The 70,531-nt window shown below is 51.9% G+C and overlaps 1 protein-coding gene across 1 annotated transcript; it reads right to left on the minus strand.

Moving 5' to 3' along the window:
- Positions 1–10,882: 10,882 nt before the first annotated feature.
- Positions 10,883–59,450, minus strand: DISP3 (dispatched RND transporter family member 3). The gene is made up of 21 exons (XM_031464054.2): positions 59,159–59,450; positions 39,720–40,821; positions 38,551–38,770; positions 31,044–31,180; positions 29,997–30,131; positions 29,411–29,571; positions 28,122–28,261; positions 26,353–26,501; positions 25,953–26,114; positions 24,824–24,985; positions 22,759–22,872; positions 21,799–21,935; positions 20,451–20,635; positions 18,428–18,558; positions 18,178–18,350; positions 17,068–17,194; positions 16,403–16,548; positions 14,242–14,401; positions 13,560–13,673; positions 12,957–13,123; positions 10,883–12,092 (listed from the first exon to the last, which is right to left on the minus strand). Exons 2-21 carry the CDS (start codon positions 40,816–40,818, stop codon positions 11,730–11,732), a joined length of 4,182 nt encoding a protein of 1,393 aa, XP_031319914.2. The 5' UTR covers positions 40,819–40,821; positions 59,159–59,450; the 3' UTR covers positions 10,883–11,729.
- Positions 59,451–70,531: the final 11,081 nt, after the last annotated feature.

Here is a 70,531-nt window from a genome sequence, read left to right on the forward strand (position 1 = left end):
ATGTATATATATGCATGACTGGGATATTGTGCTGTACAACAGAGATAGACACATTGTAATTGACTGTACTTCAATAAAAATTTTCTTAAATTAAAAAAAATTAAAAGTAAAATGATATATCAATTTCTAAAAATGACGTGGCTTTTAGATTTTTTCTGGGACATTTTATGATCAATATTGATTAGATGACTATTCCCTAATAATCTCTTCCTAGAAACCAGAGACATTCTTTTCTCAAACCTTTTTTCTGTTTGGTTATCACCATGACTGACTCCTGTAATGGAATCTGAATAAAATGATGCAGAGTTTAGAGTGAATAGCCTTCCCTCCTTCCTCTGTACCCCAGGCTACAACATGTCTCAGAGGAGAATCCAGCCAAGGAGAGCTAGGGGCATGGTATCTACTCCGGTGCCAATGGAGGGATCCTGGGAGAGCCACACATTCAAAGGCCAGTTGAAAACCTGCAAGGAGTTTTGTGCTCCAAGAATGGGAGGGGGCAGGTTGCTGGGAAAAGAGCAGGCTCCTTCTCCTTTGCTCTTCTCCCCTCTAGCCTTTTCCCAATTTTATGAGATTTTGGAGCATTGTATCTACTACTAAAATGCAATGTTTACATAATTTAGGGTTCAAATTTGAACTGTATTATAGACAGCTCAGCAGTCTCAAGGGCACATACTACAGATTATCCTAAACATTGATCCATTTGTTGAGACCAAGTTCCCACAGTCTGCTCACCCTCTTGATTGTTCTCTCTGATGTTAGGGTTATGAGATTTCCCATTACACACTTACTCCCCTGTAAAATCTCTCTCTCCTTCACTCTCTCTCTCTCCCTCTCCTTCTCCCCACCTCCTTCTCCTCTCACCTCCATTCGTCTGGCGTGCTCTTTGGAGAAAATATCTCTGGATTCAGAACAGCCAAAATGGCTGGTGAGGAATATAATGAGGCTCCAATGTTCTTTTGAGATGAGCCAAAGTTTTTCATAGCCCCTTTAAATACAGTAGAGATGGGTAACTTTTTGTGCCTCATGAAATGAGAGCAGTCAGGGATATGCCAGCTGAAGCCCTTCCACCTTGACTTTCTGAGTTAGGGTTGGGGAGCTCTTGGTTGGGCTGAGGTTTAAAGGACTTGGAATAAAGAGGGAGAGTAGACACATTTGTGGTTGTACCTTGGCTTGGATTTCCTTGGCCTGGAGAGTTGGGGGTCAGGTAGGCACAGTGGGACAAGAGAGGGTGCAATGTTCATTCTGGGGCTTTGGGAATCTTGGAGAGTCACACAGATCCTTGACATGACTTCAGGGAGTCCCTGCAGTACTGAGATTAGAGCTCTGATTGTCTCAAGGTTATCTAACTTCCCCATCAGCCATCAAGGCTACCTGCGGGTCATATAGGAAGTGGTCTCCAAATCTGCCACAGCTGCAGGATTCTCCTGTGGCCCACCCCACCCCCTCTGGCCTGAAGATGGTCACCGTCAGCATTTTCCTTCTCTGTAGATCAATAGGGCCCTTGAATATGACCTCAAGTTCAATTATGGCTTCAATTATGGAATAAAGAGGCTGTTGCTGCACACCTACATCTTATTAAAAACGCTGCACTGGGGCCTGGCAGAGACTGGACCTAGGGGAAATCATTACCCTACTAATTTGAAATCAATTTAAAGTGAATTTGCTTAATGGTATGAGCATTGTGAATTATCTATAAATTGTTAAGTTAGTAGAATGTCACAGATTTTCATTTTATAAATTGCACTTTGGGATTGGCAAATGTGGGTATCCTTCCTCTCCCCTCCACCCTTGCTTTCTCTCTTTTTCTAAAACAAACCTTGATAATCCTGTCTTCTGGGATCTGACCCATAGCAGGAGGGCTGAACACAATTCAACTCGTAAAAGAAGGCCTTGTGTATGGCTGCCACTCATTCTCCAGGAACCCTGACACTGTGTTGTGAACAAGCCTGGTGAGTGACACATGGCCCTGTGACCCTGTTTCCCTAGCCTGACAGCCAGCCAAGCCCCCAAAGCAAAACTAGTCGGCTAACCTGCAGCTGACTGCACGCAAACATGGGAGCCCCCTAGGATCAGAAGAACCACCCAGATGACCCCGGCTTAATTTAATTAGCTCACAGAATCATGAGCTAAATAAATGGTTGTTGTTTTAAGCCACTAGATTTTGAAGTGGTTTGATAGGCAGCAACAAGTAACTGGTATACTGAGGCTCAGAGAGATCTGACTTGCACAAGTTTGCACAGCTATCTATAGGTGGCACCCAGGCAGCCTGATGGTCTGATTACCACACCACCCAGAAAGGACATGTCCCAAGGTGTCAGATTCATCAAAGTCTCCCTGTGACAAGGGCCCCAAAGTCCCTGAGTGGGAACTCTGGAATCCAGTGACCCAGGGGACAAGATGGGTGGAATCTTGCCTCAACTTCACCATTTGCTTCGAGACCCTGGGAGAAGTCACTTCACCTTGCTGAGCCTCAGTTTTCTCCTCTGTAAAGTGGGGTGGTAATAAGCCTGCCTTGCAAAGTTGTGAGGAACCTGTGAGAATCTGAATGTGACAGCCTTTTGTGAATTGCGTAGGGCTGTACACATTTTAGGGAGTCTCTCTTTTTATTGTAATAATGTCATTGATGCTCTCTGTTCCCTTTGATACTACCTACAACACTAAGGTGCTCCATGTCACTGCTCCCTGTGCAGGCAGTTGTGTGTATTAGAAACTGACCTTGAAGTCAGCCAGCCTGGGTTAGAATCCCACCACTGGCTGAAGGTGGATGAGTCACTTTCTCTTCTGAGAAATGGGGATACACCTTTCCTCCAAGATGGGTGGTGAGGATGAAGTGAGTTCATGGATGGAGAAAAGGCATGTGGAAGAGACAGTTACATCTCAGCTTCCTTCCCTCCATCCCTCCCTTGTGTGCCCTGTTTCTGCCTGTTCTCACCAAGACAAGGAAGGCCAGTCCTGAAGATGCTCTGGCAGGCAGAGTAGAGTGACTGTGTGGGGACAGCCCAGTCAGAAGCCCTTTCCTCTCTCCCGGCAAGCCAGGTAAGTACAAGGAGCATCTCCATCAGGTAGATACACTTGTGCAGAACAAAGGCTTCATTGATCCTCTGACAATTGGTGCCCTTCAGCTCGAGTCCCTTGGGGAAGAGGCAGGGGAGGAGGCCGAAGGCAAGGAAGGGATGCAAGTTTCTGGAGAGTAAAAGAAACCTGCTAATTCCTCCCTGTGCAGTGAAGCAAGGCAAAGTCTTCACTCTGCCCCAGTTCTGATGAAACCATTCCCAATTTACAGGCAGGCAAATCGAGGCTCGAAGGAGTAGGAAATTCATTCAATCAATTAACATTGACAATGAACATACATGCCAGGAACTGGGGATACTCAGGCTTTGCCTTCATGGACGTGCCGTGGTGGGGAGAGAGACAAGCAGGAGGCCATTAAAAATACATGGCACAGGAAGTTCAGAGGGCTGTGAGGTTACATCTCAGGATAACTGACCCAGACTTGAGGCACCTGTCAAGGCTTCCTAGAGAATGCTGAGGCCAGAAGGATTAGGAGGAGCTACGAAGGTGCAGTAGGGAGAGGAGGAGAGTCCAGGACAGGAGAACAGCCTGTGCAAAGGCCAGGAGGTGAGGCACAGCGCTGCACTATCAGGAACTGAAGGAAGTTTGGTTTGGCTGAGGCCCCAAGGGCAAAGTGAAGGCAGTGGCTTGAGATAAAACAGGAAAACGGTCAGTGAGATCCTAAAGGACTTTAAAGGCTGTATGAAGAATCTTCAGCTTTGTTTTGGAAGTAATGAACAATGCTTCTCCATCAGCTATTGCTGCAATAAAGCTGCATAACGAATCTCCCCAAATTCAGCGGCTTAAAACAATCATCATTAATTGGTGTCCGCTGAGAGTCAGGTGAAGTACGTTAGAACCATCTGGGCTTGGTTCCAGGCTACAGTCTGGGTCAAGTCTGCTCCGTGTGTCTCTCAACCTCCTGGAACTGGTGGGCTCCCTGGGGCGTGCTCTTCCCATAGCGAGGCAGAAGCTCAGAGGGCAAGTCCCTTTGGACAGGTGTATTTCAAGCCTTTGCTTGCTTCACTCTTGCTGACATCCCAGTGGACAATGCAAGTCACGTGGCCAGACCCAACAGCAGTGGGACAAGAAAATATTCCACCCTTAGCCAGAGAGAAACTAGCTGGAGAGGGAAAAGTTCCTAGTTATTGAGGTGCTTTGCTACTCCAGGAATATAAATACTGTCCTGAGTTGGAAGAACTCCATTTTAATAACAGTGATGGTGGAAGTGATGATGGTTTAGCAGGTCTCCCTATGGCCAAGCCCTTGGCACATATTATCTAATTTAAAACACAACAACCATGTACAAATAGTATTATTCTATTTAATGGGTGAGCAAAAAGGTCAAGATAGAGCAAATAGCTTGCCCAAATTCACACAGTTAATGGAGGCAGAATGAGGATGCAAACCTTGATTTCTAGAACTCCACACCAGGACAGCCACAGAGCCCAACTCTAGCCTCTTTCTATGACCCTGGGCTACCCCCTTCCAAGCGTTCCCTCCGCTTGCTCATGTTCAAGGGGGCAGGTGAGCGGTGTCTGGCAATGCTGCACCCCTGACCACTCCAAGGGCTTTGCTTGGTATTCTTTGAATCCAGAGCCAGCAAGGGTCCAAGCCTCTGCTCAGAGAAGGTGGCAGGAAGGCTGCTGCTGGCCCACCAGACCCTGGCAGCGCCAAGATTCAGAGCACTTCCACTGATCTTTGCTGATGCCTGACCTGGTGGAGGCGGGACACCCCTTCCCTCCTTCCTCACTGCTCTCCCTGCCTCCCTGCACCCTCCTCAGTCCACCCTCTGCCCCACAGCCAGAGTTAGCTTTCCAAACAGCAAATGAAAACTCTCTCTCCTCTGCTTGAAAAAAAAAAATCCAGATAATACATTTCTATAGTCAAAAAAATCCAAAAAAAGTGTGAAAAGATTTGTAATAAAAGTCTTCGTCTTGGGACTGTCTGCCCTCTGCCTAGTACCCAGCTTCTGCACAGGTGACCGCTGTCTTAGTTTTTCTTGTGTTTCCTTCAGTCTCTTTATGCATACACAAGCAAGATGAATATATAGTCTCTCTCTCACCCATTTTCCAACATATTTTACACACATTTTCACTACTTGCCCCTCATTTAAGGTAGTTTGGTGTTTTTTCACATACCGGCACTCGGAAAGCTTCCTCATTCTTTCTTTACAGCCGCAGGGTATCCTATTGTCTGAAAGGACTGACTGTAACTTATTTCACTGTGGTCCCTATGCTGATGGGCATCTAGGAACTCCCAGTCCTTCACCACACCAGACAAGGCTTCAGTGAATAACTCCTCTGCTCAGCCAGGGTAAGTTTATCTGCAGGATAAATTTGCAAAAGTGGGGTTGCTGAATCGTAAAGTTCGTGCAATTGTGATTTTGATAGTTACTGATAGTTACGATGGTGGAATCAGTTTACACTCCCACCAGCAATGCACAAGACAGCCTCTTTCTCCAGAGCCTTGTCAACAGTGTGTTATCACACGTTTAGATTTTTACCTATTGGACTGGCATGGAATTGTCTCTTGCTTTAAAAATCCCTTCATTGTATCCCCATCCCCCTTGCATAGAGTCCAGCTTCCTTGGGAAGCCATGGGGGCGAGTGGGCACAGCCCTGTCCTTTCCCGAGGGCTCTGTGTCAGCCAAGGAGGTGGATGCGGACAAGTTCACCATAGAACAGGACTCGGTGTTCCAGCAAAGAGCCATGAGAGGGAAGAGGGAGCCTTCGTGGAAGAGGTGGCATCTGAGCTGAGCCTACAGGGACAGGTCAGAGTTTGACAGGTGTTAATGAGGGAAAAGAGAAGGGGGTGTATGGGTATAGACCAGAAGGAAGATGGGGAACTTCTGGGGAAGGTGAAGAGCCCGGGATGGCTGGAGGACCTAGAAGGAGACGAGCCAAGAGAGGGCTGGGGCCAGGCCACAATGGACCCTGAAAGTCATGTGAGAATTGGGATTTAACCTGTAAGTGAGGAGCACAGTGAAGCCTTTTGAGAGAGTGTGTTAAGTGGGTGGGTGGAGGGACTATTAGGACTTTTGATTAAGAGTGAAAGACCATCTTACTCAAAGCGGCATCAGGAAAAGGGGAATTTATTGGCTTGTGTATGAAAAGAATCTAGTGGTATGTTAGATTCGGGCATGGCTGGATCCAGGGGCTTAAGTGATGTCATCAGAGATCTGTCTTTCATTCTTGGCTCTGTTTTCCTCCATGTTGCCTCATTCCCAGGCAGGCTCCAGTCTTTCCTCCCAAGGCCTAGAAATGCCCGTCAAAAGAGAATGCATCTTTCCCAATAATTCTGGCAAGTCCCCAAGAAGACACTCATTGGACTGATTTATGTCAGATGCTCATTCCTGAACCAACCACTATGGTTAGGAAGATGGAATGCACTGATTGGCCAGGCCTGGGTCACGTGCCTACTCACCTGAAGGAGGGGTGGAGGCGTAGGTGTAATGTAAGGGGAGTAATGGGGGGAGTGTGTATGGGGGAATGCGGCCTTAGTTTTACCTGCATCACAAGGTCTAGTTTGGGGAAAATCCTCAAAGAAAAATCAAGGTGCAGTGGCCACAAGAGGGAAGGGAATAATGGGCTTGTAATGGAGATGATTAAAGGTGGGAAAACCATAGAGGAGGCTGTAAAGTTCAGGAAAAAGATGAGGGAATCAGAAAAGGCTCCCTTTGAGCTCCTCCCCTGAAGATGTGGGGGGACCTAAGTGCCTCCTTGTGGCCAGGAGGTGCACCCCACCTGCTGCAGCATTCTGGTCGCACCAGGAAGACTGCAGACCTAGTCTCAGGTAAATCCAGGTAGCCTCGGAGAGCAGGGCTGGGCAAAGACATCAGGCCCTATGCCAGCCTGAGACCTCCAGGCACGGGGGGTTGTGGACCCACAGCCTCCGCCTGCTGGGCTCATATTTTAAGTTCGTTTGGAGAGGCCAGCATTTTACAGGACTCCACTGAGCCTTGAATGCCAAAGGCAATGGTATTTCGCCTGCTGGAGCGGGCATGAATGCCACTCTGAACTCCTCTGGAGGCCCCAGGAGGAAAGGGAGAGTCGGCTCTTCTGGGCATCTTTTTCTGTGGTGACCAAGGCTTGTCTGAGAGCCTTGTGCAGACCACGTCGCGCTCGGCTCACGTGGTGGGGTGTCTGTCTATGACTCTGGGCTCCTCAAACAGTCAGATGTTCTCTCCTGGCCCAGTGTGTCACCGCTTTTCCTCTCTGCTGCCCCAAGCAGCTCCAGCCTTGTACCCACTAAGAGACAACAAACTCCTCCTTTGATGCCTTAGCATCAGCCTGCAGTAGGCTGTTCTGTGGCTTAAGAAAGCCTGTGTCTGGTGGAACCAACTCCCCAGAGGCAACGAAACTGGTCCTTATCCTTTAGATCTCAGTGCAGAAGCCACGGCCCCAGGGACCCCTCTGCCAGCCCTGACCCCTGGGCTTTGGCCTTTCCCCTCACTCTCCCACCTGCACCCCTCTGGTTTGTGGTAAGATATTTGAAGGGTTCTTTTATTCAAGTGATTTTCCCCACCTTGACTGTAAGGTCTATGAGGTCATGTCTGGGTCTGTTTTTGTGTTTCCTCGTATCACCGAAGCCTGGAACAGTGTCTGGCACATATTAGGTGTGCAGTAAATCATTGTTGAGCAGACAACAACTGCAGTGGGCATCCTCCTGCTTGTTGGGCGTGAACAATGATGAGAACAGGAGACTCACAGGAGAAGGATGGCCACGGATGGTGGTCACTGGGGCAGCTTGATTTAAGGAGACTCAGATCCTGGCAGCACAACCATAGAAGGAGATATAGCCCTGGACATTACGTTGTCCCGTGCCCCACTCTCCAGGGGATTAAATCAGTGTTCTGTGGTTTGCTCCATGTCACCCAGGCAGGGCTGGAGCCTGGACTCAGATGCTGGATTCTCGACTCCAGGCCTGGTGCTCCTTCCTCTCAGAGTAGCATGTAGGTGGGTGATTGAAAAAGAGGGGAGAACCCTGGCTGCCCAGCTGGCGTGGCACTGGCTGCATCTGTGAGTCAAACCCGGTTGCACATAAGAAGCTGTATCAGGGAGAGAGCATATACTCAGGAGCCATTGGCCCTGGTGGGAATTCCATCACTAACATTCACAAGCTGTGTGACCTCACGCCAGTTACTTCATGTCTCTGGGCTTCAATTTTCTTAGCAGTGAAATGGGACAAAAAGACTCCCTTCTGAGGAATGCTGTGAGAATTCCCGAGGATACATGGATGGAGTCTAGGATGCAGCAGGCATTTCAAAACAGCTGGCTCTCATTGATAATATCTCCTGGACTTCGAGGGAGGGAGAGAGACGCAGGGGCTCAGGGAACCTTTGTAGATGACAGGGGTCCTCTTCTCTGGGCTCCCTTTGTACCCTCTGCCCCTCCTTGGCCCGCCGAAGGCCTGTACATCCTTGCAGAGCTCAGGCTAACTGCTGTGCCCGAGCTAATGAAAGCATCTCATTAACGCTTGGCAAAAGCTCATTAAGACCACGAGCTGTGCATCAGCAGCAGAGGAAGGTCAAGGTTCTTATCATGGGAGTTAGTGCCTCTGGGACCCTGTGGCACCAATATTCACAAACAAGGTGAAGAGGGATTTCTTTGCCAGCAAGTAGGCAGCCAAGGGTGTGTCCAATGTTCCTGGGAGCTCCACATCATTTCCCCAGCCCTGGCCCAGCTCCTGCCCCTGGGAGGGAGAGCAGTGCTGGCCCGGAGCTAGACAGAGCAGTCACCACGCTGAGGGACCAGGACAGGTCAGTTTTGACGAGGAGATAAAGATCTGAAGTTGAGAATACCATCCACAGAGGTGAGTCCGGCAGGAAAGCGGAGAGGGGCAGGGACCGAGCCAGGAGAAGCAGCCCAGCCGTGTGCTGAGTTCTATTGCCTTCCCCTCTCTGGGCTCCGAGGGTTCACCTGTAAGATGGGAACCCAGCTCAAAGGAGAGCTATGAGGGTCACGAGAGAGTTGTACTGACATAGGGGAGCCCCGGTCACCAGGTGGGGGAGGTGACAGTGACACCGGGGTCTGGCCTCCTCCACCCTTGACCTGCCTGCCCACCAGCCCCACACTTTGAAAAGAGATAGGCCAATGGGAAGAGGAGTTGTTGCTTAAAAGCCAGGAAATGGGTGAAGAGAGGGTTTCTTCCCAAATGGGCATTATTTGGACTGCATGCAAATAATATGCAAATGATGCTGCCTCCATGTTAAAACTGGAAGGTCTCAGGACAAGGACCTGGAGATGACAGTCCTTCTTCTGAGCACCTACTGGGATGTCTTGTCAACTTGGCAGCTCCCTCCCCTATCCCACCCCCTCCCACCTGGCCTTCTGTAATCTTGCCCATTTCTCCCAAACTGGGGGAGGGAGGTGCATCCCTGGAAGAGGTGCAACCTTGCAGTCGTGGTCCCTCCCCACCTACAAGGGCTGCCAGAGCCTGGGTTGACCTGCCTGAATCCCTATCTGCCTTTCAGGGCTGTGTTGTCCAGAGCACGACACTGCCCCTGAGACACAGCGCCCTCTGCTGGGCCTCTGAGGGCTCAGACTTCATACAAGGCTGACAGGGAAACATTTAAGGGTGAAGCATTGAACAAATGCAAGGGTTTCCGTCCCAGTTTCTCTAAGATCAGGCTCTTGATTGAACATCCCTGTAACGTTATCAGTCTTTGTTACAATTCCCCGAGAGGCTGCTCACCCACGCGGGTGAGCACACACCCCAGGAAAGCCTGGCTGGGGTCGAACTGGCTCCACCACCACTGGCTGCGTGACCCAGGCAAGTCCATTTCTCGGAGCCTTGCGATCCCATGTGTAAAATGGGTCTGAGCACCCCCTCCCTAAGGTTAACAAATGAGCTGACGAGTGCTGAGCCCTGTTATGGGTTGAACCGTGTCCCTCAAAACATATGTTGAAGCTAACCTGGTACCTGTACATGGGAGCTTATCTGGAAATAGAGTCTTTGCAGGTGACCAAGTTAAGATGAGGTCATTAGGATCCAACATGAGACCCTCACAGAAAAGATGGGCACCTGAAGACAGAGGCAAAGACTGGGGTGATGCATCCACGAGCCAACAAACAGCAAGGATTGCCAGCAACCAGGAGAGCCAGGAGAGAGGCACGGGACAGATTCGCCCTGAGCATCTTCAGAAGGACCCACCCTGCCAACATCCTGCTGCGGACTTCTAGCCTCCAGCACTGCGACAGAATAAATTCCTGCTCTGATGAGCCACTCGGTTTGCAGCAATTTGCTAGGACAGCACAAGCAGACTAAGACAAACCCTCTTCTATGTGTCAACTCGTGCCATTAATTGCTTGATGTCTGTCTTCACCATAGACAGTGGGTCCAAAGATCTGATGTTCCCTCAGCAAATACTGAGCACCTGCTGGGTGCCAGGCATGCATGGGGCGGGGACACGTGTTGCTCGTCTGTCACGCATGCCCCACCCCCTAGTTTATGTTTACAGATGACCAGGTGAGCTGACCTGGAAACCACCCTTGAGGATGTCTTTCCTAGCCTATAAGGCTCAGTCTGTGTCCAGCTTCTTAAAGCCCAGGGGGCAATGTCTGTCCCAAGGAGGAAGGTCAGTGCCCAGCACAATACTAGGCACCCTGAAGGTGCTAATGAATGTCCTGGTGGGGAGCCTGGTGAGCCCCACTCCCAAAGTGTGCACACACTCTCACCCTGGACCCACAGAGCACTCTGTGACCCTGCTCCCCGGAAGGTCCGGTGCTTCCTGCCCCACCTCCATCCCCCTCCAGGGCCAGGATCCGGCCTGGGCAACACGCGCGAGCACTTAGTTATTTCAATTTTAAGAACACGATGGAGCCAGTGATGCTTAAAATGCTTGTGTTAATGGCGGCGGTCTGCAGTTTCATTTCACTTTAATAAGAACCATCTGCTGTGAGCAGGCGGCAGGCACAGCCAGCTCCCCATCCCAGGGGCTGTCACCCTCCCCCAGATTCCACGCCCAAAGTTGGGTGAAGGAGGTAAGGGCTCAGATCCGTGAGGAAGGCTGTGCTGGAGCCCCAGGGCCTCAGGAGAGGAGGAGCCCCTTGAGGCTGGGGCCGGGGGTAGGGCATGCAGAACCCCAGGCTGGTCCCTCCGTCCTTCCTGGCCAGGACCAAGAAGCCTGAGGAGGACCCCAGGACCACCCAGCACTGGCCGCTGTAAAGCTCATGGGGGTGGGAGGGGGCGGAGGTGCGAGGCCTGGTCCTCGAACCCACTGTGCTCTTCCTGCAAAGTCCCCAAGGGAGGCAGATCTGACTGTGCCACTGACACAGCTACACGTCAGTCACTTTGCCTCTTGCTGCCTCAGTTTTCACATCTTTAGAATGGGGGCCCCGTAACACCCACATCAGAGAGTTGCTGTGAGCCCTGAGGCAGCCTGGGGAGGAGGAACCCCTGCAAAAATCACCTGATGAGGCACAGGAGGAAGGCTGGTCTCTTTCACTGCCAGGGAGAGCCCAGGGCGGCTGCCAGCAGCCTGGCAGGGTGGGGTGGTGGCCAGCTTCACCACCCAGCTCTGGCTGCACTGTGACAAAGGCAGTGTGAATCACACAGCTGGGAACATAACTGGTTGTAGCTGAGTTGGGAACAAAGTGCCTCTGGGACCAGAGAATGAGCATCTCGTCCCCCACCCGCTGGACCAAAGGTGTGCCAGTCCGGACATAGTGCCAGGGCTATAGGGAGGTCCCACTGGGAAGGGGGATCTTATAGCCGCTCCGGAGAAGCAGGAGGCAGGCACCCAGCCCCAGGACCCCTGCCAGGAGCACAGCGCCCAGGGCTTTGAGGAAGGAAGTCCTGGTCCGGGTGAAGGAGCCGGGTGCCATGATGCCCAGCAGCGCCGTGCTGACCGTGAGCGTGTAGAGGATGGAGATGCCCGTGTTGAGTGCAACGATCTTGCCGAACTTGGCAAACGGGGCAATGATGCAGAAGAAGAGGGGCACCGTGGCGATGACCGTGGTGAGGGCGCTGGAGACGATGGCCACACCCACATGCCGCACGGCCTCCAGCGTCCGCCACTGGCGCTGCGAGTGGGCATCCTGGGTGTGGGTGAGACAGAGCTGCGGCCCCAAACGCCAGAGGGGATCCCACCCTGCCTGGGACTTGGGATGGGGGCTTGGACCCGGGTAAACACACACGCTGTGCAAGGCCAGCCTTGCCCCCGCAGGCCCGATTCCACCTCCGTGGGTGAGGATGACCGCACCTGCTCCATGAGGTTGGAGTGAAGACAAGACGGCTCCCCTGCAGCAGCGCCCAGTGCACAGCACGCAGTGGGCGAGCGTTCAGTGTTGTTATGACCAGAACACTGATGATCTGCATAGTAGGTCCTCAAAAATGGGAGCCCTGATTGGAGCTGACTTCCTTCTTTTGACCAAAAGCAGCTAAATGTATAATGAACTGAATTTACATATTTATGGATACTTCACGCCAATTCCAAACCAGGAAAAGAACAACGACTCTATGAGACCCAGAGCTGGGTTTGGCCCTGAGTACACAGGTAAGTCCTCACTAAGCCATGAGGGCCAGAGATGGGGCTGGTGACCTCACAGTCACAACCAGAAGGGCTCAGATCTGTCCCCCCGGCTAGAGAACGAGATGGACTCAGGGAACCTAGAAGCAGGCAGGGCCCTTGGATGTCGCCTGGTCCAACCCTTCATGCTGGCTTAGGGAGACAGGCTGGGGGGAGTGGACCTGCCCAAGGCCCACAGTGATGCTTGGTGGAGCTGCCTCCGAACTTGAGCTTGAGTCCCCTAGGCATGGAGAGGCCCTGGAAACAGGCTCCTAGAACACAGCCTGGTTGGGCATTGGGCTTGGGGGTGTGCGGCTACCCTTGAGGGTCCTCAGCAGCACTGGGGGGTGGGAGGAGGTTCGTTGGGGAGGGGAGGGGCAGGCAGGCTGCTCACCTCGGCCTGGTGTGGGGGCAGGTTCTCTCCAGCCAACAGATAGCCCTCGACCAGATGGACGCAGTAATCCACGGAGGAGCCGACGAGGATTGACAGGGAGATGGCTTCCACGGCGCCCATCTCCCAGCCGCTCCAGTACATGATGGTCACCACCAGGCAGACGATGCCTGCAGAGGGCAGTGGACGGCGGGGGGCAGCTTGGACCAGCCCCACCCATCCAGTCCTGGAGGGCTGGTGGGCGAGTTCAGAGGGCCCTTGGAGAATGCGCTGAATCTACAGTGGAGCACCCCCAGCTCTGGTGACCAGTGGGAAGAGGAGGGATAGGGCCAGAGAGAGCTGGGGGGGGGGGCCTGAGAGAGGGGTCAGGTGCTGCAGCACATTGCTGGGCCAAGAGCTACCACCTGGCGACATCTGGCTCCCCTTGGGGAGCACACAGTCTTATGAATGACTGTCACAGAGGCTCTTTTTGCCTGGGTTGGGAGTAGGGTGGGAGTGGGGTGTTCAGGAAGGCTGAAGAGATGGGACACTTAAGTGTGGAGAGAAACCGGCTGACCTGAGGCCATCAGGGAGACCCTGCCCACTCCTGGTTCCCGGCCCACATACCCAGGATGCTCAGGAGCACGGGCAGCAGGAGCAGCACGTGGGTGGTGAACACGGCCACCGCAGCCACACAGATGAGCAAGGAGAGGGCCAGACCGTACAGGGCGCTCTGCACCCCTGGAAGGTGACAGGAGAGGGCCCTCAGCTGGGCTGCACCACGGGGCACCCCTCACCCCCTCTTCCCCATGGCTCAAAGGTACTGGGGCTACACAGATGGGCGCTGTCACAGCTAGCTGTGTTACCCTGGGTAAGCCACTTGACCTCTCTGAACCCCCATTTCTTCATCTGTATAATGGGGGTAATAGCAGTACTTACTCCATAGCCTTGTCTGGAGTTTAAAGAGAGAACACAGGTCAGGCCTCAGCAAGCGCCTGGCCTCCAGAAGGGCTCCCAAGGACAAAGAGCTGTCATCATGGCCATTACCATGACTTTTTAGGTGGCGAAATTCAGGATCAGAGAAGGGGGCCTGATGACCCTGCGTAGGTGGGGCCCCCAACTCTGGCTTCTGATTGGTGCTCCCGGCCACTGTCATCCCAGTTTCTCCAGGGCTCTTGGCCAGACTTGAGAAGACAAGTATGGCTGAGACAGGCCAGGTCCTCGCTGCCCAGGTCACCTCCCCATGCCCCCTGCTGCCACTGCCCGCCCTGCCGAGACCCGGGGGTAGGGGCGCTGGGCTGCCGCTCGCCTATGATCTCCATGAAGATCTGCTTCCAATGCTCGCAGGTCTGGAAGCCGTGGCGCAGGGCCGAGCCCTCGGGAAACGTCTGCAGCTGCTGCGTCAGGAAGCTCTCCCAGCGCAGGTAGTCTGAGTAGGTCTGGAAGGAGGACTTGCCCTTGTACGTGGTCTGTGGGGACATGAGCCAGTGAGATGGGTGGACGGCTGGGGTAGGGGTGGGGCAAGGGGGGCCTATCACCCTACCCTGGTGACGGCTAGTCTGCTCTGTGACAGCAGCAGCCGGCCCTCCACCACCTGCAAATGGAGTGTGCTGTGTGGGTGGGGGTGGAGGGTGACCCCATCCAAGACCACCTCCACCAGCCTCTGGGTGCACGCGTGACTTTCACAGCGGCAGCAGATCCTGGTACAACCAAAGTCCCTGTCCCTTCCCAACAGAACCAGCTTCAGCTCCCAGAGCCCCCAGCTGCCCTCTGCCCATGCTGTTCCCTCTGCCTGCACTGCCGGCTCCTGCTCCTCCTTCAAGGCTCATTAGGGTTCCGTCTCCTCTAGGAAGCCGTCCTGGATGCCCCAAGACCGGAATCCTCTGGGCTCTGCGAGCCCTTGGTGCTTCCGCATCAGAGTTCTCATTGCTGCCTGGCAAACTGCCCATCTCCTGGGCTGGACTGCAAGTTTAGGAGGGCAGGTGGCCCGTCTGGTTCATGGAGCCCTGCTCTAAAACTGTCATAGATGTGACCTCATTGGTCCAATTCTGCTCTGCCTGAGCACAAGCTAATTTAGGGTAAGTCTGCGCACGTGTGGGTCTGCGTGTTGGTGGGGTCAGCTGGGAGGTGATGTTCTGTTGTGCGGAGGAGCCTGAGTGCGGGTTCTCTCCTCTCTCAAACTGCCTGCGGCTTCGGCCTTAAAAAGGAAGGAAATTTGGACACGGGCGCCAACATAGAAGAACCTGAAGGCCGTTATGCTAAGTGAAATGAACCAGTCACAAAAAGACCATGCTGTGTGTGAGGGACCGAGAACAGTCAAATCCATGTGGACAGAAAGGAGCGTGGTGGCCGGAGGAGGTGAACGGGGAGTCTGTTGAATGGGGACAGTGTCAGTTCTGCAAGATGAAAAGCTTTTGAGATGGGCGTTGGTGACAGCTGCACAGCAGTGTCAAGATGCTTAATGTTACTGAACTATGTGCTTAAAATGGTTAAGATTGTCAGTTTTTTAATGTGTATTTTAACACAATTTTTTAAAACTGCCTGGGCTTTGAACTGGTGTCTGCATTAGCCTGGGGCTCTCTGTGGGCTTCAGGGGGGTCTGGGTCCTCCCCGTGGTGGCTGGCGGTTTGGCTGCTCGGGCCTTGAGTGGCACAGGTGGCGGGAAGGAAAGCAGGGCAGGGACCAGAGAACAAGAATTGCCCACTTGCCACCTTATTCTTGTCCCTGAAGGCCTTCAGGGGAGCGATCTCACCACAGCTTCTTGATGACGGCCAGAGGGCACACAGGCACCTGTAACCCTATTCTTTAGAGGCGGAACTAGAGGTTGGAGGGGACGAGTGGCTTGCTCGAGGACACAGAGCACAGGGAGATCGGAGCACGGACTGGACCCCGGGGCTCAGCACAGAGGCAGCAGGGGCAGACTCAGCAGGCCTCACAGCGTGAAGCGCCAGGGCCGCGAGCCCGCGAGGCCCAGGTCGGGGATGCGGGTGTGCGCACACGTGTGTCTGCATGGGTGCCTCCTTGGGCAGAGCCCAGGGAGTGTCAGGGGTGAGAGAGGAGGCAGTGAGGTGTGGGATGGCCCGTCCCCTGGCTTCTAATCTGTCTTGGGGGGGCCCAGCACAGTGGGTTCTGTGGCCCAGAACCTGGCCCCTCACAGGGACAGAGGGGAGCATCCTGGACTGTCACCTGCCCCTGCAAAACCATATGGACCCTGGGCTGTTAGGGAGGGAGGGTGCTGGCAGCTGGCGGGCATCTTATGTGACAGAAAGGCCGAGCTCAGTGGTCAGCACTTGAAGCTGACGCTCATTAACCCTGTGACCTTGGGCAAACAATTTCACCCCTGTTGGCCTCAGTATCCCCTCAGAAGAGCAACCCTGCTGATCTGCTCTGGGTTGAGGGGACCGGTGGTGACAGCACACTCTGTGAGGTCAGCACACTGCCCTGCGCCTGGTGGCCCACCCGTGGCTCACCGACTCGAAGGCCATGGAGATCCACTGCACACGGCCGTCCTTGACACCCACAGCCCCGTGCGACAGCTGCCCTGGGAGCAGGTGGGGCTCGGGCAGCTCCTTGCACTCAGGGTGCAACATCTGCAGGAAGGAGGAGATGCTGTAGCCTGTGGGAGAAGGGCAAGAGGTGGTCGGGGTGGGGACCTGGGAAGGGAGCACCCCTTCCCCTCGATCCCACATGCACACGTGCACTCACCCATCTGGGTGTGAGTGTGCAAGGGGTACACGCCCCTCCCCCAACCTCCTAGTTTAAAAAGTGTCTAGAACCACTGGCAACGTCATTGAGAGACCTACATCACCATCTGCCACTGGGGTGGAAAATGACACCTTGTGCCCTCTCAGGAAGAGCCTGGAGTGACCCAGGTTATTGCTGGAGGAGCAGCCCCTCCTCACTCCCAATTTTGGGAAAGCTCCTCCTGCGGGTGCTCCCCTGAACACCGCACACCTCCCCATGCATGGGCGGCTCTGTGCCAGTTCACCTTCAGGCCCGAGTCTGTTCTCATCTGGAAGATTCGCACACCCCTCACCCCAGTGTGGACACGTTCAAGCAAAGACACGTGTCTGCAGACACCCCGACGCCTGGCACGTGTATCCTCAGGGCTGTCCAGCCTTGACTCGCCACTCACCTGAGGGCAGGCACTGCGCCCCGCCCGGCTTCACCAGCTCCGAGTTCCCTGCGATGGCTTTGCAGAGGCGACATAGGTGCCCGATTTCTTTGAAGAGGTCAAAGCTGCTGTCGTAGATGACGCTGCCCTTTCCCAAGGAGACACATGCCAGTGCAGCTGCTCAGTGAGTCAGGAACTCAGCTCCGGGTCCCACCCCTGGGGAGGAACCTCCCGCAGCTCCCACTGCCAGCCCTCGGAACCCTCTGCCTGGTCGCCCAGGGTCCTGCCCCCAGTAGCACCTCTGCTCTCTCACTGCCCCCCCGCGTGGGCCCCTCAGTCTCCCCTCCCCCCCCCCTTGCTTTTACTCACAACGCACTCACCTGGGCTGCTTGCTTTCCCCTCTCCTTCTGCACAGGCAAATCCTACCTGTCCTTGAGCATCTGTCTTCTCTTCCCGCCACCTCCCCAACCCTCCCCTGAACACCTGCAGACTCATGGTCAGGATTGAGCCGATATCCTCTGACTCCACCTGGCTCCTGAATTACTTTGTGTCTGAAACCCTGTATGCTCAGCTGGGCTGACTTCCCAAGGCAGGGGTTATGACCAACTGTACCTACGGCTGCGGTCTTTCCCCCACGTCTCAGTACCCATCACGTGCCAGGCAGAGACCCACTCACAGCTCCACCAGCTCCTCTCCCCTCCACTGCCCAAGGGCCCAGCACCGGACACAAACATGCACAAGGGGAGAGACCGAGCAGACGGCACCACGGCCGAGGCGTGCAGCAAGGGCCGTGGGCACAGGGAGGGCCTCCTGCAGGAGGAGGAGGAGGAGGAGGACGGAAAGGCTTTATGCACCTGTATTCTCACCTCCATTCCAGCCCTAATGATGCGGGGCTGATGGTCAGGCCCCACTGCCCCCAGATTCCTGGGTGATTTTAAGAGCTCAACCAGGCTTAGCCTTCAAGAGAAATGGTACCCCAGGGGCCCATGGGGGACCTGAATGGGCCAGGTGAGCAGTCAAGGAGCCAAGACGGAGTGTGGGGAGCTGGGGTGGTGGCCTCTGGGCTAGTACTTGTTTGCAAGCCTGGTGTGGTTGGGCCCTTTGGCACTTGCCCAATGTGGGCCCACGTACCGGGTCTCCGATGACATGGTTGTCCACCTGCCGCGTGCGGTTGATACCAAGAATGCCAAAGACCACGAAGACCATGGCCCCTGTATCCACCAGCGGCCGCACCGCCGGCTTCCCGCAGCCTGTGTTCACGCAGGGGTTGAAGCCGAAGGTGGCGGAGAGGCGGGCCTTGGGCACTGCAGAGGGAGTCACAGCTGTATGGGCAGGTGGGACCCAGCCTCCCAAGGCCCCACTGCAGCTTCCCCGCGGGTACCTTTCTCATTGGGCACGTAGAAGAAGCCTTTGGTCGGCCCATCGGGGCTGGAGCTGAGCAGGCAGCCGGGAGGTGCTGAGCACACGCGCCCGTGGAAAGGGGGCTTGTGGGACTGGGCAAAGTACAGTTTCCTGTGGAGGCAAAGGAGGCCGGGACTGAGGCCGGGAAGGCTGGGAGGAGTTGGGGAGGTGGGGCAAACGTGGCCGTGTGCAGGGGCCGGAAGAGAGCGGAGGGTGGACTTGGGCTCCCCCAGTGCAGGGATTTGGTTGTAGGTTCAGGGCTGGGGTTTGGACACCTGTTCTAATCTAGTCCCACCACATGGCTCTGCTTAACGCCCTCCCCTTTTCCCTCTCTGTTTGTCTCCTTGCCTGTGGCATGAAGGGTGGAGGAGACCAGCAGTTTCCAAACTGTCCTCCAGGGGGTGCAAGAGTTCAGAGGGGCCCCAGGGCCATCCTGGGTGGGGTGTGGGTCACTGCTCAGAAGCCCCCTGCCCTGCTGTAACCTGAACAGTCACAGAGCCTCAAGATTCTGTTTAAGGAAAGGATTTCACAGTCAGCTTATTCACCATGGGACTTGATGTATCTCAAGGTTCTTTCTAGAATTTTCTAAATTCACCCAGGCAGCCAGACCCCAGTGGCTATTGTGTATGTGCAGAGGGAGCCCAGCCCTGGAGGGCAGACAGAGGGACCCTCACTGCCGTGCCAAGGTGTGCCAGGCTGGAAGGGCCCAAGGAGCCCTCTTGGTCATCCCTGGACCTCCATACCACAGCCCCGTCCCAAGAGGAGTTCAGCCTGGTGTGGGTGCTCAATGCCCCGAGGCCAGGCCCTGTCAGAGACCACGTCCCTGTCCCCATTGCCGGCCCCGCACTGCCATTCTCTGGACTACGATAGTGAGCTGTTTCTTTCAGAGCACGTATTGTAGTTTGTAATGACGTTGTGCTTGACTTGTTAGCTGCTGTCTCCCACTGGTCAGCCCGAGGGCAGCAGCCACATCTGTCTTGTTTACCGTCCCCAGCACTAGCCCTGGGCCGGCTCACAGTCGTGCTGAAGGTTTGTTAAACGAACGAATGGAGGAAAGAGCAGATCTTCCGCTAACACAGCCTCAGCGGCCAGAACGTGGGGGAAGAAACCTGGGGAAGGATGCCCCCAGCTGGCTCGGAGACCCCTGAGGCACAGAATGCAGTCACTCGCGTTTTGGGGCACTGACTTCATGCCCGGTACTAGGCAGGGTGTGCGTATGCAGTAGGTAAATAGAACAGAGATGGTCTCTCTCCTGCCACCCCACAATCCGAGGGCGGGGGATCATTAAATACGTATCTTCCGAATTAATCATATAGATTGAGTGTGTGGCGAGCGCCTTGGAGAGGAATGCAGAGTGTACTCAGTCATTCATTCATTGATTCACTCATTCAGCAAGTGTTTACTGAGCACCCGCTCTGTGCCAGGCACTGGGCCGGGGGCTGGGGATACAGTAGGGGCCACAGTCGAGGTGACCGCTGCAGGATGCCTACGTGCTCCTGAGGACCAGTAGGTCAGTATGACTCCAGGTGGTGATGGGAGCTGGAAGGAGAGCAGAGGGGTGACACCCAGGGAGAGACCAGGCATGGCTATTTCAGACAGGGCGGGTGTTCTGGTCAGGGGCAGCCTCTCCCAGCAGGGTACCTCTGGGCAAGGACCTGAATCTTGAGAAGAAGTCAATCACATGAGGAGCTGGGGAAGAGCATTTTAGGCCAAGGGAACAGCAAATGCAGAAGTTCTGTGATGGGAACTGCTGGGTGTGCTGAAGGGCAGCCAGATGGCTGCCATGCATCCTGCGGGGCCACCCAGAGGGACAGTGGCAGATGGGAGCAGATCGTGGCCCTGTCATCTCAGTGTTCCCCACTCCCCAGTCCCAGGCAGGGAACTGTCTGAACAAACGCGTGGAAATGGACATGGGTTTCTTAAAGGTTCCTGCTGACATCTCTTACTGGGGGTGAGGTGGGGGGGGGGCGGGCTGGTAGAAACTGGCTTATCTGCAAGGTTACCGGGTGTGCTGCTGCTCCTTGGTGGCCACGTAGAAGCTGAAGTCAAACTTCCAGCCCCGCTTGGCGTCACAGGCCAAGGTCGTCACCATCCACTTGCGGGAGGGGCTCGCCGCCTGGAGCAGCCCTACTGTAGACATACAAGCGGTCAGCTTCTTGGTGAAGTTACCAAAAGGCGCTCTATACACCTAAGCAGTGGATTGACAGAGACAAGACAGGTGACTCCGGGAGGCTGCCTCAGCCTGGGCCCGGCCTCAGGCTCTGTCCCCTCCCTCCTCGGAGTGTTCCCCGCACCCTGCCCCCAATTCAGCCCCCAAAGTGGGGGACAGAGCACCGAGCAGAGACTCAGGAGGCCTGGGTTCGAGTTTAAAGATGGGGAAAATCCTTCTCTCTCTCTCTGAGCCTCAGTCCTTCCTTCACCTGAGGATCTACTTACTCCGGGCCAGGCCTGAGCTGTGCTCTGAGGATACAGCAGTGAGCAAGATGGGTTTGGTCCCTGCCCACTGTGAGCTGCCAACTATGATGGCTTCAGATTCTTGTAAGGGCTTTGAATTAAATATCAGGATAAGACACAGGATGAACAGGCAGCAGAAGAGGAGGGCAAGCTGAGAGGGATGGCCAGGACAGGGCTCTGGGAGGAGGTGACACTCATGCTGAGACCTGGCTGGGGCATCGGCCGTGCATTAAGAGGGAAGGAAAGCTTTCCGGGCAGTAGGACAGCAGTGCAAAGGTCAGGGTCAGAAAATGCCTCACACACCCCATCTCTGAGATGGAAATATAAACCCTGAACAAATAAGGGGACAGGCGCAATGGTCACCCAGGGGGTGTAACATGTTAAAGAAACACAAATGGTTCCTCAGAGGGAAAAGCCGGAGGCCTGGTCTGGCCCTCGGAGGCCCTTCTCTGAGGTGCGGGAACAGTTGTCAAGGTCAACAGCCTAACTGTGGCTCCCATTTATTGAGCATTTACTACACCCCAGATGTTACAAAACACACAAACCTTGCCTCATGTATCTCCAACAACCCTGGCTGGTACTTTTCATATCCCCATTTCACAGATGAGGAAACTGAGGCTCAGGGAGGTTAAGTCATCTTCCCAAAGACACACAGGTAATAAATGGCAGTGCCAGGACTTGAACCCAGGTCTGGATGCCTCAGAAGCCTGTGCTCTCACCACTCTGCGGGTCCCTGTCACTGACCTGGCTGACAGCGGGAGAGGGTCCTCATCTGCCTGTAGCAGCTACATCCTCACAGACCCTGTCCCCGCCCCTGACATGGTCAGTGCCCACCAGTGCAGCATTGAGGGGCCCCTCCCCAGTAGCGGTGACTAACTTCCCGACAGCCCCGCTCACCTGGAAGGAGGGCACCTCCCCGTCCCCAGGAGACACTATCTGCCAAGGGGCAGGTAGGCTGGCATTGAGGGAGAACCTGTAGACAGCCGGGTGGCCTTTGCTCTTCATCTTGGAGACATACACCATGCCTGGGGCGTCTAGGGACAAACGAGAGGTGAAGGAGGGATGACTATCACCTCAACTGGCTTCCCCTGATTCTGCAGCAGCCCACCCTCTGCTCTGCTGACCGAGGAGCTGAGCCCCAACCTTGGGCTCATCTCCAAATGCTGGCTTTGCCCCTCTCCTGGATCAAGCCCAGGGCAATGATGGGAGAAAGGTCGTTGGCAGTGGACATTGGGGTAGGGTGGTGGCATAGATGGAGGTGGAGGTGGAGGTGGCGGTGGTCCCTGCGATGGGGTGGCAGTGCAGGTGGAGGGAGTGATGAGGATGGCGAAGTCATGGTGAAGTTGAGCCAGTGTGGGGCTATGGTAGTGGCAGTGGTGTTAATGATGGGGAGCCCCGTGTGACTGGTGGGGCCATGCTGGTGATGACAATGGTGGGCACAGAAGGGGTGACAATGACCATGGGGCGACAAGGGTTAATTCCCACATATATCCCAGCGTCCCACCTCCAATGGTGAACTCAGAAGGGATAAGCGTTCAGGACGCCCCAGCCCTCCCCCCGATACTCAGGACGGATCTGGCACACAAGGCAGGTTTATGGGGCACCACAGTCCAGACTGGGGTAGTGGCAGGACGGGTTCCCATTGTTCTGGCCGAGAGCTGGTGGGACGACAGGCAAGGGCCTCCAGTTCAACCCCCCCACCCAACCCTTCCATAGTGACCCAAGAACACAGGATTTTGTTCTCTAATAAGAATCAAAGATTGGATTTAATCCTCTCTCCCCACAAGGTCCCTGCACCCTTGCACCAGGCAGGACCTCCCAATACCCCCACCCAGTCAGCGCATGCTCCCTACTGACCCTGCATGGTGGCCTCAGGCCGGCTGGCCCAGGATACCCCTGAGCCCCGCTTCTTCTTCTCCAGGGATGTCCGGATGTTGTTCTGCAGGCTGTGGGGCTTCTCCTGGAACAGACCTACCCCCACGCCATGTCAGGGACAGAAGGGCCTCCCTGGCAGGGCCCTGCAGAGGCTAGGACAGTGATGACCCCAGGGACACAGGACCCAGGGCCCCCAGCTTGAGAAAGGGTTGGTGTCAGGGGTCTGCATGAAACTAGATGGAACTGAAAAAACACCAAATGTTGAATTTACAAGACTCTTAAGGCAAAAGAAAGACACCTGCCAGCCCCACCCAGAGAAAGACGCTCTGAAGCTTTCCCTACGCAACCTCATCACGTCCCATCTCCCTCTTCTGTCAAAGGGGTGCCTCCAGAGGCGGGCCGAGGGCCCAAATGGGATACCACATCTCATGTGCTTAGCAACGTGTCTGGCTCACGAAAAATGTTCAATAAACAGGAAAAATTAGAAACGGCATGTTATCAACAAGCAGAGATGAGGGGAGACCTCCCGTTTTGCACCAAACGTGGTGGTTTTTTAGTTTGTTTTTGTTTTTTAATGAGAGGAATTTAACATCTTCAAAAATTTAATCCTCACAATAATCCTAAGAGGTCATTATTCTTAACCCCATTTGACAGAGAAGCAAGCAGACGTTCAGGGAGGGAACAGGACCTGCAGGGGAAGTGAGAGGCAGGGCCCCATCAGGATGGGTCTTGTCCACACCTAAGGCTGAAGCTCTTTTGGCTACAAAATGAAGGGGTCCCTTTAAGAGGCAGTTCAGAGGCTGAGATGCAAGGGGCTGGGGGCTGGACTCTGGCTGAGGTCTTGGCCCTTCTACAGATGTTTCCAGGAACTTCAGGATCATCCTGGGGTTTGTCTGTCTGTGTAGTGGGAGCAGACATGGCTTTTTCCTCCAAGCCCCGAGGGATGGCGGGAGGATTTGTAGCGGCAGCGAGAGTGGAGTGGGATTTGATGCCCAGGCATGCGGGAAAGGAGCAGGGGACGTGGCCAGGGCTGCCTCCAAATTAGGAGGGGCTCTTCGGGCACCTCTCTGAGCTGCAGTTGATTATCATGCATCTGGCTAATGCCATTACCGGGGGAAGGCCAGGTTAATCTGAACACCACCCTAATTAAATAAAGGCAGTTACAGCAGTCAGCGGGGCTTCCCCCAGGAGCTGGAAGCACTCGCCCAGGCGTCTTCTCATTTGGTTTCTAACCACCCGGCAAAGCCGCATGACCTTGGGTTGACTTCCCCCACCCCAGCCCTGACCTCAGGCTCCCCTCTGTAAGATGACGACCTGGATCAGACGAAGGCGAGGAGATGTCTTTATTTCACCTCCTTGTTCATCCTGCGCATGCACTCCGTCACTAAGTTCTACGGATTCTGTCTCCTAAAAACCTCCTGACTTCGCCGCCACCATCGGCCACGCTGGCCCCGGCCCCAGCCCCCGCCATCTCTCATCTAGGTGACTGTACCAGCCTCCTACCTGGTCTCCCAGCCAGGTTTCACGCTGGATCTCTAACCACACAGCACCTCTCTCGAAGCTGGTCCCGGTCTTTCCTACCTCCAGTGCTCCCCTCTGCCCAGACCTCTTTCCTCTTCTCCTCTCGCAGCTTGGAAAACTCCTTCCCTTTTACCCCTTCAGAGACTAAGTTCTTCCCATTTTTCAAGTTTTGGCTTAGACATTCCCTCCTCCAGGAAGACTTCCATGATGCTGAGCTCCCCAGGCACCCTGCTTTCCATCCACCACAGCTCAGATCTACTATTATATGGCCTGTCCCGGCAGTGGAACAAACTCCCTGAGCTCAGGAAGCCTGTACTGCCCAGTGGGGTCTCCCCAGCACCAGCACAGCTGGCACCCACGAAGTATTTGTTTAATGAAATGTGGGCACACTGAGGCTTAGAAGTGGAGTGATTTGCCTGAGGTTACGCAGTGATGGGGAGCCTAAATGTCCCATCTCTCGTCTTTGAGATCTGGATTACAAAGAAGGAAGGGTCCCGCAAGGGCCACCCTGGCTGGAAACCCTCACCTGAACAGGTGATGCAGGAGATGCCCTCAGCGCTCAGGTTGTACTTGAGGTCCAGCAGCACCTGGATGTTGGTGTCGGGCCGGAAGAGCAGTGGGGCCCGGCTGGCAGGGCGGAGCCGGCTGGCAAACACCAGGGACAGGATGAGGATGGAGACGAAGAGGCCTGCGAGGAAAGGATGCCATGCTAGGCAGGGCTGGGGCCCGGGAGGCACACTCACAGCTGGGGCCTCCAGAGCTCTGGGAAAGAGCTGCTCCCTTTATGGGGAGGGGCGAGGGGGGAGGAGAGGCTGTCCCAAGGGAGTGGGCAGAGGCCCAGCATGCCAGCCTCTGAGAGAGGCTGCTGGGGGTCAGTCCTCCGGGGAGAGGGGCTGGTTGTTATGTGCATCACTTGGGGGGTTAGACTATAAGCTACAAGCTTCCTTCTAGACAAGAATCAGCCACCACTCAGAGCCCTTACCAGTTTATAAAGAGCCAGCACATCCACCTGATCTGACACAGCCCTAAATACAGTCAGTGATAAAAATAATAATAATAATAATAATAATAATAATAATAATAATAATAATAATAATAACAACAACAACAACAACAACACTTAACTTTTATTGAGCACTTACTGCATGCTACGCACGGAGCTAAGTTCTTTACATGCCCGATAGCATTCCTCACAGCTGCCTTATTCGACGGACACTGTTCTTTTTTTTTTAATTCTTTTTTCTATGGACACTATTCTTATCCTCAGTTATACTATAAGAAACTAAGGCTCAGACCCAATGGCACAGTCAAGGTGACACTGCTTGTATGTGGCAGAATCAGGATTCCGACCCAGCCAAGCCGGTCTAACTCCAGAGCCCAAGCACTGAGCTCTGCTGCCCAGCATGGGGCTGGCACTTAGCGGGAGCTCAGCAAGCAACAGCTATTGCGGGACCAGCTTTGTTCTACTCAGGAAGGCGGTGAGGCTCAGAGAGAGTGAGGGCCACCAGCCCAGGTCTCTGACCTCTAGCTCACTAGCAGGACAGGGGTGGATTCCCAATGCCTGCCTGTTCTTTGGAGTGGGGGTCTGTCCCCATGCCTCAGGCACTGGGGAGAAGCTTCGAGAAGGGGGGAAGGAGAACGGAGAGCTCGCTTACCCATAATCACCCACCGGCTCTTGACAGCCGACCACAGGACCCAGTGGTGCAGCAGCTCCTGCAGCTGGGCAATGAGCTGGCCGCGGCTGCCCGTGTCGGGGGCTGGCTGCAGGCCTTCGGGGGGCACAGACACCAGGGACACGTCTCCCAGCTCCAGCGACACTGCCAGGGCAGAGCAGGGGCCCATCAGAGGCCTGGCCCAGACACGGGTCAAAGCCCACCCTGGTCTCGGTCCTCTCCAGGGAAGCTCAAATGCTTGATGGGGAGCCCCACGGCCCTCTCATCCAGCCCCCGCCTCTAGCCCAGCCTGTCCTCAAACCATCCTGACAAACCAACCTCCCCGTGAGGCAGGCCCTGGGTCTCGCCAGGCTCAGCGGGGCAGGCCGGCGCCAGCTCTCACCTGGCTCCTCCTCCACATTCAGCAAGGGGATGTCATCATCCAGGTAGGGCATGGGGCCCTGCGCGGAGCCGCCCCCGGCCCGCTCAGGAGCGGCAAACATGTCCCCGGGGAAGTGCAGGGAGCTCTTGCGGCCGCACTTCTGGTGGCAGCTGTGGAGTGAGTAGGGGAGAGGCGAGAGTCCTGGGTGTCCAGGGAGGGTGGGCAAGACCCCGGCTCCACGTGAGCCCAGGCACCCCGCCGCCGCTGACATCTCACACAGGACATGTAGCGCAGACTTCCTGCGCCCGATTCCTTTCCAGTGCCATCTCTCCAGGGCCCTCAGGTGCCACTCTTCCTCCGGGGAGACAAATGGTGACAGCAGCCGTTACCCAGGAAGAGGGGTGACAACACACAGCTGTCCACACATTGAGACCAAAGCAGGGGAATCACACCTCCGCTGTCGTGCGGCCCTGGGGCCCTAACCCTGGGAAACGGGGAGCGGGGCTGGGCTGAGGACACAGCTGAGGCCTCGGCTGGAGGGAATGTGGGGGAGACAGGGCTTGCCCTAGGGACTGGGAACAAGAATAACGCGCAAACTTAAGGAGTGCTGTGTCAGGCAGTGAGCTGGAGCCCCGTGCGGATGCTCTCGGTCCTTACAGGGACTATATGTACCCATTTTATAGAACAGGAAACTGAGATGCAGAGAGGTTAAGTAATAGGCCCAAGGTTCCACAGCTGCCAGGCAAAGAGGTTGAGGCCGGAGCCCAGAACTGGGACAACTGCTGTGTCTACTGCCCCAGACTCGGGGGCAGGGTGGGGTGGGCCTTGGTTGGTGTCTTCGTAGAGGTTAGGAAAAAAAGCCCTTTACCCAAGATACTTTGCTTCTGTGTCACAAAACAGTCATAGAAATAGTCAAATCTGAATGTCCACAGTGCAGAGGGCTGTGCCTCAGCCACAGTGCCCTTGTGCAGGGCCCAACCCGGGCCACCAGCCATGATGCCCTGAAGGGGAGTGTGAGGAGAAGAGCTGAGGAGTCCATCCTAGGCCCAAGTCTGGGCTCCTTGCTGGGCTCTCATGTCCTTCCTGACCCTTCTTGGCTCAGGTGGACACTGTCATGGACCCCTGACATTTCTGCTTCTGTGTGCCCTGCCCCGAGCCCAGACCCTCCATCATTCCTCAGTGCTCCCAACCCAGGCTATCACCAGGGCCAGATTCCATCTGACCATCCCTCCCTCCCCAGGCCACCTGGTCCATGGCCCATGAGACCCCAACTCCTCCACCTTCAGCAGCAGCTCTGCACCGATCCATTCAACTCTGCATGGGGCCCGCTGTGTCTAAAAATTGTTCCTCCCCCAAAGGAGGGAACCCCGAGGACATTTAACCTGGCGGCTAAGAGCGTAGGATTATGAGTCAGATTATGGGGTTTAAATCTTAGCTCTGCTGCCTGTTAAATGGGTGACCTTGAAAAAGTTGCCCAACCTCTCCAAGCCTTTGTTTCACTGTCTGTAAAATGGGTGAAATAAGAGGTCCCAGCTCCTTGGAGGGGAGGCAGTAAGATCTTGTACAAAAGTGCTTTGCCCACTTCTCAGCACACAGTAGGTGACCACAAATAGAACTACCAGACAGGTTTCTCGCTTCCTACCACAGGACTGGGCATACAGAAGGTGCTCAATAGTGAATCACAAGGCTTCTGGGAGAGAGGGTGTTGTGCTGAGTGGCCCGCAAGTCCTGTTACGGATATTCAGTGAGAGGAGGACATGGCCCGCTGCCCCTCCGCTGGCCCAGCTCACCTGGTCTGGCAGGCGCTCTCCAGCGGTGCCATGTAAAGGCTCCAGATGCCCAGGGCAGCGGGCATGGTGAAGAGCACAGCCAGCCAGCAGCAGGACACGATGAGAGACATGAACAGGCCAAAGTCGTGGACGGCCGGGATCTGGCAATGGAGAGATAGAGGGGGGATGTGGGGCTGGCAGGCCTGGAGCCCAGGGAGCCTGGGGACTCTGCAGACAGGCACAGGACCCTGAACCGCTAGGCTGAGGCAGGATGAGGAGGCCGGGGCTGCTGGAATGGAGACACTAGCCTAGGAGGGCATCAGAGGGCAAGGGCTGGTGCTCAGGGCATGGGAGGGGAGGAAAAGTCCCACCTCTGGTCTCTGCTGCAGCCCTCTGCCCGGAACAGTACCTGGCACAGAACAAGCGTTCCGTAACTGCCCTTATATGAGGACAGAGGGAGACACCCTGTTGGAGTGGGCCATGAGGTAGTGAGGGGGAAGGGAGAGAAAGCCACCCTGATGGGAACAGGGGGGCTGGGCCCAGGAGGAGTGGGTGTGTGGCATAGTGTCAGAAGGCAGCTGCAGCCGACAAGCAGAAGAGCCTTCACTGTTTGCAGAATGCTTTCACACCATCTCATTTCAGTCCCTGATGATCCACACATGAGGAAAGTGAGGCTCAGAGAGGTTAAGCAACCTGCCTAAGGCCACACAGCCAGAAAATGGCAACAGTAGGGTCTGAACCCAGCTCTGCCTGTTTTCTGGGTGTGGCTCTCTAGGAAGGCCTGGAGAATCCCAAAGCATCAGGTGGTTTCTAGATGAGATACTCAGCCCGGGTCATAAAAACTCTCAGACTCAGGCAGGCTCACTGCCTTTCAGGTTCTGTCAGCACCACAGCCATGGCCGAAGACTTGAAGGAGTGTGGGGCCAGCAAGAGGAAAGTCAGCGTAGGGATGACGATGTGGTGTGGAGCTGTTGGGGGGAGAGAGCCCCAGACCAGGGCCCAGGAGACTCGGGCAGGCTCACCACTGACAGCTCTGGGACCTTTGGAAATTGCCAAACAACCCTCAGGGCAGAGGCTAGATTATTATTACTGAGCATCAATGATAAACACTATTTGTATTATTATCATGTTCCCATTTGCTAAGTTCTGGTGATGGTGATTAGTAACAAAACCTCTAGGGATCTGGAAAGTACCTTGAGGCACAGACTGGTGTGGCCACAAGAGAAGGGGTGAGGGAAGAGCAGAGATCAGGGGCCAGGGGTGCATGGGAGGAACAGGAGGCCAGACAGGGGCAGAGGGTGGTCTCCCACCTGGGAGAAGATGTTAGCCGCGTAGGCGGCGGCCGTGGTCAGGGAGGTGAAGAAGGTGGCCTTGCCCGCCGTCTGGATGGTGTGGATCATCCGCAGCTGCGGGTCCTCCAGATGGGTGGCCTGGCGGTAGGTGTTGATGAACACAAAGACGTCGTCCACGCCTACGGGAGGGGGTCCCGGGCCAGCCGGGTGGCTCAGGATCACTCTGCTGTCCCCAGGGTCAGACCCAACCTGGGCTGAGAATCCAAGCCCCACCCTCAATGCTCCTTGGCCCTATCCCCTCCCCAGAACTGGGCCCCTTCCTCCAAATCTTAGCCTCCTTCCCACCTTTCCCACTGTTCTTAACCTCCAACCAGCATGCCTGCCTGCTCCTTCCACCTCTTGGGGGCTTCACCCACAATATGAAGAGGATCACCCACCACTCATACTCTACCAACCCCCCACCCCAACTCCAAGTCTCTGAGGTCTGAGAGGGGACTTTTTGGAGCCCCCATGGAAGCCAGTCTTTGCATCCTGGAAGAAGACTCTTCCGGGAACAGAGTTCCCCAGTGGGAGGCCCATTGCCATGGCGATGGAGGGAACTCACCAATGCCCACTATCACGAAGGCAGCCACCCCATTGAGGATGCCCAAGTACTGGATACCGAAGACCACATGGTACAGGAAGAGTGCCACCAGGCAGCTGAGGCCAATGCTGGCAATCCCAAAGAAGGACAGGAACACTGGGCAGGGCAAGGGGCAGAGGGGATAAAGTGGGGGGACCCAGCAGAACACACTCCTTCAGTGTCCCTGACCCCTGCTGCGTCCTGCCCCACATACCCCCATCCCCAAGGAGTGCCTTCACCACCCCATCTGTGCCCAGCGCAGTTCTCTACGTCCAGAGAAGGGGCTGGGCAGGAGGCCTGAGTGGCAGACGAAGGCATTTCTGAGCAAGTCAGGTTGTTCATGGGCCCTCATCTTTGCCGAACTTACCCCAAGTGCCAGTAGGGAATTGTTATATATTTAATAATCTGTCACCCCAGTATACTAAAGGTTCCATGGAGGTAGGAAGTGTGTCTGTGATGTTCACCACTAGATCTCTAGCACCTTAGAGCATCTGGCACATAGTTGGTACCCAATTAGTATTTGTTACATTGATGAACGAATGTCTTTTCCAGTTTTGAAGGCATGACCAATCTCTCACTCACTTGGGCAATACAGAGTACCTGCTGTATATGCAGAAAGAAGCAGCCAGGGCACATGGGGAGGTGGCAGTGGAAAAGTGAACTGGGGGACTAAAGGCAGCTGACCTGGGACTAAAAAACAGGCTACAGAATAATCTGTAAGGTGTCCAGTACTCCAGAACCCCCAAAACATATTAGCAAGGTTATCGGCAAGAAGATGGTCAAAGGGCAAAAGGTTCAACTGTGGGAGGTCCTTGTGGTGGGGGCCCTCAGGTATGGTCCAACCTGCCACTGCACCTCAGTCACCTGCCTGGGATTAGGTGTTGTCTGAGCACCCCTCCCTCGCCAGGTCTGGCATGGCAGATTTAAGACCAGTTCTGGCATTCCTGAGCAGGAAGGCTTTGACAGAGAGAAGCACACTGGGAGGAGAGAAGGGGTTGGCTCCATGAGGGGCCTTCAGAGAAGCCCTACCTGAGCAGGAGGTGAGGATGTAGACGAGGGCGGCAATGCAGCTGCTGCTGATGAAGGCCAGGAGCATGTCGTTGTTGAAGGTTCTGCGTACCTCGTAATCAAAGAGGTCTGTCCCCCCATACAGAACCTGGACTTTGCTGGGGGAGGGAGGGCACAGAAAGATGGAGTGGATCAGAGATGGAGGAGGACCAGGAGCCATCCACCTCACCAGACACTCTTTACCTTGGCTGTACATTACAATCACCTGAGGGCTACCAAGAATCCTGATGTCCAGGCCATACTCTAGACAAATGAAATCAGAATGTCTGGGGTGGGACTGAATGATCAGTGAGGTTGAGACCACTGCTCTACACAGATAATAATCAATTATAGCCAAATTCTATGTCATCTTCCAATTCTCAATTATTCACAGCAAAATTCAAAATTCAAACCAGCTTCCAGATATTCAGTTTTACACTGTTACTCAGAGTGCATCTAACAGAATTTATTCTTTTTTTTTTTTAATGGAGGTACTGGGGATTGAACCTAGAATCTCATGCATGCTAAGCATACACTCTACCACTTGAGCTATACTCCCTGCTGAAGTTATTCTTAATAAGAAAAACATAACAAGCTGGTCAAGTGGAGTTTTAAAATACAAACAGGAGTGAGATCTGCTTCTGGCCAAGGAGGAACAAGATGAAATCTAGATTTACCCTCCCAGTGAAACTAACCCCCAAATGAGAAAATATATGAAACAAGACCCTGGACATGAGACACCAAAGAGAATGATGATCTCTGAGAGATGAGAAACATGATGGGCCCTATGGTTACCCTGACTTCCTGGTTTGTGAGAGTTTCCAGGCCTCAGTGCAGCCTAATATATGGGTTATTGGACTTCTCAAAAGAGGCTGAAAATTTTCCAGATTTGATGAAAACTATAAACATATTGATTCAAAAAACTTGAGCAATTGACCCCAAATACACACACACACAAGCAATGAATAAAACTACAACAATGCACATGATAATCAAATTGCTCAAAATTAGTGACCAATAGAAAATCTTAAAAGCAGCCTGAGCAAAAAAAAAAAAAAAAAAAAAAGATTCATTACACATAGAGAAACAAAAATAAGCATGACAGCAGATTTCTCTTCAGAAATAATGCAAGTGAGAGGATGTTGAGGCAAGATCCTTTACCTACTGGGAAAAGAGTCACCCCAGAATTCTATACTCAGCAAAAATATATTTCAAAATCAAAGGCAAAATAAAGTCTTTTTCAGTATACAAAAGCTGAAAGAAGTCATCTCCAATATCCATGCACTATAAGAGAAGGAAGGAAAATGATGTTTTTGTTTGTTTGTTCTTTTAGGGGGGGAGGTAATCAGGTTTATTTACTTATTTTTAGAAGAGGTGCTGCGGATTGAACCCAGGACCTTGTGCATGCTAGGCATGTGCTCTACCACTTGAGCTATATTCTCCCCTCAGAAAATGATAATAGATGGAAATACACATCTACATAAAGGAATAAAAAGGATGAGAAACAGTAACAACATGAATAAATATATAAAAATTTCTTATTACTTATGTAAATCTTTAAAAAAGATAACTGACCATTTAAACAAACAAAATAACGTAGTGTGGGGGTTTGTAACATATATGAAAATAACATGTATGACAACAATAGCATAAAGGCCAGGAGGAAAGAAATGGTGGTGCACTATTCATGAAGCTATATGTGAAGTGGTTTAACATAATTTGAAGGTACACTGATAAGTTAAGGATGTTTACTATAACCCCTGAAGCAACCCCTAAACTAAACATTTATGGCTAAAAAACCAACAAAGGAAATAAAATGGAAGATAAAAAACTTTCAGTCCAAAAGAAGGCAAAATAGAGGAAAAGGGGAAGTAAGAATATATGCAACAAATAGAATAAAATAAAATAGTCTTAAGTCAAACCATATTAATAATTGCATCAACTGTAAATGGTCTAAAAATCCCAATTAAAAAGCAGGGATAGTCAAATTAGATTGAAAAAAACAGGACCCAGCTGCCTACAAGAAGCTCACTTTAAATATAGACACAAGTAGGTTAAAAACAAAAGTATAGAAAAAGCTATACCATGCTGATGTGACTCAAAAGAAAGCTGGAGTGGTTATATTAAAAACAATGAAGTAAATTTCAGAACAAAGAATGTTACTAGGGATAAAGGAAGTAATTTAAAAATGGTAAATGGGTCAATTCATCAAGAAAATACAACAGTCCTAAATGTTTCTGTACCTAATAATAGAGCTTTAAAATACACGAAGCAAAAATTGATAGAAAGGAAAAAAGAAATAGATAAACCTGCAATTGTAGCTGGACACTACAAAACCCTTTTCTCAATGATTGCTAGAACAATTAGACAGAAAATCAGTAAGGATACAGAAGACTTGAACAACACAATCAACCAACTTGAGTTAATTAACATTTATAGAACACCCTACCCAAAAAATAGCAGAATGCACATTCTTTTCAAGTGCACAGGGAACACTTAGCAAGACAGATGATATTCTGGATCATAAGACAAGACTCAATAAATTTAGAATAAGTTAAGTCATATAAAGTATGTTCTCAGACAACAGTAGAATTAAAGTAAAAATTAGCAACAAAACAACATTTGGGAAATTCCTAAATATTTGGACACTAACACATTTTAAATATAATACAAGGATCAAAGAAAATATCAAAAGAGAAGATAGAAACTATTTTGAATGGAATGAAAATGAGAGCACAACATGTCAAAATTTGTGGGATGCACTAAAACAATGCTTAGAAGGGCAATTTTAGAGAAACAAACACTTATATTAGAAAAAAAGAGAGCTTTCAAATCAATGATTTTAGCTTCTACTGCAAGGAAGCAGAACAAGAGAAAATTACATAGAAAGTACACTGAGGAAAGGAAATAATGAAGATCAGAGCATAAGTAAATAAACAAACAGAAAGGCAATAAAGAAAAATCAATAAGCCAAAAGCCAGTTCTTCTAGAAGATCAATAACATTGACAAACCTCTAGCCAGACTGATCATGAAAAAAAGAGAAAAGACACATATAAAAAAGATGACATCACTATAGTTTCTATAAATGTTCAAATAAAGGAATAATTTCTATAGATATTCAAAGATAATAAGGGCCCAATATATAGTGATAGGAAACAGAAAACGGTCCCTGGGGTGGCAGTGGGAAGGCAAGGTGAGGCAGGATGGAGTGATTATCAAGGGGACATGAGTAAACTTCTCGGGGTAATGGATCTCTTTGCCATCTTGATTGTGGTAAAGGTTTCATGGTGTATACATGGGTCAAAACTAATCAAACTATAAACTTTTAAGTATATGCAGTTGGTAATATGTCAATTATGCCTCTATAAAGCTATTTAAAAAAACCGAACAGGACATTTAAAAACCAAGTAGAAAAAATCTTTGGATTATCTACATTGTTGAAATAAATGGGTTAATTGATCTTTCACTAGAATAGAAAACAGAAAGTTCAATCAATCGTTTATTCATTCATTCATTCATATAGCATTTACAGAATACCTTCTAGATTCTAGGTCCTGTTTTAATTACTGACTATAAAAAGAGACAGGCTCAAATTTTTACTCTCAAGGAGAATGGAATAGTCTCATGCAAGACCAGTATTCCTGCCTAGAGAACTGCTAAAAATCAGATAAAATTGAGAAATCATCTGTTTGATGACATTTGAGATTTCCTGAAGCAACAAGAACTAGTGGGCTAAGACTCCAGAAAGGGACAAACCTACAAAAGTTAAGCTTCCCTTCTACAGCTACATTTACCCTGGAGGCATTTGCTGATTCTGAACACAGGCAGGAGGCTGAAAAGCTAGGCTGGAAGTCAGGAAAACTAGCAGAGCTTTGGGCAGAAACTTGCAGACAAGCATAGCAGAAGGCCAGTTTCTTCCTCAGCACTTTTGCCAAATACTGGGGCTGTGTGGTGTATGAGGCTAAAATCCTAAGCAGAAAGCCTCTGAAAAAGCAGAGTAGACATATTTTCAGATTTGAGAGACAAAAATTAGGGTTTGGAATCTGTCAGGGTAAGAGGCTCTGCAGAACACACCAGGCTCTCAATTGAAAATCCTGGAGAACCAAGGGCAAACTAGAAGTAGGCTGAGACTTTACAGGACTGCAAACCAGCCTCAAACTGCTGACTGTGTTAAGGTGATCAGCCACAACTCCATCTGCCTAGTGGAGGGAAGGATAAACCTCTGGAAGGAATAACATCATCTGGACTTCTATGTTTTTATACATAATGTTCATCACTCAATAAAAATTACCAGGCATACACACAGGCAGAACCACATGACCAAAAACCAAGTGAAAGAATAGACCACAGAAACAAATCCACAAGTTATCCAAAATAACCTAATAACTTAATATCCTTAAGAAGGATAGAGAGGAGAATATGAACAAAACATATATAATGAAAAATTTCACCAGGGACTTAAGTCTATAATAAAGAATCATTGAAAATTCTCAGTAGAAAAACACAATGCTAACACTGAAATCTCAATAGATGTTAAATGGCAGAACAGAAAAAACAGAAGACAGGATCAGTGAACTGGGACATCTAAAGCAAAACACGGAAAGAAAAGATAGAAAAGAAAAACCTGGAAAAGAGCATTGAAAACACATAGCACTCGTGTAAGAGAGGCTACAGGGATGTACTGTACAACACAGAGAATATAGCCAATATTTTGTCATAACTGTAAATAGAGTGTAACTTTTAAAAGTTGTATTAAAAAATTAAATTTAAAAAATGTAGAAAGCAGCATGCTAATTACCCAGATTCTTCAGCTTACCTTTCCAATTCCTACCTCTTTATCATATTCATAAAAAAAGAAAACATATGGTACTCTGAAAATATCTAACATTTGTGTAATTAGAATCCTAAAAGGAGAGGGGACAGAGAACGACGTAGAAGCAATATTTGAAGAGATAGTAGCCAGGAAATCCCTAAAACTGATGAAAGTTATAAACCCATGGATTCAGGAAGCTCTGTGCACCTCAAGCAGAACAAATATAAAGAAAGCCACACTGACACAGATCATAGTAAGATTGCTGAAACCAAAGACAAAGAGAAATCTTAAAAGCATTTAGAGGGGAAAAAAAAAAAAGGCAATCATTCAAAGGGGCAACAAAAAGATTTACAGCTGACATTTCCCCAAAAATGATGGCAGTCAGAACACAATGGATTGACATCTTTAAAGTATTAAAAGAAAATAACTGCAAATTTATAATTCCATACCAACAGAAATATACTTCAAAAATAAAAGTAAAATAAAGATGCCTTCTAGGCAAACAAAACAGAATTTATCACCAGCAAACCTGCACTAAAAAAAAAAAAAATACTAAAGAGAGTTCTTCAGAGACAAGGAAAATGATCCCAGAGGGGAACATGAAATTGCAGAAAGTAATGATGAGCAACAGAAAATGTAGATATGTGAGTAAATATAAATGGATTCTGACTCAGTAAAATAACAATGTAATGTCTTATGAGGTTTAAAATGTACATAGAATTAAAATACATGCAACAAAAATGCAAAAAGCCTGAAGGGGTATAAATGCAATGAATGAGTTCTAAGATTCCAGTGTTATCAGAGAAATAGTAAAAGTGATAATTTGTATTATTCTGTAATAAATCAAGGTGCCATCTCTCGGGTAACTAATAATAGACTGATAAAAAGGTTTTTATTAATCCAAAAGAAGGCACTAAAGCAAGTCTACAGGGGCCCTGGTTGTCACCACTCCTATAAAGCTCTTGGGAGATGGAAGAGGGAAGAGAGGCTTTTTTTTTTTCACCCAGGACAGGGGTTTTGTCTCAGCAGCTGAACACATTAAGCAGAGGTAATTGTTGGTATCTACAACCTTGAAGATCCTTCCACAGCCAACCTGGATTCCCAAACCAGCCAAGTACCTTTCCCTGGGGTACCTCCAACCATTCATCCATCCATTCACCCACCCACCCATCCACCCACCCATCCATCCATTTACCCGTCCCCTAGACAGATCTCTAGTAGGAGATTCTTGGTACAGTGCCAGGGGCTAGGCCTATAGAAGGGAAGCAGGAGCAATCCCCGTCCTCAGCAAACTCGCACTTCACAGAGACACCATTAAATCAGACCTTCCTCAGGCTTGCAAACAAGTCCCCTGCAAAGCCTGTAGGTCTGGGAAAAACCTCAACATTCTGCATTTCTAACAAGTCCGCAGGTGATGCTGCTGCTGATTCAAGAGTTGCACTTTGAGTGACATGGAATTAAAAAACTAAAATACAGAGTGACAAGTTCAGAGAGGTGAAACAGCTTGCTGAAACTCCCATAGTTAGGTGGAGTGACTTGGACCTCACCCCAGATGTATCTGACTCCAAAGCCTGTGTATGATCTTTCCTGCCTCCCTCATGCAGGAGGACAGGGACTATGGAAATGGTTAGGCCTGTCATTGAATGCAGCCTCAAGGAAAAGTTGGCCAGGTTGGATCTTAGTGGATGAACAGAGGTTTGCTTGGCAATGAAGCAGGGCTAGGGGCATGCTCTTAGCACAGCAACTGGTGTAAAAACATACAGGGTAAGGGCTCTGGATTAATATTTTGGACAGCTTACTTAATTGTACTGTGCCTCAACTTCCTCAACTGTAGGGTGAAGATAATCAGAACAGCAGCTCCCTCACTGGGTTGGTGTAAGAATTAAGCTAGATGGTGCATAACGGCTTAGGATAGTGTGTGGCGCAGCCTAGGCACTCAGTAAATGTTAGCTCTGATTATTACAGTAGTTGCTCAATAAAGGAACAAGGGTATTTCAGACAGAACGAGTCCTCCTGTGCCAGGGGCTGTCTTGCCAGGGCAGGAGACAGAGAGGCATTGGAGTTATTGCCCCGCAGGCCTGAGAGATGAGCTATCCAATTTGCTGGTGGGGAGGGGCCCAGTTATATTCTGAGACGCACACCCCAAGGTTTGGAGGACAATCAAAGTACCCACTGCCCTAAAGCTCTTTCACGTCTCTCTTAGCTCATTCCTCCTACTGACTGCAGATGGGTAGCAGGGCTCAGCATCCCCATTTTACCAGCAACAGCAGCCCAGCAAAGTGAAGTGACTTGCCCACTGTCTCCCTGGATAGTAGAGGTAGAGAGGAACTCCTTACTCCCTGGTCAATACACTTTCCAGAAAGCCTTCTCGCACCATCACAGGAGAAAATCAATACCCAAGACCTCCTGGGCAGAAGTTCCTCCAAAGTTGTCTGTTCACTAACCATTAACCCTGATCAGGAAAAGTGTCCTTTCATCTGTCAGAGTGATGATGAGGATGTATCTGGCTCTGCCCCCGATTTGAACAGAAAGATTTCCTAGGGAAAAAGGTTGCTGGGAAGGGGATCCGGGATTTATGAGAAAGAAGCACCTGGAAACCAATTCCCTACCCTAATACAGCCCTTTCCTGGTACAAACAAGGGCAGGCACACACGGGATGCAGCTGGACCTCCTACCTAGTGGACTGCTTGGCCAGCATGGCCACGTAGGTGACCACGAAGCTCTGAAACTTAGCCCGCTGCTCCTCCCAGCGATCGTCCACCGAGTAGTAGTTGGGCAGGGGTGCTCCAAAGAGGATCTCGCTGCGCAGGAGGGAGCTCTTGAGGTTTTCTGCAGAGAGGCCCTCGTCCACGTACCAGTAGAACTCAGGGTGAGTCATAGCCAGCTCTAGGGAGCCTGCAGAAGCAGGGGTGGGGGCCCAAGGAGCTCAGTGGGTCTGCTCCCACCAACCCTCCGTCAAGGTCATCCGGCCCTTCTCAACACCTCACCTGCTTTCTAAGGAGCTAGGAAATTGTTGCAGCTTGGGCTGCCTCCAACTGTCCCTAACAGGACAGAGGGATGATGTACAGAAATCACAGCTGCCCAAGAGAAGCAGCCCCACAGATTTGCTCAGGCAGCTCCCACGAAGTTTACATCTTCATTTCAATTTGAACCTCGCTTAATTCCAAGGCTCAATCTCTGCAGTCCTGTAACTCCACCTTCCCATTCCAGTCCTGCCTTCATGCACTTAGAACCCTGCTCATATCCTCCTTAAAAGGCACACCCAAGACCTCCCCCGACAGCCAGTCTCTGGCTCCACTCCATCCTTTCTCAAGTCCCATCTCTGATGAACCTCAAACTGACCCATCTCGATCTTTCTTCAACCCCAACCTCTCTCCAGATGCCCAGTTCTCTGTAACCACACCCCAACTTCCCTCTAACCAACCTCATGCCAAGCCCCACCCCAAGCGTTATCTACCTGCTCCTTCCTGGCCACAGCATAACTCCCAGTCTCCCTCAATCCAGGTATGCACCCAAACCTCCTTCCTTGCCTCCCTCAGATCCCATCTCACACCCAACCCGGCTCCCTGCTATTCCTCAATGAATGGCCCCCAGGTCCACCCAGCACTCAGCTCAAGCCCGACTCCATCTCACAGACAATTACAACCCCAACCTCCTAAGCCTGCAAAGTACTGAATCAAGAATCAAGCCTTTCCTCAACCTCCAAGTCCCGCCCCCAGCCTCCTTAAAGCCCCCTTACAAATCCCACCCACCCTCAGTCTCCACCCCTTGCAAGCCCCGCCTTCAGCCTCCTTCAGACCGGATCTCTACAGGCCCTGCCCCAGCCACACCCAGGGGTGCTCACCCCGGATGTCGGCCAGGTCCTGGCCCATGCCATCATAGTAAATCTTGCCACCCCTCTCAGTAGGGAAGAAGTAGGTCATGAGCGAGCTGGGCGGGGAGCAGTAGGAGTAAGAGCCGAGCGGCAGGTCCTTGAGCACTTCATGGGGCTTCCAGCAGAACTCCCGGAAGCCCGGGTGGTCCATGATCTTGCGCTCAATTTCGTGGATTGTGACCAGCCGCTCACTCGTGAAAATGTTGCGCTCTGCGTCGCCACGCGCCAGGAAGATGAGCTCGATTCGCCAGTGCGCGTGCGTCTGGGTGTTGGCGCTCACATAGGAGCGTGAGTAGTCCCAGCGCGAGGCGCCCCGGCGGGCACGGCTCTGATTGGCCGCCGCCGCCATATGGGGCGGGGCGCCTGGTTGGTGCCCCCAATTATCTTCCGTCCCCTGGTTCGTTGGGGCTTCACTTTGGTTGGCTGCCAGGCCCCCCAGGGGCGGGGTCTCGCGTCGAAGGCGCCCGCGCCGATTGGCTGCTGGCTTCCGGGCGGTGGAGGTGTCCCACGACAAGCCTAGGCCGAGCTGTGGGGCCGCCGGGACAGTGCGCCGGGCCCTGGCGTCTGGCCGCGAGCGGTTGCCTAGATGCAGCTGCTGCAATTGCTCTGAGATGAGGCGCTGGAGCGTCTCAGAAGTGAAGTCGGCCAGGTCACGCCGGTTGCGCCCCCAGGACCCAAACTGGGACTTGAGTGCCAGCGTGAGGGCGTCGAAACGCTGAGAGGCCTCATGGTTGCGGATCTCAAAGGCGTTGTAGGAGATATCAATGTCCAGAGGCGGGTAGTAGAGGAACATGAAGGCTGACAAGGCCGTGGGGATGCTGCAGCCCAGGAAGAGCACCAGCCCCGCGCAGCACGGATTGGTGAAAGCCCAGCCCAGGGTGCTCCAGAAGCCTGAGGCCGGGGGCCGGGAGGACAAGGCCCAGCGCTGCCAGCAACTCTGTCCGCCTGCCCCAGCCTGAGGCCCCGGCTTCTGGGCCCTCCTGAAGGCCTCTCTCGTGGCTTCCTCCTCCTCTTCCTGCTCCTCCTCTAGCCATACATCCTGCAGCAAGGGGTCATCCTCCGAGTCCATAGCCTACAGGAGAGGGAGAGGGTCAGCAGGCTACAAAGCAGGAGAGGATGGTGCCCTGTAGTTGCAGTCGCCAGCCCTGAGTGCTAACCCCTACCCACTCATAACCGAGACAAATCCTGCAGTGGAATTGCATCAAGTACGCATTTAACTCAACTGAATTCAAAACAGAAAGAAAAATCCTGTTCTTTGCCCATCACATTCTGCCAACTAGATCGGGGCCTTCAAGGCCACAGAAAAAGGGGAATCACAGCCCAACTGCAAACAGAAGAGCTATTCCTCCCTGTGTAAGGGATGTTTAAAGGGAATTTTGACTGGGCATGATTTTCTAATTTTTGTTACATTCTCTGATTTTGGAACTCCAAGCTGAGGTGTAACTTCACTGCAATCACTTTTATATAATGAGCAACTATAAAGTACCTTCTAAAAGTATCAGGGTAGAAGAGAAAGAACATGCTCTTTAGAATCAGACAGACCCTGGTCTGGGTCCTGGTAGTGTGAACATTGGCAGGGCAGTGAACCTCTCTGAACCTCAGAGTCTTCGTTTACAAAACCGGTGACCATTCCTGCCTCACATGATTATGAGGAGGGTCAAGGGTGGAAGCACTCTGCAGTCTGTTTAGTATATTGGTTATTATCTGTCACATGAACAAATTTCTTTTTCTCCCTCTGGGGACTGTGATGTGCTCAGCCATTGCCCATGTGGCTGTGCCAGGGCTCCATGCCTGTCACACTTCTTAAGAACTCTCAATAGCTCCCCACCCCCTCTTTGGGACTCTGCAGCTGCAGCCGCTGTTTGTCAGGCTCAGACCACTTAATATGCAGCTCCAGGGGCAACAAAACTTTGGGCACAGGCAGGGGCCAGGCATCTGTCTCCCCAAGACTTGGGTACAAGCAGCAGGAGGGCCTGGCAGGAGAGGGCAGCCCGAAGGCTCCAGCAGGGGGCCCAAAGGCAGGAGGCTTTCCGGCATCCCCGGTTGTGGCCTGTCCCCTTGTCCTGCCTGCCCTCTGTTTAGACGGAGAGAGACTCATTATCCAGTTAGATGCCAGGCAGTGAGAGGAGGAAGCTAATTATGCCAACGCTGGCTAATTAATGCTGCCTTTCCTATTAACATTCTCTAGAGTGCTCCATTTCAATTAGATGGTCTGTCCGGGAAGATAGGGGGCTGCCGTCAACCCGAAGAAAGTGCGGAAGAGAGGGTGAGGGGAAGGAGGGAAACAGAGACAGAAAGACAGGACATGGGAAAGATGAGAGACAGAGAAAGAAAACAGGAGAGAGATGGAGAGGAGAGTGGAATTAGGGGGCGGGAGTTGGAGACGCAGATGCAAATAGAGAAACAGAAGAGTGAGTGAGGAGGGACCAAGGGTGGGAGGGAGAAGAGCGGAAGACGTGAAAGGGGGAGAGGCCAGGAAGGGACAGGAGCTGCTCCTGTAATATGCAAGACTCCTATGGAGGTAATAATTAAAGTTCCCATTTCTGTTGCCCTAACACGAGCTGGTGGAGGGGACCTGCTCTGAGGCCCAGTTTGTATTAGCAGAAGCTCATGGGTGTGAACCAGAGGCAGCTCAGACTCATCCCATCTCCAGAGGGCAAACCCAAGTCTGCACATGGAGGTGGGGGTGTGTGGGACCCTCACCTCACTCCCAGCTCCGGAAGGAGGAAGCTGATGGTAATGTGGTGGAGAGGGGCAGGGGCTGCCTTTGCAGTATTTCTGGAAACTAAGTCCATCCACTGGCCCCCAGCCTCAGCCTGCCGTGCCCAGGGTACAGTTTACAGTTTTGCTGTGTGAGGGGGTCAAAGGCTCTGAGTCACATCAGCACTCCCTGGGTGACCTGGGGGCTCCTCTGTCCCAATGCTACTCCACTAAGAATGCCACTCCCTTCTCCAGGTGTCCAAGTTTAAAACATCTTTGAAGGCCTTGCTCAAGTGTCACCTCTGCCAACAAGCCTTCCCAGATCTGAAACCCAGTCCCTGCCCCCAGCTACGTGTCTAAGCTTCTCACCACACTTTGAGGGTAAAAATTACTTAGGGAGGGAGAGGCAGTGTAGCAGAGTGTCAAGAGCCGTGGTTTTGGAGGCAGACGGACTTGGATGCAAAACCCAGCTGTATGACTTAGGGCGGTCGGTGTGACATTTCTGAGCCTCAGTTTTTCCATCTGTAAAACAGGGCTAACAGTACTCACTACAGAGATTGCTGGATGATATACACAGTGCCTGGGAGGTCTAAGTGCTTGGGAAATGACATCTACTATTCTCGTACACTCCGCTTCTCCCCAAAGGCTATGAAGTCCTAAAAAGCCCATGTGGCCCATTGTATTTGCCAGAGATGGCCACAACAGTATCTCGCATCTCACATGTTTTTCTCATGATGTGACTTTAAGACTTCTCCCGTCAAGAAGTAATGTCTGCCTTCCTTCTCCTTGAACCTGGGTGGGCTATGACCACAGCAGAGTGGTGCTCTGTGCCTTCTGAGGCTAGATAAAAAGGGAGATGCAGCCTCCACCTGGCTCACTTGGGACACTCAGCCTTGGAATCCGGCTGCCATGCTGTGAGGGAGCCCAAGCTAGTCCACACAGAGACCACATGGAGGAGCTCCTGCTGACAACCTGGCTGACAGTCAGCATCAACCACCATGTGAATGAAAATGTCCCCAGTGATTCCAGCCCCCCAGCCTTCAAGTCTTCCCAGCTGAGGCCCAGGTACTGTGGAGTCAAGCTAAGCCACCCTCTCCTGTACCTTAACCTGGCCCACAGAACTCATGAACATAATATACCAGTTGTCACACATTACTAAGCTTTGGGATAGTTTGTTCCATAGAAATGGTAACTGGACAATTTCAATGGAACCCTGTCCCATAGGTGTGAGTCCGTGCCCTGCCCTGCAGACAGCACTTGCTAGATTTAAGTGACCAGAAAATTGAACGTAGCCATTCTGCCTCCCAATGAGAGCCCCACAGCCCGGTGGACATGAACTCCAAGGGAGCAGGGCCTTGGCTGTTGTGTTCCCTGCTGCATTCCCATGGCCTAAAATACCCCTGGGAGAGGGAGGCTGGTCAGTGCTTAGCAGATATTTGTTAAATGAAAGAAGGAAAAGGAATCTCTGAATAAGCTTGGTTAGATATTAGGTAGAACTTTCCCCTGGACAGAGGGTAGTCAGACACCAAACAGTATAAGCGTTGGGCAGAGAATATGGTTTCTTCTGCCTCGGCTGGCGGGGATCTTGGGGAGTATGAGATGGATGAGCAGGAAGTGGCCCTGCTGAGTTATTTGTCTATTACTGCCCCGCCCTCTCCCCCCAGCCTCCATGCCCACCTTCCCGGTCTCCTCCTGGAAAGAAAAGATGCCACGTGGAAAATCCCACCAGACTGGTGGGTGACTGACATGGCTCCAGGCCTGGCTCATCCTCCAACTTTCTGTGTGGCGCTGGGCATGTCCCGTGTCCTCTTGGTGCCCTGTCTCCCCCATGGGGCAGTGGGACGGCAAAAGCCGAGGTCCCTCCAGCTGTGAAAACCCCAGAATTTCTGAGAAACCCTGCTCTGCAGGCCAAGGAGGGTGAATACAGTCTGAGAGACTCCACCAAACCAAGGGCAGCCTGGCTGGCATGTGGGGTCTGACACCAATGCCTCCCTCGGCAACCACCTCCTCAGGTCCCTCCCCAGGATGGGCAGCAAATAGCAAATTTGTTTTCCTTTCTCTCTCAAATGATGGGAATTGATTAGCTTAGTGAAGAGCTCCAGCTGCTCCGTGGAAAGGAGATAAGGATGGCTTCTTCGATACCTGTCACTGGTTCAGACAAAGAGCCCGAAATAGGACTGTGATCATGCCTCTGTGATCTCCCATTAGGTGCTCCTGCTTAACGGCCGGCGTATGTGCTCTCCCCCTCCCTCTCCATCTGTCACCTGCACACACTCAGAGATAGTCAGAATTTAACTCTGGGCCTCCCAGGAGCCCATGAACGAAGATGGACACACATCCATGGAACAGGGTCTCCCTCCTCTTGGGAAAAGCAAGTGGGGGCAGTCATCTAAAAGGGAACAGTAGGCTCTGGGGAGACTTTTAAGAAAGAACCTGGCTCAGTTCCAAGGGCCAGGCTTGGGGCAACCCAAGGGCCTATGTGTAGCATCATCCCAATTTTATAACAGAAAAAAATCTGCATATATATGCATTAAAAAAACATTAATGGAGGAGGGTATAGCTCAATGGTACAGTGCATGCTTAGCATGCACTAGGTCCTGCGTTCAATCCCCAGTACCTCCATTAAAATAAATCATTAAATAAATAAATCTAATTACCCCCAAAACAAAAACAAACAAACAAACAAACAATAAATAAATAAATACTTTTAAAAACTCATTAATAGTGGTTATCTCTGCCTGGGAGGATTATGGGTGATTTTTATTTTCTTCTTTATACTTGTCTGTTTCCAATTTTTTCTATAATGGTCAGGTACAGCCTTATTTTTAGAATCAGAAATAAATGTTATTTTAAAATAGGACATGTGTATATGTGTGTAGAAGAGATTTTGCTAACAACTTTCAACTCTTAGAGGAGTTTCTATAAGAAGCAAGGGAGGCCGGAGGGTTCTGTCCTCCAAGGAGAGGAAGCAAGGCGAATTGCTCAAGTTGCAGCAGGAGAGATCCTGGTTAGAAAGCAGGACCTGGGGAGAGAGGGAGGTGGCCAATGCCCAACAGCTGAGTGAGGGTGGAATCTTCTGTTACCCTGAGATGGAGAGAGGGGTCTTTAAAATGAGCATAAAGTAGATCATGGCTCATTGGACCCAGAAGGGGCATCAAAGCACACCTGGTCCAACTCCTTCATTTCACAGCTAGAGAAACTAAACCCAGCAAAGAGAAGGGACTTACCCAAGGTCATATTTCAATGGCAGAGCCAGGACTCTTGGCTCAAAGGAGTGCTGAGTCTGCTCCATCACCAGATTCTGGGGGCAGTTTTTGGCAGTCCCAGGGAACAACCAGGCTTGGGGAAGATGACATGTGGACCCGAAGAGCCAACATAAAGAAGCTATTTTTAAGGTCTAGGAAAGAAGCATTCTTTAAGCCACAAGCCAGATGGACTTCCCCATCTAGACAGAATCGGGCTTTGGTGGGAGGTGGTGTTGCCTCAAAGACACCCCCTAAGCCCCCCACTGGGCCCTGCTCTTCTCCAGAATGGCTCCTGGGGATGTGGCCCCATGCCAGAGTCTGCCTGTAGCCCTGTTTACGACTTCCCTCCTTCTGACAAAGGGTGGCAGAACTCCTCGTTCTGCATTCCCCCATCCCAGGCAGACTATTAAAATGTAATCAAAAAATCACATTAGCCATGCAGATTCGGCTTAAAACACGTATATGTATATATAATTTAACGGCAATTGGAGCTCATCAGCTTTTTCTTCCTGTCTCAGGGTGTTTTGCTTCCCTGGTTCAGCTCTGGTCCTTCGAAACATCTTGGGGTCTTTGACTCTCCTACCCTAGGCTGAGAGATTTGGGCAGAAGTTCAAAATGAGATATTTTGAGTCAAACAACTCCGTTTCCTCCTGACGTGCAGGAGTGGAGACGTTGTACCTTTCTCCACTCCCTGGTCATGATCTGCCTCTTTGGTGGATTCAGCTCATCTGAGGTGGAGAAGAGAGGAAAGGAAAGAGGAGGGCTCGGTCCCTCCTAGACTTCATTATCCTAAATCCTAATACCCTGTCTTCTGAGAGTCGGCCACCCTCTGTATGCCCCAGCTACGCGCCTGCCATCCAGAATTCCAAATTCTTCTCGCAGAGCTGGGTACTCCATCTCAGGCCGGGAGGCTGCAGAAACATTGGAGACATGGTGGTAAAACTGGGTTAAAAATCACACGGATGGGGTGAAGCCAAAAGCCCAGCTGGCTTGATGCAGAAACTCTGACACCCATGAAAATAATCGTAACATAATAATTAGCGTCTACTATGTGCAAGTACCCTCTCTCCTACTCTCATCAGCCCCGCAAGGGAGGCGTTATAAGCATCCCCATTCTACAGAGTAATAAACAGTCAGAGAGGTTAAGTGGCTCCCTTGTGGTCACACAGCTAATAAGGGGTGGAGCTAGCATTTGAACCTCAGGTCTACCAATCCAGAAGCCCACACTCTTCTTGCCATTCTAAGCAGCCCTTGAGTTCCTTGAGAGCCGAGGTGTCAGTACTCACTGAAGAAGCCCACTGCCCTATAGCAAGCCTGCAGTATCCCCATAAGACCTGAAATCACTCAGGTCTCAGCAGTTCTGCTTTCAGTAGGCAGTAGCTCGGGGCATGATGCAAAGAAGTCTCCACCAGTCTCACAAACCTGGCCTTCCCTTCAAGGGAAACATAGGTGTGATGGTTGATTTTATGTGTCAGTTTGCCTGGGCCATGGGAGGCCCAGACATTTGACCAAACGTGATTCTGGAGGTACAGTCTGAGGAAAGCAGATGGCCCTCCTGAATGTGAGTGGCCTCATTCAATTAGTTGAAGATCTGAATGGAATAAAAAGGCTGAGTGAGAGGGAACACTTTCTGCTCACTGCCTGAACTGGAACATTGGTCTTTTCCAGCCTTCAGATTCAGACTGAAACAGCGGCTCTTCCTGGGTCTCGAGCCTGCTGGCTTTTAGACAGAAATTTACATCATCGTCTCTCCTGGGTCCCAGCTTACCAACTGCAGACCTTGAGATGCCTCAACTTCTCAGTGCCTCTATCTATCTTTATCTATCTATCTATCTATCTATCTATCTATCTATCTATCTACCTACCTACCTACCTACCTACCTACATAATCTACATCCTATTCATTCTGTTTAGGAGAACCCTCACTAATAGAATTTCCCCAGAGGGAAAGTGCAAGTGAAGCAGGGAGCCCCATCCTGGCAGCTAGATCCTAGGACCCTTCTGGAGACTTCTCTCAAGAAGCCCCAAGTCCTATCCAGAATCTCAAATGAAAATGGCAATTCAGGGAATGCCCTCCAAATCCATAGATTTGCACCATCAGACCTCCTACCCACTAAAAATACCACTCTTGCTGGCTAAATTTGCCAGCAGGGGGCAGGATATTCAGATGGATATACATGACCACCTCCCCCTTGCAAAGGAAATCTGGGCTTATTTATTGGGAGCCTAGATGGGTTGGGAGGGGAAAGGCAGCTGGGCGAGGGCTCTGTGGTGAGCCTGTCCCTGCCCCTCATTTCTCAGAGAGGGGCAGGCTGTGGAGATGGAGCCCATGAAGGACGGCTGGCTTCCCCAGGCTGACAGCTGGTGAGGAAACTGGGCACTGACTCATAAGCCCACAGCTCAATATATATCAAGCAAACAAGCTTTGCTCTCATCAATATATCACCTGGGGAAACGTCCCAGCCAGCGCCAGAGGAACCCAATATTAATGGTCATGACAGCCTAAATTTCCCCCATTCCACGTGTTCTCTCTCTGGTGGGCTCAGTGGAATAGAACTGGTCCCCCAACACCAAGAGGGAAATCAGGTACCAAGAGCCTGATGTTCAGGGAGAAAGAGTGACAGACCTGGGTTTGAACACTGGTTCTGCCACTAGCTGGGTGTCTTGGGCAAGTCTCAGTTTCCTCGCCTCTAAAATGGGGTGGTGACACCCTGCTTGCTGAGTCACAGCAGCTGGTATGGTCATGATGGGCTTCAAAGTTGGGAAGAGCCCCAAACCCGGCCCTCGCTTGTGGGCAGGTCTGCAAGTCGGCTGGAGCTGACTCTTCATTCTCCGCTACCTCGGCCCTCAGACTTCAACACAGATCAGTCACTGGGTGCACTTGTTAAAATACAAACTCCTGAGCCAGACACTAGATTCAGTCAATCAGGAGCCCAGGAACCTGTATTTACACCACCTCTCCAGGTGGTTCTTTGGCAGGTGGTCCAGGACTAGTCTTTGAAAGACTCTGATGCCCTGGCCACCCTCCCCAGTTCCCAGTAGCTTCTTCCAGCAGGTGACCTTGCCTTTGGGGGCTCCCCCTGCTGGAGCCCGCGCTAGCCTCTCCTCAGGCTTGTCCTACTCCTTGGCTCTGAGGACAGACTCTGGTTCCTGGGCCTCTGGCCGGGGCTCACTCCTCAAAGCGCCTCTTCCTCCAGCCATGAGGAGGGAAGAAATGATGGCATCTGGACCAGGAACAGGATTTTACGTCCAGAGAAGGAGCACACACAGGCTGCCCAGATCTGCCAACCCACTCTTCCTGGTGGGGGCGGGGCCAGGCTGGGAAAGAAAACAGACGGCCAGTGGCTTACTCCCTGCCAGGCCCCATGCAAGGGCACTGCTGTGTGCCCGGCCCTGGGTGATTTACTTGCTTGTGCCAGTCTGATCCAGCCTCAGCGCCACAAGGCAGCTCGCAGGAGTGGGGCTGGGATCTGAGCCTCTGCAGACCGGACTCAGAGCCCCTCCTTTCGGCCACTTTGCTCCACTGCCAAAAGGGATTCCACCCACCGACCCACTCTTGTCCCCGCCTCACTCCCCACCCCATTCTACCTGCACAACTCAGGCCTCATGGCCTAGACCCATCAGGCCTGCCCACCAAGAATTCTTGCATCTCTGAGGAAAAGATAATAAAAGCTTAATAAAACCAGCAATACTTACAGAACCCGTGAAATACAGCCAGGCCCCCTCACCCAAGGATCAGAAACATCCTGAAAACCCTCAGTGCGTGCCTTGGTCAACCTGTCCAGGCCACCCCCTCGCACCACCTCTCCCCCATCCCCAGTCCCAAATCCTGGCTGCTGCCTAGAATTCTGTGGGAGCAGGAGGGCCTGCTGGGCCAAGCATCCAGTCAGCTCCCCAGCCCCCAGACTGCTAGATTAATAAAAAAATGAAAAACATCCCCACAAAATATGACCAATAACAATGGCCATAAAAGCCAAATTGGATTCCTTTCTGGCTGATGAGCTCAGGGCCCTTCTCTCTCTGAGACCCGATTAACAAATATGTAAAACAATTCCCCCTGCATCTCCGCTCTGGCTCCAGCCAGCTCTTCCTTTGAGCTCAAGCTCAGGGACAGAGGAGGCATTAGCAGGGGATGGGGGCCTGGGGCAGAAGTGGCCCTGGAGGCTGGGAGTGGGGACCTGCTCTGCCACCAGCCTGTTGTGTTACCCAGAACAAGTCACTTAGCACCGCTGGATGGTGGTCCCCCATCCCTCAGGTGGTGGGTGGGGGGAGATGCTCTCTAAACTCCCCACCTCTGATTCTCAGCTGCTGCCCAAGATGGGGAGGCAGAGGAAGGGGAAAGGGCTCCCCTTCATCCCATTCAGAAGCTGTTGTGTAACTGGGTGGGGGAGGGGGAACACAGGGTGGGTCCTGATGTAACATCAAGCCAAGAAGCAGCAACAGCCAAATAGTGTGTGCTGGCCGGGCGCCGTCAGCTTCGATGGGACGCAGCAGGTGGGCACCTGCCAGTTCTTAGATCTGGGGAAAGCTCCCGAGACAGTTATTCCTCCTTCCCCCCCGGCACACCCAGACCACAGCCGTGGGTCTGGGGACATTGCAAGACTCTTCTTGGTCCCATACCACAAAAGAGAAGCTTGAGGGTAAATTGGAAGCTAAAAGCAGACCATGCAAGGAACTGAACCCACCACAACTGGTTTGGGTTGGAGCCCTAGGATGGGGCTGTGCACCCAGCCCTACTATCTGGATAGAAAGTGAGAAGCCTTAGAACTTGGGGCTCCCCCAGCCCCTGCCACCTGGGCTTGTGGAAGGAAAGAAGCACAGCAAGGAGATGCTGGCGGCTGCTCAGGCCCTTGTGTCCCCAAGCCAGGGCCTCAATCCTGTCCTTGATTCTCTCGTCCTGGGGGATTGCATGATACTGCATCTCTGTAGCAGCTTACAGCCTGAAGACCATTTTCATACAGGTTTTCTAGTCTTGGGAATTATTTCCAATTTGCAAACAAGAAAACTGAGGCTAAAAGAAGTAAAAGGATTTATTTGAATCTAAATTCTGATAAGCTCAGTACTCATCTCACTGTATTAGATTTTCTTTGAGTCTCACACGTTGGAAAATTCTTGGAGTTCTGGAGTCAGCCTTCCTAATCCCCACTGGCGTCTGCACATGTTGCTCCCACTCTGACCCCAGGGGCTGCCCCCAGAAGTCATTCTGGCCGCAGTCTTGGCACAACCCTGGCTGCAAGGAAGGGAGGAGAGAAGAAGCATCAGGGACTGACATCCAGCTTCATCATCTTGGGTGTCCAGGTGGAAATGCACTTTCCGTGTCTGAACAGACCAGTGGCCCTGGGGAAGGGCTTCCTGACTACCCTGCTGATTGACAGCTCAGGTACATATTATGGGGAGAGAGAGGTCAGTCCAGAAGGTGCACTCAGTACCCCTCCATGCCTGGGGCCAGCACAGAGGTCCTCTGACAAGGTGGAGAGTCTGACACTGGCCCTCAGCTTCAGCCCGCCCTGCATGATGGTGCAGCTGCCTACAGAGACAGGAGCTGAGTGTCGGAGCTGCTCTGCTGGAGCAATGGGCCCAAGATGCAGGGCAGACCTCCAAGTAACACCCACCCCTTCCCAGCTCTGCTACCTTTCCCAGAAAATGCTTGGGAGATTCAGGACCCCAGAAACTCAGAACTGCTGCTCCTGGCCCCAGAGGCCAAGAAAGACCCAGTGAAGCTACCTGGGCTTAAGAATCTCAGACCCTTTCTGTCCCACCCCTTCCCTGCTCAGTGATGCAGTGTTAGCTGAAGTTTCGTAGGATCTCTCTCCAAATCCTCCCACAATAGTGGGGTTCTGTCTCCTATTTGCTTGTGGCCTTTCTTCCTCCCTGGGCCTCAGTTTGCCCTTCTGTCAAATGGGAGAGCTGGACTCACTGAGCTTTCAGGTACTTCCCAGTTCTGTCATTTGGAGTCCTCAAAGGATCAGGACACAGAAGTGTGATAACAGAGAAGATGGAGTGGCTTAGGACTAGGGGAGCAGCTGGGAAGGTGAAGAGGACTGCAGATTTTTCAGGGTGCTGGGGCTGCAGCCTCCATCAGCTTTGCAGTCTTCTGGGTTCTGGCCCCCGCAATGGCGAGGAGCCAGAGGAGCCCAGTGACCAGAGGGTCCTGCAGAACAGGGTGAGGGTAAAGTATGCAGCGAAAAGGCAGGGTCCCTGACCCTGAAGTGAAGGGTGTGCCAGGGGACAAGAACAGAATTCTTCACTTTGTCAGTACTTGGGGTCAGGTCCTGCCAAACCCAGGCTCTGGCTGTCAAAGTCCATCAGCTGCATTCACCAATTCTACATTTACACATTCATTTACTCATTCCTTCATTCATCATCTTAATTCATTAACTTGCTGGTGCTTGCTATAGAAAATAAGGACTTTCTATTAAATCCACATTATCTTAACTTTGTGATGTCTTGAACTCCTTTCCTCCCGAAGGCTCCATGAACATTCCCACCCCGGATCTATTCTCACGCTCATTAATGCGCAAGAGCGCCCTTTGACTGACGTGCCCCTGTTCATCACAGATTACCGACTGTCTTATTCTGGGACCATCCACTCAAAGCCTCTGGAAGACCGGGTCACAAAGTCAGGAACGCTTGCAGGGAACATACAGCAACTACTAGCTTGCCATACCCTTCATCAACCAGCCTCCTTCCAGCTTCTCTGGTTGGAGAAGGGAAGGAGTTTTCAAAACCAGCAGATACTTCTCAACCAGAAAGTTCACACATATGATTATGTCCGGAGGGATGCAAGTCCCAGCTGTATTAAATGGAGTGAGAAAGGGAAACTTCTGGATGAAAACCAGAAAAGCCCTGCCTGCCAGCCAGATGTTGCCCACATCTGGATAGCTGAAAAGTGATCTTGTTGGGTGGCTTGGTATTCAAGAAGCAAAAGGCCAATCCACATCACCCTGTCAACCAGGACACAGCCTGAGCCCATGTGTACAAATTATCCAGATTACTGAAGGATCCAAAAGGTTGTTTGATTTCAATCATACTCGTCTGTAAAGACCCAAATCAAGTTAATATAAAGGCCAAAGCATGGGCCCCAATCATGGTGATGGTTGTGCTGGTGGCCCCGCCTCCACCCTTGCCGGGCTTTGAGTCCTATCTCCGTGGCTTACTGGAATACTGCTTAGTCTCTCTGTGCTTCACATTTCTCATCCTTAAAAGGAATAATAATGGTAGTTGTCTCATACAGCAGGCATGAGGATGCAATGAGATAATACCTCTAAAGCTCTTAAGCCCAGAGCCTGGCAGGTAGTAAACAGGCAAAAATATGTTGGTCATAATTATCGTGATGGTTATCATTGGGGTGATCGCCCTGTGGAACTCTCCTGGCTAAGAAATCCCCCAGGACAGTGCAAAGGCCAATACCAGTGGGGGGGTGGGGTGAAACACAAACATCCCAAATGCCCCAGGAACACCAGGTTGCCACAACTGTTCCAAGACCCATTTAAGCTGCCTCTCCCCGAGACAAGAAGATCATCACACTCTCCTTCATGGCAAGAGTGGCTTCCAGCTGGCAGTCATATCTCCTCTATTAACAAGATTTGGCAAAGGACGCATTGTCCAGGTGCCAGTAGGTGTGTTGGGTGCCTCGGGCAGATGGCTGGGCGGGGATGAGCCTTCCCACCACACCCCTCTCCCACCAAGACATCAAGCTGGGGAGGGCACCCAGGTGTTCCACAGGCACCACCCACAGGAAACTTCCTCCTCACCACGGAATGACCACTTGCCGGGATCATGTTCTCTGAGCCCCCAGAGACACCTGGGTCCCTCTCCTACTTCTGGGAGGGGGGGCCTGGGTGAGCTATCGCTTATCATCCATTGCCTCTGGTCCAGGCAGGAGGTGCTGGGGCAGGGAAGAGAGACTCTGGTGGAATCTACAAGGACAGAGGCCAAGGCTTTTCCACTTCTGCATGCAGTGGGGCACACAGTGTGGCTGTTCAGGCAGATGCTTGTGGGATGGGGGATTAAGGAGAAATCTTTTTTCTGGTAGAGGAGGTTTCAGCCTCTGGACATTGCCTCCCAGGACTTCTTTCCCTAGTTCCAAGGATCAGCCCCTCTAAGGGACCTGGATGGTACCTGCTGGCATCTAAATCCAAGCCAGTCCTTCCCATCGTCCCTACATACCTCCTTATTCCCAATGGTCAAGCTCACTGATACAGCAAGACCCTAAACTTCTACCCAACGGCCCTTTCTAAATTGCCCAGGTTCCCAGTCTGGTTCCCTCAGAGGGAGGAACAAAGAGAAAGCAGGATGCCAGAACTAAGGGCTTATCCAGGGGTCCCGCATGCCTGGCAGGTTCTTTCCCAAGCTCGGGGGGAAATATACCAGACCCTGATCTTGGCCAATGTTCGGCGGAGGTTGGTCCCAGGACTCCGCACTGGGCTTCTTACTTCCAGGTTTTGGCAGGGGCTCAGCTTCTGCTGGCATCAGTGCCAGCAAGCATGACGAGGCCTGGAGGTTTAATATAAATAGCCTACTGCTGCCCATTAGCTCCTCCTTCCCCTTGGCTTTGGTTCCAAACCTCCCACCTCAACCCCAGAGTAAACCTGCAAGTAGGGGTTCAGCAGGGCTCCACCTGCCTCCTTACTAGCTGCGCGGCCTTGGCAAGTAAATCAACCTTTCCAGCTCAGGTCTTTCAATTGTGAAGTGGAATAAACGCACCTAATTCCAGGCTTGTTGTGGGGCTTAAGTTAATCAGTGTACGTACAGCTTTTAGCACAGTGCCTGGCACATGGAGAATGTTTCATATTTGCTAGTGTTGTTCACAGTGATGATTGGGAGACCTAGGACAGATCAGCAGAGGGGGCAGAGGGTGCAGTCAGGCAGGGGGTGTGGAGGAGAGGACTTGGCAGTGAAAACCAGCTGCATTTCACCCCAGTTCTTGGATGAGAAGTGTTACGCTTACTGCCTGCATCTGTTCCACCCCCTTCAGTGGAGCCATTTGGATGCTTCCCACACACTCAAGGAGGGTAGCCTAGCCATGTAGCATGCCAGCCTGGGAGTCTGAGATTCAGGCTCTGCTACCAACATGCTGTGTGATGCTGGCAACTCATTGCCATCTCTGAAGTAACTTCCCCATCTGCAGAGGCCTCTTGCAGTCCTGACCTCTTATGAAATTAAATTGTCTCTCATGGTCCGAGCCTCACAGTGGGGATCCCACCAGAGCCCATCCCCCGAGACAGACAGAGCTGGGCTCTCGTGGTTGGGACAGAGCCCAAGATGCAAAGGTAAAGCATCCAGCCCCAGCCCCAGCTCCGAAGCCTCAGGTATCAATCCTGGGGTGACCAGAGCTAAACACAGGTGACGGTACTGCCCTTCACCTCTGGCCCAGCTAGCAAAGGAATTCACATTCTTTTGAAAATCATCACATAAGGGGGTTTCTTGACAAAAAAATGTGTATTGAATGAATGAATAAATGAATAAGAGAAACAATGCAGAGTACTAGACAAAACAGGGGCTCTTGCTTCATTCAGATCAAGATCTGATCCTAACTTCGCCTCTTTTAGCTGCGTGGACTTGGGCAAGCCTCTTTACTTCCCTGAAGCTCGGCTTCACCATATATTAAAGGGGGATAACACTCCATATGCCATGAGATGGCTGCGAGGTTAAGTGAGACAGCACGTGTAAATGCTTAGTACGTGGCACGTAGTAGGTACTCAACAAATGGCGGCTATTATGATCAGGATTGTCATTACAAGCCAGCCACTCCCACTGTGAGGCAGAGGAACCAAGGCCATCAGCCTTTTCTGATGCCCACTTCCAAAGAGCTCTGACTACCACACAGACACATTAATCGCAGTCCTCCCACCCCTGTACCTTCCAGCTGGTGAGGAGCAGGAGCGGCCGTCTGGTCTCCCATGGCCAGGCAGGGAGTGAGCTCACTAAGGGAGGTTCTGCCACCTTCCCTGGACCAGTCCTGGCAGCAGCCATGCCTCCAGCCTTTGTCAAGCAGCTGGAGCGTGAGCCACACTGTCTGCCCGTGAAATGCAACTTTTGGAAAACATGCATGTTTGTGAGTTGGTGCATGCTTCTATTTCAGGCCAACACTGCCCTCTTTATTTATTTTCCCTGGGCTTTGCGTTTGGAACCCAGCTTGGAAGGGTGTTTTGACAGACTTTGACACTGCTCTGGCTCCTCTGGCAGGATACATGCTCAGGGGAGGAGGAGGGAGGCAGGAGGAGGAGGGAGGCAGGAGGAGGAGAATTTCAATTGACATGCCCTCTTCCTCAGCTATAAGTGACAGATGATCAGACACACCTGCCTCACTGTCCCAGCCCTCAGTTTCTCCATATTTGGGTGGGGGAAGAGTATAAGAGGTTCAGGTAGAAAATCATTTCAAAGAGGAGGAAGGGAACCAAAGAGGCCAGTCTCACTGAGTTTCCAATCACAACAATGCTAGAACCATTATCAACACCTCTAATGTTATTATCAACCACTGCCACCACCATTCTGGGGTGCCTATTTTTATGACTGACAGTGGGCTGGTTGATTGCCCTTAGGGGAACCATCTCATCCTTCAGAATCTTGCTTTGCTCATCTGTAAAGGTGATTTTTGCAGTACCCAGCTCATGGGGCTGTGAGAAGTGGTTGCTCAGCCAAATGGTAGCGATGATGATCTTCCTTCCTATTCTCGGATCCTGGGCAGTTGCCCATGGACAGCCTACATGGTAGAGTCTTAAGGACTTGGAGCTGATTACCAAACCTTTACCCACCAGGCCGGGCTAAAGCTAAAGCTAGTCCCTTCTCAGTGGTCATTTACAACCAGCCCAGAGTCTGCCTTAAGGGAGGAAGGGTCTTAACTCAGAGAACTCCTTCTGCCTTTGAATGAGCAGGCTAATGGAAGGGGAAATAAAGAGACAAGGGAAACAAGCCTAAACTATCAGAAAAAAACAGGCTTAAACCGTAATTCCCAGATTCTGAGGATCAAGAGACCCAGGTTTTAGTCTGGATTCATCTATTCATTCATCCATTCATTCGTTCATTCATTTATTCACCAGCAGAACCAGTGGTTCATGCAGAGGATTTACTGACAGAATCAGTGCCTGCCCCAATGGAGATGGCACTTCAGTGGTGTGACCTCAAGAAAATTACTTGACATCTCTGGTCTTATAAAGGAAATCATCTGAACATCATCACTCAGGGGACAGGATGGCTTTACCAGGGATGAGTGCTCTGAGGAAGGGATACCATAAGCTCTGGGGGTTGAATTACAATTTTCAACCCCACCCACACTCAAGAGACTCTGGGGAAAGTCAGTATCTTAAATTATTAGGACCAAACAGGGACCCTTGAAAGTCACCTCAACCAGTCCTGTCCTTGTGTAGATGGGGGAGCCCAAAGCTCAGAGAAGACAATTAGGGAGTCTGTGGCTGAGCTAAGATAGGACCCGGGTCCCCCCACTTCCACTCCAGTGCTCCTCCCACCACATCACTCTGTGACTTTTCCTCTTTCAACCTGGTCTCTGGATTTTAAGGGCAGTAGCAGGAGAGGCGTTGAAGGGCATGGGTAACAAATCCTTCAAAATCCCCAGGGGATGGGGGCTTGCTGAAATTCCAGGACTGAAGAATCTTGGGCCCTTGGAGAGACTGTGAAGGATCTGGGGCATCTGGCTCTGGAGATTTTCCCGGGGAGGGGGCAGAAGCTCCCCATGGTGAGGGGGACCAGACTTAAATAGAGAGAGGTATGGGAGCTTGGAGTCTGCTGGGAGTCAGCTTCCCTTAAGGGTCAGCTATTCCTGCACTGATGCAAAGACCAACTGGATTAGACCCAGGCTGCAGGAAACTTGGGGAGAGAGTGAAGGCAGCTGGGAAAGAGGAACTGGGAAAGACAAAGGGGATGGGGGGAGATAAACATGGGGGAGGGGAACACAGCAGGGAAACAAAGAGACAGAAAGTGCAAGCAAAGGATGATGCAGAGACATGGGTGTGGACCTTGGCTGTAGGAGATTTGTCTGTAGTAAGGAGAGGGAGTAAGCATGAGGGTGGTGAGCTGAGGTCAAAATGGACTCTGAGCCTAATACCAAGATTCTGTAAGGCTGGGCTTCTGCTCACAGCTTCTACTGGGCCAGGCTACTCCCTCCATTTGGCAGATCCCCTGGTTCCTGACGAAGTCTGCATTGGGGTAGGGGGAGGGTTTGCTTGGTGGCCCGATGCTTCCCCCAAAGAATGTGTGTGCGTGAGCGTGGGGCCTGAGTCTGCGCAAGAGAGCCTGAGCGACTCTGTGAGTCACTGGGCATCCCTGTGAGCACCAAGAGGTGAGCTGTGGAGCCTGAGGCTTAGTCAGATGTCCGGAGACAGCAGTGAAGATACTGCCCGGCTTGCTGGTGCTTGTGGGTAGATGTGTGTTTGTCCACGTGCGCGTGGATCTTCCCTCTGGGTACGGATGGTGTGGAATGTGGGTGGTTGTATATTGCGTGAGTGGACTGTGAATCTGTGTGGGGCTTGTTTGCCGGTCTGTGTTTTGCGGTGTGAGTGTGCGCATGGAATGTGGGTCTGTGTGTGCCTCGGTCCGTGGGCGCGCTCGGGGGTTGAGTCGCCAAGGCCGCCTCGAGGCGCTGTCCGCGGTACTAGCCCCTGTCATGGTTGGGCGGGAACCGGCGCCCAGTCTCAGGAGGAACCTCGAGAAGCTCGGTCCAGCTGTGGAGCAGACGGGCTGAGGAAAGGACATCTCCTCGGAGGCGCCTTTTTAGCCCCCAGGGAGTTTGGAAAAGTTCTCCCAGCGGCGAGGTTGGCTCACAGGAGTCGGTGCCACTCGCGCCCAGATTCTTCCCCAGACCCTCAGGGCCACCACTGCCCGGCTGCCCACCCCACCTCCACCCTCACTAGAGTTCTCGGCAGGGCGCAGCTTCCACCGCCCGCCTGGTCTGCCCCAGAGCTCCTGCGCACCGGCTGGACCAGCTGTCAGGTTAATTGGGTCCTAGGACTTGGGAAATATCCCGCCAAGAGCACGAGTGCGCTAAGGTAGAGAGTGAATGGAGAGGAGGTCCTTAACCTTTTCCAGTCCCCTCCCTGTGCTCTAGCCCGGGCGAAAGCCTGATCCCGGGCGGCTTCAGACTGACGCTCAACTTTTACGGAATCAGTCATCCACCCGCGGGGACTAGCAGGGGGCTAGAGGTCGGAAGCCTCGCCGTTTGTGGACATCAAACTGGTCGGTGCAGACCGAGGCTGCTCAGGCCCCGCGGGGAGTTGGTGCGGAGCTGGAGCTCGGCTGCAGGGGCTAGCTCTGGGCTCTGCCCCCAATCAGCCCGCTTTCCCGAGGGGTCCAAGGCCCGCATCCCAGGCTGGCTGAACAGCGGAAGAACTTCACATAGAGCCCCGCGCAGGCCGGGGTGAGGGCGGTGCAAAGGGCTTGCCCCCCCTCCTCCGAGCAATGCATCCCCCAGTCCCGACCCGGATGGCGCCCAGCGGCCGTCGCACTCACCTCGGCTGGCTAAGCTGAGCCCCCCGAGCCGCTGGCACAGGAGGGAGGCACGTCGGAGGGGCCGAGGGAACAGGCTACTCTGCCGTGTGGACTTGTCTCCTCGCGGGAGAAGCAGGGAAATGCTCTTCAGAGCTGCAGGAGGCCGGGGTTCCCCGCTCCGCTCCAGAGCGCACTGATCGCTCACCGCCTGATGCGTATTCTAGTCCCCAGCGTGCCACCCAGAGCATTCGGCGCCGCGGCCGCCTTTTATTCGCCGCCCGCCTTTGTTTGGGTCCGGGCTCCTACCACGGGGCGTAGGGGTGTGCGGGGAAGGCTCTGGAGCCGCACCTCCCCCCTCGCCTGGCGCCGCTGGCCTCCGCGCCGCGGGGCCTTGCGTTAGCAGCCTGCGAGAGGCTGCGCTCCGCGGCGCACTGCTGTCTCCGAAGCCCGCCGCCAGGCGCCGCCGTGGCCGTCGCTCCCCCTGCGGGAGCCGGGATGTGGTACAGCCGGGCTCCCAAAGCCAACGGGCGGGGGCTGCGAGCCGCGCAGCGACCACTAGGGGTAAATTCCCGCCTCTGCAAACTGCCCTGACCGGGCCTCCTGCCCCGCGCCCCACTTCCCTAGGTTCCCACGTCTCCCTGTCTGCCCAAACTTGGCAGGTCACCAGCCTCCTGGACACTCGAGGGCATCCCCAGGTCTCCTCCGGAGGGAGCTGCCAACCCCAGCTCCTGGCGCCGTCCCTTCCTTCCTCCTTCTCCATTCGCCTCTCTGGCACCAGAGCCCAGAGCCCTGCCAGACCCTGAGACTGGGCATCCCTCCAGCTTTAGTACATGATCTGCCCATACCCTGGTTCGCGGGCCATGAGAAGGCACTGGGGAGCCAATGCTGCTGCCTGGCTCATTTCTCTCCGGACACTGGCATTTGTGTTACCCAGGGATAGTCAAGGCAGACACCTCAAAAGAGGACCTGCTGCCAGCCCCCAGCTGCAGGTTTAAGGGATTTTACTTATGGAAGCCAGAAAGAAGGGAGGCTATTTCTATTGTTGTGTGAAGGATGAGCTAGGAGTTTGTCATACATCCTCAGAGTGTGTGCCAAGAGAGGAACAGAGAAAGTAGATTGAAAATAGATAAATGCAACCCCTGCCTCTAGGAAGTACCCAGCTTATGGGGCAGATAAGACCACAGTTGAGTTCTAGAATGAAACACCAAGCCCCAAATCCACACACAGGTGCACTACCCATGCCCAGTCCCCAAGCCCTTCTTCCTAAAAGAGGAAGACTGCGCTGGGAGCACCTCTAATGCCAAAGTGCCGAGTGGAGCTTCTGCTCATTCCTCACCTGCCACTCCTGCTCTGTCTCTCTGATGTGCAGCCTCTGAGAGCTCTACCCACTGGCTGACTGCCAACTGGACACATTGGTATTTATGATTCTGGATGCCCTGAGAGCTAATCTATGCAGGAGCAAATGGCCCGAGCCAGTTTCCCTGCCCTGGCACTCACTCCCTGTAGTCATGGGAGCCATGGCCAGGCTGGCCAAATCTGTCAGGGGACTCCCAGTGGTTCCATCTGGCCTAGAAGACACTAGGGTTGGGGACAGCCTAGTGCCACCCTGAGCTGTAAGGAGCGAGGGGGACAGGAGACCTCTCCCAATAAGTGAGCGCTGCTGCCCCTCAAGATCAGAGGCCACATCTGACATACGAGCACAGAATAACAGACCCAGCACGGCCCTGCGAACTTCCAGTCCCTCTTGCCACATCTCAGAGGGAAGGCAGAGAATGTGGGGCCATGGGAGAAGGTGGGAGGGAAGGAGAAGAAGGAAAAGATCTGTTTTTAAGGGAGTAATAAGGGAGACACAAAGTATGTTCCCAAGCCCAGCTGAGAGCGAAGGGTTTTCTTTGCTGTGTGAATGGCTTACTCTTTTCTGTTGGTTTGAAGGCTGCTTCCAGGAGCCTCCTCAAAATTATCCAAGGCTCCTGCACTGCTCCTCCCAGTTTAACAAATCCACAGGGAGTGCCACTGATGTGCCCAATGGTGCTGGGTCACCCTCAGCCCACATCGGGGGACGCAGCCCCCACTTCCCTGGGAATTATTTTCAGTAGATTTTCATCCTAGCTTCATACTGTCTAGCTGGCTAGAGCTGGGGCCACCTCCGTCACACCCTCCCCGGAGCCCTTCCTGGCATCCCAGGACTTCCAGATGATCTCCAGTGGGGGCTGGGTTTGCTCAACCCTTGATGGGGGATCTTCTGGGAACAGAAGGTACAGAGACAGAGGCCCAGTGGAGTAGGGAAGGCGATGGGGAGTGTGGTACCCAGGAACACTGGAAGGATGCAATTTTCTCAGGCCATCAGCGGGGTTTTAAAAATGCAAATGGAACCGGGCCTTTGAAATATGCCTGCCATAAAGTGGAAGTGGTGGTGGCAGCGGGAGCTGGTGCGGGTGTGGAAAGTCATGAGAATCCTCCTCCTGGAGCCTCATCCTCAGACTTCCTCCTTTCTACTCCACGTTGTGCCTGCAGGATAGGATGCCTGTTTACAGGGGCCTGGGAATGCTGGATTCAGAGATCCCTGCCCAAACCCTGGGCACCTCCCTGAAGCCTTCTTTAGCTCCAGGTGTTAATTAGAGATAACTCCGGTAGTCAAATGATCCACCCAACTACAAAGCTGCAAAGAATGAGATTCTACATTTCCCTAGCCCTCACTCCAGTGCTGTCAAAAGTTCTTCCAGGGTCTGATTTAAATGCATCTTGGTACCAATAAGCTGCTTCCTCTGGCCTCTGTCTTCACGACTAATTGAAAAGCCTTCTTTTACAAGGAGTTTGAGCTATAAAGGGCTGCTTTGTCCTTAGCTATTATCCCTTTATTTCTATTTCTCTTTTCTCTCCAACCATGTCTGAAACAGGGCCTCTGAGCCCAGCGTCTGATTCCACCATTCCCAGTAAAGCCATATTTCTGTTTCACCCCTTACCAGCTATGTGACCTTGGGACTGTCACTTTGTCTTGCTAATGTCCAATGATCTCATCTATAAAATAGGGATGGTAAAAGTACCTATCTCATAGTAGTGGCTGTAAAGAGTTTATTAAATGAGATAGTCTTAGTGCAAAAACAGCGTTAGCACAGGGCATGGCACAAACCAAGCTCTAAATAAATATTAGATGTTGCTGCTGCCTCTCCTCCTCCTCCTCTTCTGTCTTCACCTTCGTCTTCACCTTCATCTTCATCTTATTCTTCCCTGCTGGGCAAGAGATGACCTAGAGGTGACCATAATGCCTCTCACTTCTTCACTCCACCCCTGGTGATGGGGACTGTGTATAAATCAAGTTCTCCTGCTAGATGGTTGAGCAACTAAGGGGAAGAGTATATGGGGAAGGATGGGGGTATTTATTTTTTTAAATGCAGTAGATTAAATTGTCTACCACATTAGGGACTAGAGTAATTACATTTATAAGTATTTCCCTCTTCAATCCACTAACACACTGACTTCGGCCCCAACTCAAAGAGCTTAGAGATTTCCCTCTAACCTTACCTTCTCTGGGAAGCTACTGGGTAGAGGCAAGTGAATCTGGATGTGCTGGGAAGAATTCTAGATTTAGGAAACTGTGTTTGATTTTTCTATGTGTCTTTCATTAACATTTATTAAATGACCTTGGGCAAGTCACTTCATTTCTCTGAGACTCAGTTTCCTCAACTGCAAAATGGGAATAAATGACCTCTGCCTATAATATGCTTGCAATTATCTTTTCAGCTGAGTTGAAGCACAGATTTATAGGTAACGATTTGATCATTAGTCATATATAGTTATATATAGTTAGAGAGCATATGATTGATGGGATGATAAATCCTTGTTTCCATGACTTTCAAGGTTGATTGTGCGTCATGTGATACAATGAATGCAAAAAAAAAAACTCAGGCAACTTGCCCAAGTTGATGGTGAATGAATCTTCTGACTCAAGGTCATGTAACAAGTCAGTGGAAGAGTCTGGGTTGCACCCAGGCTTTCCAGGTTTCAGTCCCAAGCTTCTCCCAATACATCATTTTTCCTCTCCCCAGCTCCCTTCTCCCTGAAGTTATGTTCAGGAGGTGAGTGTGAGTTTATTGGGGAAGAGTATAGAAGGGCTAATAATTCAAGAGAAGAAAGAGTTCTGGGGAAAAGTGATAGGGCCAGACTTGGGTGGGGGTGCTGCAGATAAGGCCTGGGGGAGGCTGGACAGATGGTGGCCCTTCACTCCTGCCTCCTCCAGAATTTTGCAAGCAGCGGGCTTAGCATTCCTTTCCCAGCCTTGCCTGCCTCCTCCAAAGAAGCAGGCAGCCTGTGCCAGAGTGAATACAATCCAAGTTATTAATTGCCTGCAACAATTAGCCCCAGTGCCTGGGCCTGCAGACACCCAGGCTCTGAAAGAAGGAGCCAAATTACAGCATCATCAATATTCACCCTGCCGCATAATCCTCTCCCAACACGACTGTCCCCTCATTTCACATCCGTGTTTCTAGGGGGCCTTTGCACTGACTTCAACATCCAGAGAAGACCAAATAGAGGCCTTCAAGAGTGAAAGTCAGCAAAGGTTAGACTCCAAGAGGCATTGCACACAGCAGGGCTAAAGCACTGGCAGGGAAGAGCAGGACCTTGCCAAAGATCTGGACAGTGTGGCATTAGCCAGAAACTGTCTCATTGTGTGGGAGAGAGTAGAACCTACAGGCTGAGGGTTTTAAGTAGATTCCTAGAGGGTTTATTGTTAGAACTGGCTTGAAAGGAAGAGATCAGAAATACCCCCAAAGTTCTGGTTTTAATCCCAGCTCAGTCACATACTAGCTTTGTGGCTTTGGGAAAATCACTTCCTGTCTCTGAGCTCATTTTCTTACCTGTAAACTGATGACAGTGGCCACACTTCCCCAAGCAGGGAGATGCAGGCACACATAGCAGCCCAGCGAGTGGCACAGAGTGAGCTGGAAATAAATGGTGGCTATCGTGTTCTATGTGGGAAGAGCCCTGGAATGAGATTTCATGCTTCCTGCAGGTCACCTTTCCTGGGGCAGGGGAGTGGAAGTGTGGGTCAATGGGGAATGAGGTAGATGGGAAGTTAGGAGGCCTGGATGCTCACCCCAGGTTTGCTGTAACTTACACTGTGGTCTTGGTGCCCTTTCTACTCTGGCCTGTTGTTCCATAAGTAGAACAGTAGAAAGGGGGGCATAAGTTTAGATGAGCTCTAGATCCCCTCTAACTGTGATCTTCTAGGACAGCATGGATAGAAGGAGTGAGTTTAGAGTGGGTAGGATGCTGTGGGGAATATGGAATCGCCAATTCTTCAAGAGGGTGAATAGTAGCAGTGGTAAAAGTGATGGAACTGCCAAAAGAACATGAAACCAGTTACATAAACAGGTAAACCTAGAATCTGTTGATTCTGCATCAGTTAAAAAAAAAAAAAAAAAAACAACCCCACGTACCTTCGATCAAGACAGGGAGATAAAGATCATTGCCTGGTTCAGAGCTCTTGAAAGAGGCTGAGTAGAAGTCCCCAGCGCAGTCCTTGCCTTTGGGGTGTTTCAGGACCATGGACAGTGGCGGGGCGCACCCTCCAAACAGCTGGGCCCTTGGTTGGGATCAAGGGCAAAAGGATGAGGGACCTTTTGGTCACTCAGTTGGCCCCCTGGAGGTGGTGTGATACTCAGTGTGAGCGATGCTGAGGCTCAAGAATAACTCAGTTACAGCTGGTGGGGGTTTCTCAGTGCCCAGTGGGGCTGCCCAAGCATAGAGGGAAGGGTCGTGTGTAGGCAGGTGCACCAGGAATACCTGAGGCTCCTGGTGTGCCTTCCTGTATGAGCGCTCTCTCATGACTCAGCATGGAATGCCAGCCCCATATTCTCACCCTTCCCTTCCCTCTTTGTCCCTCTGGCCATGGCTTTCTGGCACAAGTAGGCCAGCACCTCCCCCTGCCCCCGCCAGCCTGGCTGACCCAGTGGCGCCAGGAGGCAGACCAGCTTTAACCCTGACCACCAGTCTCCATCTGGGCCTCTGCAGTGACAGCAAGAAAGAGCTTTTCTGGCATTTTCCCAGTCAGGAATCTGTGTGGCTCTGATGGGCTGCCCCAGTGCCAGCTCCTATTCCGGCACATCCAGTGTGGGCAAGGCGAGGAGCATACTGTGCCAGAGAATTCTGTGGCCAGGGTCCTTGAGCTGGAATGAAGGGCTGCTAGACAGATTATCAGTGCCTAGGCAGTTGAAATACCTTTTAGGCACCAAGGGGTTCTGCTGACAACATCGGCATCAATAATAATTAATGGCTACCATTTATTAAGCACCAGGCCTTGTACATTCATTACTTCATTTAAACTCACAACTGCCCCATGAGGTGAGTCTTCTTATCTTTATTTCCAGGTGAGGAAATTGAGGCTCACAGAGTAAGGTCCTTGAGGTCACACAGCAGGTAAATACTGAGGACTCAATACTAGGCAGTTTGATTTCATAGCCCAAGTTCTTCACCACATTCTTATTCCCATGTTACAGCTGAAAAACCTGAGAGTCAGCGAGGTTAGGAGTCTTGGCCAAGGTCACAGAAAGAGTCAGCAATGGAGAGGATTCCAACCAAGGTTTGCCCGTTGTCGAAGATACTACGTTTATCTGCTCTACTGCTCCCCGATGAACTTGGTTCCTGTTGAGTGCCCACTCTCAGAGCACCCTACTGTGACACTTGGGTCTCATCTTAGGTCTAAAACACACCTGAACTCATCTTCCTGTCCATCCTTGGGAAGTCACTTCCTCTCTCTCTCTCTGAGCCCCAATGCACCAAAGGAAACATCCTAAGGCAGAGCTTACATTCAAATCTCAGAAATGCTTTGTCTGATGAGATTCGCCCATGCAAACTAAACTAGAAGGGCCATCCTGCAAAATGGCAGGAAAGTTCCCAGGATCCAGGAGGTCAGGGTCATACCTATACTTTCCAAGACAAGATACAGGTGCCAAGGCTCCTGGCTAGAGACACGTTACGATATTGGCATCCCCTGACACAAAATGCCAGGCCTTCTTCCAGCTTCTCATTTACAGATGGAGAGACTGACACCCAGTATGGTGATTGCAGTGATGTGGTTGCCTCCCAACAGAACTGTCCTCTTGGCCACCCCTCCAAGGCCTCTGTGTCCTTCACAACACCGCTGGGTCCTCATTTCGCAGCTGGGCACGTCTGAGGACAGCTGTTCATTCTGGCATCCAGGACCACATCTGACAGATGTGGCAGAAGGATGCAGGAGGAATGCATGAGTAGTCTTAATAGCTGCTTGGGGATTAGCCCAGGACGGGCCAGCATGGTGGCTGTGCCTGGGGACCTGGGCCAGTGGCATGTTCCCTTACCCTCCTCTTCCTCCTCCTCCTGCTCCTCCTCCTCCTTGTTTTCTTTCCTGCCTCTCCCCCAAAGCCCCCAAACTCCCCACCTTCCCTCCTTTACACACCCTTCTTCCCTTGATAATGGCCACAGTAAACATTTATTGAGCACTTACTGTGTGACAAGCCCCATACCAATTGTTTTACATGCACCATCCTCTTTAATCTTCACAACAGCCTTTGGAGATTAATCATCTCCCTTTTAAGGAAACTATGACTCAGAGGTCAGCTGACGTCTGAGGCCACACTCTCCTGTCCCTCTGCTCTGCTGGGGACGCTAGCACCACATCAGATGTAAGGTAAGAAGGCGAAGGGTAGTATAATCCATTCTCTCTTGGCCTGGAGTGGATTGATTGGCAAATGCTTTTTCCCTTTTGATTTTCCTTTAAAACTCTAGGCTGATTTCACCTCCCTGCCCTGGATTGTTACATTCTCGGCACCTGCTAATCCTTCTACCCCCAGTGTGTGTAAGGGCAGCCCAGAGAAAACCTAAGTCTAGGCCTTCCCTCCCCCGGACCTGGTAGGAGGGGCTGGGGGATAGCCAGGAGAGCTCCCAGGGCACCCAGGAAGCCCCAGTGACTCCTGCTGTTCCCTGCAGGAGGGTCTGCTGCTCCAAGCACTCCATGCCCCATCCCTTCCCACTGCCTGCAGGACACGGTCCTGGCATTCAAGGCCCTCTTTCTTCAATGGTCTCTCTCCTGTCAAATGGCTGCCCTCTCCTTACCCCCAGCAGCCCTGACTTGGCTCCTAGCTGAACGGGTAGCCCCTCATTGCTCAGACACACAAGGCTCCTTCGTGCCTCTCAGCTTTTACTCACATCCCTCCATCTGCCTGAAATGCTTTCTCTTCTTCTCTACCAGATGAAATATTACTCACCCTCAATGCCCAACTCATTCCTCCCGTGATGAAGCCTCCCCCAACTCTACCCACTCTCTTTCCCCTAAAGAGCCTCAACTATCTCTCCTCTTTGCTCCTAGAACGGTTTCACACATCTATTTCTGCATTTATCACCGGCTGACTTGTTTTCTATACAGAGTCTACTGTGTGCGGGTGCATGAAGACTCTGAGGAGGAAGGTCTTCCTAGGCTAGGGCTGGGAGCAGGTAGGGGCCGATCATGAGCAGCAGAGCCTGAGGTTCTGGGACCGTCTGTACTGGGAACTGGCTGCTGAGCTCAGAAGTCAAAGTCAGATGCTCTTTTTATTTTAGAGATGGGACAATTGAGGTTTATTGAAGAGGTGACTTTCTCACGATCATATGGCTCTTTGTGGGAAGACTACAGAATCTGGGCTCCCATTTCCAATCCTTCGGGGTCCCCAAAGTCCCAGTTGTAGGGCTAGGCTGGTGCACACACTCTCCCTCTGTCACCCAGAGTCCCTAGTCCTTCTTGTTACCTTTATCAGTCAGCTATTGCCACAGTAATGCTGCATATCAAACCACTTCAAAAATCTCAGTGGCATTTAACATTAACACATGTTTTGCTGACAGGCCTAGAAGCTGACTGGAGAGCTCTGCTTCAGGTTGTGAGCCAGCTCATGTCTGCTCCACATGTCATGTTCAGGGTGCGGCTACCCTGATGAATTTCCTTTTCCAGCTATGGTAGGAGTGCAAGAGGGCTCAACCACAGAACCACAGCCACAGGAAAGCATCTCAAGCCTCTTCTCTCAGTGTATCTGCTGCCATCCTATTGGCCAGAGTACGTCACCAGGCCAAGCCCAAGTCAAGTGGTGACCAAGTAGACTAGCCACGCATGGCAGGGGTGTGAATGTGAAATACCGCTCCAGGAGAGTCAAGAATTGAGGCCGTAATTCAATCTTCGGTGCTGTGCTTATGCCTCCACTTTTCCTCTAACAGATTAGAATTGATAACTGCCTGCCCCCCAAAACCCCCAGACAGGTTTCCCCAGCTCCCTTCCCTGCAGCCACTACCCAGTGGAGCCTTTAACTCACTCTCCACCTTCCGTATCAGAAACTTAGAACCATGCTATTTTCAAAATAACAGTAGAGAAGAAATATACAGAGAACCCTCGGGTTCCATGAGTTGAACGCAAAGGAAGACTGAAGGGGCACATAGTTTGTTTAACCTGAAAGAGTGGAGAATAACCTTCATCCTTACCTTCCAGCCCTGCCCTTTGTCCCAAATCTGAGAGGTGAGCTTTAGGGGTCCCTCAAAGCTTTGAGTCAAGTTCTTACAGGATCATTCATCTATGTAGCCTCAGAACCTTAGTGTGGAAACACTTATTTTTTGCCGTCCTGCATCTGTTCACCATTCTTTTGAGAGCGGCCACCAGTTTCTAATAGAGAACCACCATTCCCCTTTGGGCTCTGTGATTTGGGCAGGAGGAGCACACATGTGACCTGGGTCTAAGCCAACCAGAGTATCCTATCATCCCCTTTCCTACAGGGATTGGTTTAGAGATAGACTCATGGCAAATCCAGGCTAATAAGAATTCAGTCCTGGGCTTTTTGTCAAATTGCTGGGCCTGATATGAGGAGTTAGAGGAAGCCAAGGAGAGGCTGTTTTTCCTACAGGACTTGGAACTGAGAGGATACAGGCTTTGCGTTACCAGCAGCCACACTGCCATCATGTCAATTCCAAGAATAAAGTGTGCCAACCTCATCATGAACTGAGGGACAGAGACTTGACTTGAGCTCCTAGATCAAACTATGCCTGAAATCCTATTCTACTTTTGGACTTTGAGACCAAGTGGAACAGAATTTCTGTCACCTGCAACTGAAAGAGTCTAAGTAAACTTGGAATCCTTTAATCATAAAATTTTGGACATCTAGAGCCAAGGGTGCTTAGAATCAGAGATTTGTTGAATCTCAGAGAGTTGATGTCCTTAGACATTAAGCCTCACTTAGAGGAACATGGAGAGGGCCCCGAAGCTATGGATGTGGAAAAGGGGAAGAACCAAAGTGCCTTTATGCACCTTTTTTGATGTCAGCCCATTTGTCCTATGCCTGGAGCTCCTGCAGCACCAGGCACTAGACTATAGACCAGCCTGGGTGAGCTAGCGCAATGAGATGCACAGTCCCAGCTTCCTGGCCTTGGCAATGACATCGACCTGTAGCCCTTCATGCTTGTGTTCCTGCATGGCACCCTCTCACCCCTTCCTCCAAGGAGAAGATGGAGTTTGAGCTGGCCTTGGACAGTGCAAGCAGTGTTGCTAGGAGAAGCTGCCACACAGGGGGATGGAAAGCACACGGGATGCTCAGGAAGGAGAGGGGGATGGTGAGGATGCCCCTAGGGAGTGCTGCATTTGGCCCGGCAGAGAAGCCTGCCCCAGACTGGACTCCTCTGAGCCAGGGGCCTGGCCTCACTGTGCCAACCTCCAGCTTGGCATCAGTGCCCGCTCTTGCTGGCTGACCTTTCTGAGTAGATATTTCAGGAAAGGAAATGAAGGCTCACACCTCTGGCTTCCTTACCTGCTGAGACAATTTTCAAAGTTGCCAATGGCTGACCTGGCTCCTGGGCTACTTGCCTCTGCCAGGGATGAAGCTGCCACTGGCTTTTTTCCTCTCCTGCCTGGTCATGGCTCCTGTATCCAGCTTCATTTCCAGTCTGGCCACTCTTTCTTGGAAAGCAAATGGCTCTTTTGCCCTGAATGAAGTTCCCTGAGCAGAACAGATCTGTGTTCTAGTTCCACTTTCTCCAGTGACTTGCTTCTTCTGTATCTTGTAACTGGAGGCCTCCCAACTAACGATGAGCCTCACTACACTCTTATGAAATGGGCCTTACACTCCCATTCTACAGGCAAAGAAACCAAGGCTCTGAGAGGTCCTGACTTCATTCATCCAGCAGCAGCCATTTAACAAATACTGGCTGAGCAGTCTACTTGCCGAGCACTGCACTAGGCCCTGAGGACACCAAGGTGACTAAAATAAAGTCCTGCACCACAAGCTGCTCAGTCAGGGTGAATAGAAGACTGGCTCAAAGTCATAGATCCTCTTTGAGCACAATAGGTGCTCAGTCAATGCATGAATTGGCTGAAGTAGCTTGTGGGCAACTGGCAAGGAGGAATCATGA

Source organism: Camelus dromedarius, chromosome 14 (assembly GCF_036321535.1).
Source record: "Camelus dromedarius isolate mCamDro1 chromosome 14, mCamDro1.pat, whole genome shotgun sequence".
NCBI classification, from domain to species: Eukaryota; Metazoa; Chordata; class Mammalia; order Artiodactyla; family Camelidae; genus Camelus; species Camelus dromedarius.

What these genes read in the sequence shown, in the direction of transcription:
- DISP3 (XM_031464054.2), bottom strand. Translation starts at nt 40,818, where the DNA reads ATGGACTCGGAGGATGACCCCTTGCTGCAGGATGTATGGCTAGAGGAG. An exon ending in CTGGCCAAGCAGTCCACTAG is followed by an intron (nt 31,181 to 38,550) that starts GTAGGAGGTCCA and finishes TCCCTCCCCCAG; the next exon opens with CAAAGTCCAGGTTCTGTATG. An exon ending in GGGAGGTGCCCTCCTTCCAG is followed by an intron (nt 20,636 to 21,798) that starts GTGAGCGGGGCT and finishes TCCACTGCTTAG; the next exon opens with GTGTATAGAGCGCCTTTTGG.